At 38.9% G+C, this 72,089-nt stretch overlaps 2 protein-coding genes across 4 annotated transcripts in view; one reads left to right on the top strand and one right to left on the bottom strand.

The window, feature by feature from the left end:
* Positions 1 to 6,450: 6,450 nt before the first annotated feature.
* On the bottom strand, positions 6,451 to 50,422 carry PTPN21 (protein tyrosine phosphatase non-receptor type 21). 2 transcript variants are annotated; one of them, XM_030949346.1, is made up of 20 exons: positions 50,006 to 50,422; positions 46,278 to 46,650; positions 36,633 to 36,802; positions 33,915 to 34,012; positions 32,275 to 32,342; positions 31,758 to 31,828; positions 30,345 to 30,432; positions 30,054 to 30,142; positions 27,571 to 27,658; positions 26,903 to 26,982; positions 25,663 to 25,764; positions 25,082 to 25,142; positions 24,397 to 24,481; positions 20,743 to 22,208; positions 18,355 to 18,492; positions 16,514 to 16,735; positions 15,241 to 15,369; positions 14,687 to 14,921; positions 13,869 to 14,029; positions 6,451 to 12,908 (listed from the first exon to the last, which is right to left on the bottom strand). In XM_030949346.1, exons 2-20 carry the CDS (start codon positions 46,455 to 46,457, stop codon positions 12,780 to 12,782), a joined length of 3,660 nt encoding a protein of 1,219 aa, XP_030805206.1. In that variant the 5' UTR covers positions 46,458 to 46,650; positions 50,006 to 50,422; the 3' UTR covers positions 6,451 to 12,779. The 2 variants fall into 2 exon arrangements, with proteins under 2 accessions (XP_030805206.1, XP_030805207.1); XM_030949347.1 differs by lacking the exon at positions 25,663 to 25,764.
* A 4,840-nt stretch (positions 50,423 to 55,262) lies between these two features.
* The window catches only part of ZC3H14 (zinc finger CCCH-type containing 14), a 21,127-nt gene continuing 4,300 nt past the window's right edge, over positions 55,263 to 72,089 (top strand). For both annotated transcript variants that reach the window (XM_030949539.1, XM_030949538.1), the window contains exons 1-12: positions 55,263 to 55,365; positions 56,117 to 56,159; positions 59,404 to 59,518; positions 62,444 to 62,484; positions 62,633 to 62,828; positions 63,172 to 63,586; positions 64,209 to 64,369; positions 65,443 to 65,543; positions 66,173 to 66,328; positions 67,776 to 67,850; positions 68,292 to 68,448; positions 69,980 to 70,194. In XM_030949539.1, the coding sequence (XP_030805399.1) occupies positions 55,330 to 55,365; positions 56,117 to 56,159; positions 59,404 to 59,518; positions 62,444 to 62,484; positions 62,633 to 62,828; positions 63,172 to 63,586; positions 64,209 to 64,369; positions 65,443 to 65,543; positions 66,173 to 66,328; positions 67,776 to 67,850; positions 68,292 to 68,448; positions 69,980 to 70,194 (1,711 nt within the window). In that variant the 5' untranslated portion in view covers positions 55,263 to 55,329. The remainder of the gene's footprint in view (positions 55,366 to 56,116; positions 56,160 to 59,403; positions 59,519 to 62,443; positions 62,485 to 62,632; positions 62,829 to 63,171; positions 63,587 to 64,208; positions 64,370 to 65,442; positions 65,544 to 66,172; positions 66,329 to 67,775; positions 67,851 to 68,291; positions 68,449 to 69,979; positions 70,195 to 72,089) is intronic.

A 72,089-nucleotide genomic window follows, 5' to 3' on the forward strand; every position in this document is an offset into this window, starting at 1 on the left:
CAGAATGAGTTTAACAGGTTCTGAGGAAATGCTGGCAAGTTGCATTGTCTTGCTGTAGGTGAGGAACAAGGAGAAGTCTTAGGAACCTGGATAAAGCCTGTCCTCTGATATCTCCTAGGGTCAGTTGCTAACCTTCTTCCTCCAAGTACAAACCCAAGCTGTACCAGTTCTTACGTAACAACTGCCACCACCTGCCTCCCCTGTGCCTTGTGAGCATCGACCAAAATCTGTGACTCCATCAGCCAGATGACCCATTGCAGCTTAAAGGAGCTCCAACAGACACAGACCACTGCTTCACTTAGGAAGCATAAACTTTTAGACAAAAAGGAAATGTCAAAAAACAGCTAGAGAAAGCCAGTCAGAGAAAAACATCTGGCACAATCACAGCACTGCAGTGCAGAGCACAATTCCCAAAGAAAGCAAAAGGCACTTTCCTGGGTGCCTTGTCCACAACAATAAATTGCACTTGTTGACAATGACAGGAGGCAGAGTTTACTTTAGCCAGGTACATGTGACTGGGCAGATGGGCACCAGCCTTTCATCTGCCACGCTCAGTTGGCTGCCTTGTAAGCCTGGCCTGTAGCACGAGTGCTCTGGCTCACTGAAAAGCAGGTGAGATAATGTGAGGACTTCTACATCCCCCCATCAGAGCCTGTCTTGTTGAAAAGATGTGACCACAGGGCTGAGTCAGTGCAGTGCAGGGAGGGTCTGTCCTCAATCACAAGTGATCACAGACCGCCTCCCATGCTCAAGGAAACTCCCTCTCTATCCTTACGCAAGGGAGCTGAACAGAAGGAATGCCCTAGGAAACTTGTTTCTACTTCATGAAGAATTCTGCTCCACAGGGACTGGTTCGAAAACTAAAGAGCATGGTTTGATGCATACAGGTATAAAGCCTCTTTGCTCCTCAGCCAGGACTTCACCCATTCTTCGGGCCCTCCATTCCAAGTTCTCCATTCTTGGTCAATAATAGGAATTTAGAGTTTTTTTCCCTTCCTATCTCTATACTTGTGACTTGTACATCATAAAAAATGTCACTTAGCAAACTTTGGCTTCTGGTCTGCATGAGTCTGATTAAAGATTAGTAAGAATTTCACATTCAAATTCTGTAAATGCAAAAGTACTGTAGGAAAATCACAGAAAGGCACAAGTAATGACATACTCATTTCCTGTAATACAAGTAACATAAAAACAAATAAAAACCTTGACCATATTTCCTGTTGATGAACTGTCTCAACATTAATGACATTTTTTTCTGGGTAACTTTTTTTTCTGGGTAACAGCAACTTAAAAGAGGAAATAAATTGATTAAGAGAGACCTTTCACAAAGAAAGCACCTGTCTTCCTAAACTGTAAGTGTGAACGTTTATTGGATCCACAGTGAAACGTCTGTTTGAGAACCAAAGAATTACACACCCCAATATCCAGCAACTGGAGCAGTGAGTCCAGTCCACAGAACTGGTTTTTCTCATTGTAGAGGCACTCCTAAAAGATAGTAGGGAAAAAACATTCTAGATAGATGTTACCTATATAAAATCAGTTTATCTGCAAATCCAAGAGCAAATTCAGGCTCCCTTGGATTTAAAACTTTCTTCTGTTCACATTTACTTTTAAGATGGTGCTTAAAACGTAAGTTGTTTAAAGACCCTGATATGCAAGCCTGACCCACATCACTGATAAGATTAATCAACACTGCAAGGTTTGGGGATTTTTTCTGAGGGTTTTAGTTGGTTGAGTTTGAATTTTTTTCTCTCTTCACATTTTACTTTGTGTTATACTCAAGTCTTGGCACAAGCAGTAGCAGAACAAGGCAGTCACACACCATTACATACCTGAATCCTTCAGGTTTAACAAGCTTGGGAGCAGTCAGCAGCAGTGATCTGCAGTGTAAAGACTTTTTTCTGCCCAGATTCATGTGGGCCATGAGTACGTACATCATAACATCGATGTTTTTCCAGATAGACAAAAGCCTGCTAGTGTTACTTTGCTGTAACAAAGCGGCCTCTTATCTTTCAAGCTACAGTTTTGTCATCACTGCTCTTTCTTTCAAAGGTAGGATTCTGTTTATTTAAAAAGCAAAGTAGGGCTTTTGGTCGTTTGAAGTAAAGATTAACAGGATCAAAGAATAAAGGTGCGCACATGTCTTAGGGCTGACCAGAAAACAACTAGCTTTGAGCCATCCTTTTATCCTTGATCCACCCAGTGTTTAAAGCTCCTACAGAGTTTTCATTTGGGCTTAGCTGCAGAATGATCTCCCAATTTTGTTTCTCTGCATTTCTATACGCTTTATCATTTATAGCTATGCGAGAGTATTTGTAAGAATGATGCAGCTCAACTGACAGCATTTCATGATTCAAGTACAAATAGCTCCATTGGACAATGGGGAAAAAAAGGGCTACTTGTTTCCTCAGCAATGTTTTATGCGACGTTTATGAGTAAGAGAACTAGAACATCAGCATAAATAAAAATTAGTCCCAGGAGTTTCATTTGTAGCCCCTAAGGCAGGCTGTTCCATTGTGGTGACAGCACAGTTTCTTACCAACAAGATGTTCTAATAATGTCCTTTAGTGCACAGCTGCTGTTCTGGTGTCTGAGTACCTGGGAGAGGCAGCAGCCCCAGGCCACAGCCTGGAATAAGTAGAAATAGCTATGGAGAATGAATGTTAAAGAGAATACAGGAAGAAAGGACTGGCAAAAGGGAAATTGTTACTGATTCCATCTTTTAAAATGAGACCTATTGCTGGCTAGAGCACAAGTGCAGTATAGAGATTTAGGTGCCGCTTGTTAACATTGGCCTTCAAATGTATTTTACCTTCCTATGTATACCTAATGCATGATACCACCTTTGCATCATAGCGCTTGTATTTGAGACCTAAAAATTTATGCAAAGGGGAAAAAATACAAAATTGGAACTCAAAGTCTACTTCAGAAAGCTATGAGAAAGTCCAGTATCCCATTTTAATTTTGGACCACCCAAGACAGGAGCATACATCGATAAGCAAGTGCAGGGCGCTGCACTGCAGCTGTGAGATGTCTCCAAAGCCATCATTTTTTCTCTGGCCCTTCCCAGGCACTTACCCTGCTGTTCTCAAGAGCTGACACCTGGTATGGACACAGATTACAAGGAACAGAACAGCAACCAGTGATTTTAACAAAAATCATTTCTCTCTCTCCAAAACAACCAAACCAGATCCAAGCAGTCCAATCTTCCTGTTTCCTTTAGTGAAATCTGCTTCATTCAGAAACAACCACCTTCAGTTTGTATTTCAGTAGTAAAGCAAGTCATATGCAAACAGGTGAGCAGTAAATTAATCTGCCCCAGCCATTGCCCCAGCACGGGTCAGCCAGTCAAGGGATCCAGTTTCAAAACCTGTAGCAGGTTGTGGGCCAGGGGAAGTTGAGCATGTCACAGGGATAAAGCATCACTGGGAAGGGAAAAGAAGCAGCAGTTGCCACTGGCTCGACAAATCATCTGAGCTGTAGAACACCCACCCATAGCTTATCTCCATTTTAAAGCCTAGGAGGACTCCAGGGTGTCAGGCAGTTGAGGAGTAGCAACAAGAATTGTTAATTCAAGTGAAGGGTACCAAAATGAAGGATGAAGTACTGTGCATGGGACTTTCTGTTCTCTGTAGAAAGTCTCCAGAATAGCTGGGTTCCTAATTGTACCTTTTAGCTCTCCCACTAAGCTAATTCTAGCTGACAGCAAAGGCCAGGAGGTGTGCCCGACAGCCAGGTGACAACACACAAAACTTCACTTGCATTCATCTTTGAAGCTGTGACACTGGCCTGCAAAAAGCACAGGCTCTCAACCCAACACCATGTTTTAGGCTGGAGGAATGCCAGACATCCCCACAGGCACCAACACAGGCTGCTGCTGTGCCCTTGCTGCTCTTGTAGATCACAGGCTTTAGCACACACTGGTTCCCCTGCAATCCTTCCAACCCTCCAACACTGGGGGAATGAAATTGGACCTTGAGAAGGGCAAGGAAAGGCTACATAAATGGAGTAGGGAGGCCTCTGAAACCTGAGAGAGAGACTCCAACAGAGCCTCAGGCTGGCAGGCAAGAGAGCTGTGCTGTCCCATTCTCGTAGGGGACAGGCAGCGTGATCTGTAGCACGAGGTGCAGAGCTCTCTGCAGTTATCCCAAGAATTCAGCAAGCCCGTAGGACTCCCCTTACAGTATCTGTATGAGGGCTGCAGCATACCTTACAGCTCACAGCAGCCAGAGACAGAGTCTAGATGAGTAACACAACTATGAGGTAACCTCAGCTCTTCCCAGTATCCATTTCTCTCACTCATAAGCATGCTCACATGCCAAAGAAGTGAAGCAATGTGCTAAAGGCCATCAGCTCTCCTGTCAGCCTGACAATTCCTTGCAGGACCTCAGAGGTGTAGCCTCTCCAATCAGAAATACAGCTCAGAGGCATTTGGCACCCTGCTTTTTCCCAATGTTTGACACAAGTGAAACCAGAGATCACACAGAGAGCACAGGTTTGGAAGCTGGCTATGAGGCTTCCCAAAAGCTGGGCACAACCATCTAAGATAACAGTGGATTGTAAGAGAAAGACAGAAGAGTTCCTGAGCTTTCATCTTGGTTTTCCCCAGACACAAGCTACTCCCATCCCACCCTGACAGCCTTTAGCCTTATAACAGGGAGTTTCGGCCTAAGCATCAATATTTAAAAGCCCTTGCTATGGCTTTCCATAGGGTGTGTTTTCTCCACTGTTCCTCCTCACTATTTGAACATCTTAGAATCTCTGTTCAATTCACTTTATGGTACTATCTGATCTCCTCAAAGGATTCTTGAGCGCATCTCCCCAGCCAGCTCCTTGTTCCTCCCTGTACCTGAGGAAGCAGCTGGAGGTGAGAGCACAGCCCTGCCATGAGACACCCGTGGTGAAGTCTCAGGCACACTGCAGTCACAAAGCTGAGTGGTAGGCTGAGCCAGCCTGTGGCCAAAGTTACCTTCCCAAACATCAGGAAATTCGACCTGTAGTAGTTGTGAAGCATTTCCAGACTGTCCATTACTCTCAGTTCTGCTTATTTGTCATTATTTAAACACCAGCACTGTGCAGAGGAATAAGGCTGACCTTTTGTCCTGAAAACAGGCTCAAATGGAGCTGTACTTCCAGCTTGATGGCATATATGCACTGAAAATGCTAAACTCACCATGGCAGCCCTCCTAACACCATGGCAGTAAGGACAAATTTGCTCTGACTGCAGGGAGTGCATACACTCAGCAATGCTCTTTATTTTGGGTAGATTGAGCTTTTTTGCAGTGCATCAAAGCTACTGTGTCTGATACCTGTCATTTGGATTCCTATTGCTCTTCTGGGTGTGCTAGAAGCTTCTCTCATCAGCTCCCATAAGTTTCTGGTGTACCAAGTCCTGGAGCTCTTGGTCAAGAAAGCTCCTGAAGTGCCAAATGTGCTAAATCCAAGCATCAAGTCACGTCCCTGTCAACCAACTCTGACTACCAGAAGTCCCTAATGGGAATTTTACAGTGGCTGGAAAATAACAACTGCAGTTTAAAACCATTTGGATTTAGAGGAAATTTAGGGTTTTAGACCTTTGCCAGAGGTCTAAGACCAGTATAAATAATGTGTGATCAAAACTGCTGAGTGTTTTACCATGAGCCTCAGGTCCCAGGAAGTCTCATTTTCCTCTTCTGGTTTTGAATCCATGTCTAAAAATAAAAGAGCTTTTCTTACAATGAGCATCACACAGGACATTCCCCAGGACTTGGGAACTGCTCTGACAAGTACAGATGTATCTATGGTTTGTAACTGGCTTACCTTAAGCTGATTAATGCCTTCAAACTGAGGGCGCCTAGAAGACAAAATTTAGTCAAAAGCTTGATTGTTTCAGATGGAGCTAGGTGGACAACACTCCAGATATTTAGCAAAGACAAGGAAAATGCACTTTTGCAATTCTTGTATTCACCTCACAAAGCCTCATTCATGCTGTACCAGGTGTGTAGAGCAAGCTGCTGCTTCACCTCCCTTTTTAACTCAGTGCCAATTCTAGAATGAAAATAACTTCAGTGCTTGTTGTTGGCAGCAGCTCCAATCATAGTAAGCATACAATCAACTGTTTCTTCTCTCATGTGCTTTTAGAAAGGGATCTCCAACTTTCAAAAGCTTTTAATCCCTCCTACACTTAAATGTTAGAGGGAAACTGGAAGTTCAGTACCAAAAACAGCTTTAGAAAATGCAAAACATTGTGAAAAAATATGACAAAGCAGCAGGCACAAGATTTTCCTTCCACAAAGATGACACCTATTAGTACTTGACACAAATTTTATACCCAGTACTTGTAGCACATTGGAAGAGGGATTACACCTTTGTGAACTGAAGGCAAAGTCCCAGTTTAGGATTACATATGAACAGTAAGTTCTTGGATTTTTCCTTTAATAATGGAACTATAAAAACTCATAATTGCTTCAAATATTTATTTCCATGGCAAAAATAGACTATAATATATTCATTTCACATATATTACATTCAGTAATACAAGCTTTTCTGTCTATGAAACACAATTTATACATTGTTTTACAAACCAATTTCAGTTTTACAAGAATTAAAGCTGGTTTGATTATACATTTTTACAGTATTGGTGGCAAGACAGCAAAAAATAGACATGTTAACCACTAGCTTAGTACTAGAAAATAATACTTCATGTTTGCTACTTTTAAACAAAGTCCCATTTAAATCCTTGCATACTGGCTCAAGTGAAAACTGAAGGAAATGGAGCCAGAGCCTGTGTTCCTCTGACACTAAGGACTCAATCCTACAAAACTGCTGACGGGATTTCAAACACCTGTTTGCTTTTAATGAATGAAGAGATTTCAGCAGTGTGCAGGAGTGTACATACTTGCTGATTTGCCAGGTAAAGCCTCTTAAATTTCCATCCAAGTGCCCCCAGAAAAGCCACAAAGAGGACAGATAAGTTGGGTATTTCAAAGCAACTTAAGCAAGTATCTTTGTAAAGAGCATACACACCTTGTCTGTCAGAATTGTCCAGCATTAGCAAGGTGACAGACTGGAGGATTTTACAGGGGTTTTCTCCATCAAATTTCCTACCATTCTAAAAATTAATGGCATTTGCAGTGTCTTTAAAGTACATGAAAAGAAAGCCTCCTAATTTTACCTAAATATTTCCAAATGGAAAAACAGCATTTAATTCCCTTTATAAAAGTTAGGCACCTTCTGAAACTGCTCATAAAATTAATAATTTGGTAGTTTTGATTGCTGCATATCTGAAACAAAAGAACATTACAGTATCTGCAGTTTTGCTCTTTGACTTGCCACAGGCTGGATCTGTTGTAAACTCTGTTCATTAGATTCTTTACATTTGATTTCTATCTTCATTCCCTAAGTAAAGCTGAAGAATAGACTTCAACAAAACACACACCCTGGAGGTTATTCTTCACCACCAAACACAGCATGATGTGGAAAATAGCAAAGAATAGAACCAAAGGCTATTTAGCAACAGTTTTTTGAAATGCTCATTGAAGTTAACAAATTCTTTTTTTTCATCCCAGTTAGACCTTAAAGTAACATGTGATGCCAACAGAGTGCACCAAGTTAGCTGGTCCCAAGCAAGATCCTACTAAGAATTTTTTTTCTTTAACTTTTCTTTTTACAGATACATTTGCAACAGCAGTTTAAGATTTTTTTCCCTTACCTTAGCACAGTGTTACACCATTTTAATGTCACTGTGTTGCAAATGCTGCACTGGAACAGACCTTCTAAGTACGTGGTAAATTCCACATTTCAAGTCTCATTGGTAGCCCAGCCTTAACTTGGTGCAACTCACACCAACTGTAAACACCTGGCTTCATTCAAAACATAGTTAGAATTTTGAATCATCTCACCTGCATCCATTAGAAATTATCACTGCAAAATTGCAAGTATGCCTATCTCCCCTGCATTTTGTATCTGTAAAACCAGAGACTGTAGTTTGAAAAATCTGACCTTTAATAAGTAAACAGAAATTAAGCTGACAGATTGCATTCAATACATTTGGAAAGGAAGATATGTAAAAATAACAGAGCCTCTGAAAAAGTATTTGGAGTTTAAAAAAAATCACATTTTAAAAAGCCAGTAAAAATAACACCTATGACTACATTCACTTACCCTAACATGCCATGAAAAACATACCATATGACTCAAACCCTGCTAGCAGCTCTACTTTGGATACAAAGCATTCCAAATCCTCCTCCAAATGCCTTCTGCCACTCCTCACATCCTCACTCTCTAAGTCCAAAATTTTGTACTTGCACAAGAGAATTTCTTTTGAACTCTCATCTACTTTTCCTTTGAATGCTGTACTTTCCTGTATGCACATTCCTGCTGCATTCTTTTGGTTAATTCTTGTAATCTGTATTAAAACTTAAAGCAGAGGTGCATATTCATGCTTCAAGGGCTCAAGCTTTCACTGGCAGTAAGCCCATGCTAATTCCCACAGTATCATGAAGAACTGCAGGAATTTTGCATCTTGCAGGGCTGGACTCTGGCTTTCCACAACTTTGCACTATCAGGAAAAAACCCAACCCTAAACACTAAAGCACTGAGTTCTTAGCAACTGAAGCATTGATTCTTTCAAATTGATAATTTGAACTATTGAAATAGAGTGATGGGTTCACTGTTTTTAAATCCCAGGGATTTAGTAATGCTATTGATATTAAAACAGAGGTTTCATTACACAGCTATGATAAACAATCCTGCAGTTTCCAAGTTTGGTCCAGAAGCCATTGAAATCTATGAGCCACTCAACTTTAACAGCTGCTCCAACACAAAACATGCAGCAGCAGCAGCTGGAGCAGCAGCCTCAGTCTTACTTATTACAGTTAAAGGAGCCATTTTGGAGAAAATTGCTCCAAGTGTTGCCCACTTCAAAAACAGATACACAGGATTACAAGAGAAGCCAAATGTGAAATGTCAAGAATCTTTTCCACTTTAGTAAAAATTTATTTTACTTTTATTTGTATTTTACTTTTTTTTCTAAATGTTGGTGATAACTTAGAGCAGCTTTTCATCCATAGAAATACAGGAACATTGCCTTGGTCACCTTCTTTGAATTAAATGTATTTCTACATATAAACTGTAGCATCCTGCACCTTGTGTGAAAGGTATTCCAGTGAGTGAAACATAAGGCATAAAACTTTTCCTGCTCTTCCTGGGGGGAAGCAGAAAAGGGGAGCACTGCTGTGCAGGCTGCAGAGGCTGTGCAAAACCCCCCTGTGCACCTCAGAGCTCCTCCCTCACCAAACAGGGCCAGGAGGGACAGCAGCCAACCCAACTAAGTCAGTGGCATCTTTGTAATGGACAGGGCTCTGACAGCTTCTTAGAGAAGAGGTTTTAGCCCAAGACTACAAAGATTCACTGGCCAAAAAAATCTCTCATCAGAGCAACCAAGAAAGAAACCAAATATGCAGATGTCCTTACTACAGTTTGTATGTTCTTCTCCTGTCACTTCATATAATTTGATCCTAGAAAGCATCTTCTATCTAGTCAACAAAAGACCATCAAATCTGTCTATTGACAGTATATAGCACCTTTATTTGTCCCTGAGAGCTCTGACATCCCTAGAGATCAGAATCATCTTTGCCATTTGCTGCAAGAATTCTTCATACAACTTTTCTTACTAAACAAACTCTGTTCAAATCTTGCATAATCATCTGATTTCATCCCCATAAAAACAGATACACATTTGGCAAAATTGGACAGGCTTTTAGAGAAATGTTCAGTTTTTTGACAAATAAATCCACCTCTGACTCACAGTGTGACTGGATTTGGACAGTGGATATCGTTATGACATCCAAAACTTCATGAAGCACCCAGCACAACTACATGTAAAAATGCATCCCTTTTCAAGGCTCAGAACAAGAGTGCTAAAAACTGAATTGTCTTTTATAAGTTAACTGGAAATCTAAACAATGGTTTTAAAAATAATGTTTTTCAAGAAGGTTGTGAAGTTTAATTTCATTTGGTATCTAGAAGAGAAACTGCTCATTTTCAATGCCCACTCGGAGCCATATGCTTACAAACAAAAGCAATCCTACAGTGTTCAGTAGAAAAACTCACATAAAGTCAAGTCTGATAAGGTCAAGTCTATCACTGCAAAAACAGACTGCTGATGGACAGAACTGGAAGCTGATGGGGAGGAGGTAGCAGTGATGCACTGAAAAAACCAAGACTGTGACTACCAGATTTGAGCAGAACCACCTCTAAAAGTGAACACAGCTTCTTTTAGCTAAACAGAAAAATAAGCCAAAAGACACACATTTCCTCACCCACCTCAGATAATCCCAAAAATACTGGATTAAATTGCTTGCTATTATGGTTCCTTTTAATGCCTCACAGCTGATGTTCTGTCTCAGAAACTGCTGCTTGAGGTTCTGGCTGTCCATTATGACATTAGAACTGCATCTATCAGGTTATGAAGAGCACAGTGCAAAGTTAAGAAATGGAAAATGTACAAGCTACATTTTAGAGCCTGCCCTCCCACTCCATAACAGTTCTGTAGATAGAAGTGAACTGTGGCAAAAATTAACAATGTTTTTAAAACCGAGCATGATAAAAATAGCTAAGTATGTTTGCTTCTTTCAATACTTCTGTCAACACAGATATGTCAGACTGGTATGTTTGCAAGGTTTATGTATAAAGAATCTATCTTCAGCAACTCTGGTTTCCTCTGGACTTCCAGTTTTATGTTTGGCAATTAACAATTCCTAGGCATTTTATATAAGAACAACATTTCTTTTCCCTAATCTGAAATATTCAATCTAACTTATACTGAGAGTACAACAAATCAGACTGCTTCCAAGCAGACCTGAAAACACCAGATCAATATGGTGTACCTAGAAGTAATATCTTTTGTATAAAATGACATACTGTCTCAGTGCCATTTGGACCATACGTTTAACTTCATGGAAGCAGCTTATTACAATTACAAAGGAAATTGAGGCAACCTATTTATAATTCTTAATTCATGTTCTGGGACACAACTATTGTTTTGAAGGAGGTTTAATAGTTTCCAAACCCTTGTTAGAGCTCAGAAAAATAACAATTTCAGCACTAATAAACCTGACTTTTCATTTCATTTTATTTCACTAAGCAGGTATCAAGGGAAATGTACACTTAACCATGCCTGCAGACTGGTCTACTATACAGGGATTTTTAATTAAACCAGATATCAAAAAAATATTGCTCAATTTGGAATAGGGATTTTCAACTCAGCATCTCAAAACACTTTGAAAGGCAGCTAAAACCACACTGTCCCCACCGAAAACCACAGAGGATTATTTAGGGAGATCATCATTTGACCAGTAGGTCGTACCTGCCTACTTTAGGTCCATGCCACAGCCACTGACTCAGCCACTTACACAGCTACTAAATTACCCCCATCTCCACTGCGTCCTCTAAGAGCTCTTTCTCTGCAATTTCTCAAATATTCCTCATTGCAACGCTGCACAGCATTAGCAAAATTTGCCCTAGCACTAACAGAATAATCTGGAGGATTCTACAGAAACTTCCAGTACTTCACTGGCGTTCTTGGCTGGGAATATTAACGTATTTTAAGGTCATCTTTGCACTGTGTAAACCAGCAATCATAGCTGCCACACCTCCTCCATTACGCTTCAGACAATCATTTCCACTTCACCACTCTGCACCTTCCTACTCCCATTTTGGTTCTCTCACTTCATAAACTTAAAAAGCTCTTCTTAAAATAACAGGTTAGTAATGGTATATTACCAAACGAAACAATGCATGATTATAGTCTCTATATTTAGCTACATAAATAACAGAGCAAAAAAGTGCTTAAAACATTTGCATCCACTTTGATTTCAGCCAGTAAAAAACTGTCCTCTAAATATATGAATAATACTGAATATGTACTTTCTCTCATCCATTTGTTTCCAATAACCTCACAGATACTTAAAATATTTTTCCCCTGCCCATTGCAGGTAAACATGCCTCCTCTCAAATGAAAGTTATCAACAGTTACCATTATCTTTCACTTGTCTGTTCTATTACATGGCACTACAGCTAACTACCAACAGCTTCCCTAGGACTTTCTGCATGATTTTTGAAAAGTTGGTTCAAACATTGTCAGTCTTCTCCTCTGAAAAAATTGTTATCTTTAAAAAGTTTTCTGTTGTGGTGCTCGTTTTCTTTTAAATTTTTTAATCCCAAATATAAAAATAACTGTTCTTAAAGCAACAGCTTAAAATATCTAAGAGCTGCTCATTTTGCTAAATAAGCCAGAGGAAACCAAATGTTCGTTTAAAAAAATATAGATGTATTGTTCTAAATATGAAATTGAAAGCAGAATCAAACTGCTTAGGACCTTGACATTCCCAAGGGGCAGGTTTCTGATCCCATGTGCACCTACAGATTTTAGCTTTTGCACAGTCAACAATTATGTTTCAAAACATAATGCCAGCAAAATTGTACTATATACCTGCATTCCATAAGATACTTATTTTTGCTCAGAGTAACACCACCCTAAAGAACATGTGCACCCTAAGACCAGTACAAGTAAAATAATTCCTTAATGTGACTGTGGCTGAACGTGGGAAGAATTCAGTCCAGCAAAGATCTTGCTGTGCAGGGACTGTTACACTGACTCACATTTAACAGTCCCATGGCAGCCCGAAATGGTAACTCTGGGATTCATCAAATGAGGAGAACACCAGTGAGAGCAGGTCTGGACAACTCCAATTTTCTTTCTGTAAACTCTTGCAGAGTCTCTTAGGAAGTGGCAGAGGTTAGATTAGTCTGGAGCTTTTGAGAAACTGAATGAGAACTCCATAGACGAAAGTGTACTGTGAAAGAGTCTGCACCATCATCATTCTCTGCTGCCTCAACATATCCAGCACTCGTGGGATGTCCAGCATCTGCAAGAAGGGAACAAAACATTACAAGTGACTGGTGAGCAGGGAAACTGGCTTACATGCTCCCAGCAGGAGGTTCAGAGACCTTAGTCATCTAAGGACTGAGTCAGCTGTTCTGATTTCAGCTCTGACAATTCATTGCTCCTGCCTGCAGTATGGACTGCACCACACCACTGACCATCTGGGAAATAAGCATATTGGGAAAGTTACCTGTCTCATGGGGTATTGGTCTTCACAAATCTAATGGCTGAAAAAGTCTGTTACAGCGTTAGGAGAGGGACAACGAAATAATTGGTTTGTTGAGTTTCAGTTGACACATTATATTATTAATAAATATTTTACAGCCATTCACCTCTGGCTAGAAGTTGATAGGACTGATTTTATTCTATTAAACTACCACGTTGTCCACTACTGAGACTGATACTGCAAATACACTGCACCTAGGAACAAAATAATAACAAGTACAGAGACTGGCTACAAAGCATGTTCTCGAATATTATCAATTCTAATAAAGGCAAGGAGCAGTAAAGTCAGGATGACGTCCTGAAATTTGCTCAGTGGCTTAGGGCATACTTTGCTCCACTCAATGACTCAACATCTTAGGGAGTCAGGAATCCAAATAAGCATTCCAGCGCCTGGTGTGCCTGTGGGCAGCTCTAGAAGACTATTAACTTCTGTTGAATTTCAAGCACAGTTGTAAGGCCTCTCCCAACAGGTGCTCAGATGAACAGCCATAACACATTGTAGGCAGGTTATTGCCCCTTCCAGTACCTAACATGATTTAAAGCACAAGGAAGAAGAGGAGCTCGCACTCGCCTCATTGTGTTCCAAGCAGGTGATCATGATCTCTGCCAGTATGAACAGCCACGGACAGCCACGGACAGCCGTAACACATTGTAGGCTGGTTATTGCCCTTCCCAGTGCCTAACATGATTTGAAGCACAAGGAAGAAGAGGAGCTCACCTCATTGTGTTCCAAGCAGGCGATCATGATCTCTGCCAGGATGACCACCCCAGTGCGCCCCACGCCAGCGCTGCAGTGCACCAGCAGCGGGGGGTTGGAGCTCCTGGGCTCTGCCGTGCTGTTGGTGTGGCGCCGCACCGACTGGATCTCCTCCAGGTACGCTGCCATGTTCAACAGGACACAAATCAGTCATTTAGGAGATGAAGCCACATAAGCTATGCTATTATGCTGTATGACAGCCAGAGAGTAGTAATTTTACAACGGACATGCCACAGAGAAAGGATACATTGTACAAATCACAAACCCTCTCCCCAGTTCTAACATCAGCCATTTGAAGATGCACAAAATGAAGACTGCAACACCATAGAAGTAGGAGCCCATTGTGAGTTATATCTGCCCCATTTTTTAGCTGCATTCTTGTCACATTAGATGCAGAAGTCATACCCCAACCACAGCAATATAGATCTACAAGGATCATCTAGCTTTTGTAAGGATTTCCTTGCCTTGTTCTCCTATTCCTACTAAAGACAGCTACAGCTGCAACATACTCAAATGCATAGTATGCAGTGCAATTATGTTTTATTCTATATGGACTTCTGATAAATTATTTGCTTTAGACAGAAGGAGTCACTTTAATAAATTGGTATATTCCTGCAAAAAATATAATTCAGTATCTCTTGCTGGTGTGAAGAAACCTCTTACAGTGGGACGCTTGGCTTACTTGTCCGAAGTTACTTCATATATAGCAGTCATTTCAGAAGGTATTAATAGAACACCACAGACCACACCCCAAAACAAAGCTATTAAATACAACTTACATAAAAATCCCTTTAAATCTTCTGGACAGCCATGCTCTGGCCAGTCAGTATACTGCAAATGCCAAACCGTTCTCTCCTGTCCTGTGAGAAGATGTTTAATCTTCAACCCTGTCGTTGCGTAGCAGCCTGAGTCGGTGCGGAATCGTGTGGTAATCTTAAATCTTCCATACGTCACAGTGTTGTGTCTTGAACCAAGACGTGGCCAGTATCTGAAGCTTTTTTCTCTCCCACTTTCCTTAAAAGTAGAACAAGAAACCTTGCTTAACAAGAAACCTAAGAACATTCATACAACTAATGTTCCTGTAGTAACAACTGTATTTCTCCTCCACTAAGCAGTACTAGCATGTTACAGCCTCTTACTGGGAAAACCAACTTTCCAGCAGAAAGAGTTTGCAAATTGATTTTTCTGCCAAAGGAATCAAGACAGAAAGGGGTCACTAGAAACTTATCTTCAATCGGTCTAGATGTTGGAGCAAACATCCCCCTCCTCTAACAGATTATTTAAAAAATCATTGTGGAATTTCTGGGAGAAACCTGACTCAATTTATACTCACTTCCTCTGCCGTCACCATAGCTATGATGGCAATCCCTTGTTCCCAGATCATCTGCCAGAAATCCTGACATGTGTTTTGCAAAGGGCCCTGAGTGGCAATGTAATCCCACTCTATGCCACCAACAGAGATCTGTAAAAACAAAGACATTAGATTAGTAATTATTGAAAACCCTCTCCCCAGTTCTAACGTCACCCATTTGAAGATGCACAAAATAAAAAAAGACTTCAACATCACAGAAGTTGGAGCCCATTGTGAGTTATATCTGCCCCATTTTTTAGCTGCATGTTGTCACATCAGATGCAGAAGAGACACAATTGTACAGGTTCATAGCTAAATAAATGTATTTTATATCACAAGCTTCATGCAAAACTGAGAAAATAAAATTGTATTTCTCTTTTGTGAATTTAAGGTATTTTAGCAAATTCAGGTTTAGAGAAGCTTTCATACTCTGGTGCTGTAAATATTATTACAGTACTAGCTGTCATTTCCTGAAAAAAATTATCTTGCTTGAGGAGGGTCAACATTTGTGAATGAAGCAGAGAAACTATGATGCCATGTCAGTATACAAACAGATTTATTAAAAAAAGACAGTAACACAAGCCCTGCTTTGACAATCTCAACTCTTTTCAGAAAAAGCAACTGTAGTTGTGCTTAGAGCAGATAAATGTACTGAAAAATGAGCTGCCTTCAAGGTTCTTGAAGACACCCTTCAAATTCTTTTAAATAGAGCTTAAAGAGTTAAGGATGGGGAAAGACGGCAGCTGAAGGTATTGAAAAAGCCAGTTTCCCCCTGGCTCTGGCTCTGGCTCTAACCATCCAAAAAATCTTAGGCTAGGAGCTAGCTTACTGCCCATTGTGAATACAGTCTGAGAGCACAAAAAAGGAAAAAACAATGATTGTCACTGCAGCTCAAAAATATCACAGTCATTGCAGAGATCCCAGTTTGCTTTAAACCTATTTGCCTCCTTAGCTCTGGGCAGAATGGAGATGCCTTCTGTTAGCAGCAATCCCCAGAGAAGGAACACAGAAAAGCGACAGTAGATCAAATCAACACAGAATCAAAATGCAGAAGATCCCTCCAATAATCAACCCTCCATAATTCTAGGTGATTAGGAAAACAGGTTCCTGCTTTCCCCAAAGAAACCCTGGAGAAGAAAAGAAAAAGAGAGATGGAGGAATCGTCACTGATCTCACCAAACCAAAAACTGATAGTCAGATGCATTTTCAGTTGCACATGAACTGGGAAATTTTTTTCCAAGAGCATTTTTCTCACCTTGATATGGGATGCATTGATGTAACCCGTGTTGTTTTCTTTGGTTGGGACCAGCTCCACCCTGGTATCATCATAGGGAAGGACGTCCTGGAAGCGGTTCCTCTCGGCGTTCTCGGGCAGCCGGGCTATGGAGCACTCCCCATCCAGCAGCCTCTTCTTCTGGATGCGCTCGTACTCCGTGAACACCATCCCCTGCTCCAGCCGCTGCTCCAGGGCTCTGCACTGCAACACAGCACACAGACATGCAAGGTCACGCTCTGAGGGGAGTCTGTTTATACAGAGAACTCATGAAATATAAAATGGGTGCGTTTTCTTCTCCTCCATACTTCTGCAATGCTTTTTCAGCTATTAATGTTTCCACAAGCATACCAGAATAAAATAGAGGCAACCCTAACCAGCAGGAATTTTGTTCAAGTGAAAACTAAGCAGCCTGTTATACTTCACTAGGTCACAAAGATTTATTTGGATACTGCTGGTAAAGGAAAAATTACTTCATATTTTCTGTAAAGACAGCCCATCTGGGGAGAAAAAAATTGGCCAACCAGACAGCTGTACCATACTGCATACTGCTTCAAATACCTTTGATCCACCTGCTCAATATAGCAGCTAGGTGACATCATTTTAAAGGTCTCCTTTAACCTTAGAATAAACTCAAAAATAATAATAAAAAACCTCACAAACCTAGTTTTTTTGGATGGAGGAAAACTATTAGAAAAATATCTGGGTTTATACTTTAACTGCAGCAAGTTTCTAAGGCAGGAAAGCTGCCTTAGAAACTTGCTGCAGTTAAAGTATAAACCCAGATTTTTTTTCTAATAGTATAATTCAATCTTTTTTATTTAATAAACTACTCCCTCCTCCCCTTTATTCTTTCGAAACCAAGTTGTTTCTAAATCATAAGACACTTCTGGAATTTCTGCATCTCTCTGCCAACAATAAGGAGGAATAATATGTAAGATTTCAGCCAGAAAATTTCATCTATGTCGCATGTCCCCAGATTCTTACAGCAACTGCTCTGTGGTATCAGGTCATAGGAGTGTCTTATATCAAGTAAGTATGCCAAATGTTACAGAGGAAGGTGTAAACTTCCCTCATATGCAATTTGCACAACAATACATCAACTGCACAAACTCATTTATTATCTTTAGGCTAAAGTCACATATTTAAACTGACAATAGCATGAAGCTGAGCATTTTTTTACTAGTTTTTACTTTTACATTTCTTTATCCTGACACAAGCTGATGGAGTCTTATATTTCTCAAAGAATGATCCTCAAATTCTAGAACCTGATGTCCTCTCATTGATCTGACATCCTCTACTGAGTTTAAAATTTCAGCGCATCAAACAAGTTCTATCTATATTTTTGGGCTCTACCTGAACAAAACAGATAAATTCAATCTGCATAAGTTGTATTCTGGGGATGCAATTTAACTTCAAACTTACTCTAAACACCATATGAATTACTAATAACTGCAAATAAAATCAATCTCACGCTCAGAATTTTAAATTTCACACCTTTTCACTCTGGAAAACCCAAAATTAAGAGAGAAAGCAGGATGAATTGCACAAAAATATATCAGTAGGTATTAGTTAATTCACTTCCTGTATGTTCAAAGGGTAAACTATAGTTGAATCACTGTCATCTTAAAGAAAAATCTGAATTACACCCAATACTTCTAGCAATGATTTGTCAATCTGGAATATTTTTATTTTGTTTCTGTTCTCAGCATTTGAGTTGCCCTAATATGAAGCATTTTACAGTCAACAAAATGTACCATTCATAAGCATGTGATTTTGAAAAATTGCTATTGTAAATCAAGCATTAAAAAACTTCAACATACTCGTTCATCATTTGTTGCTCTCGTCGATTCTTCCTTCCCCTCATCTGGCAGAGGCATCCTAGTCAATGCCAGTCCATTTAGGGCAGCTAGCTTCAGAGGCCCCATTTTTTTTGCATCATTTTTATTTTTTTTCATACCCTGCAAAAGAAAAGCTAAAACTTGTAAATATTCTTAAACATCTGATGAAGTTATAAAGCAGAAACCAGATGAGTTCAGCTAAGCAAAAGATCCTTCTCTGGCCCCTTCTGTGAACAGCTCTGACCTTTTTCCTTGATAAACACTGCAGTGAGAGATTAGGGTGGTGGGACTACATTCCTCCAGGGACACAACACAGGTCTGTCTTCATTCCAGACAGGTTAATGAAACTGCATGAGAATCACAAATATTGTTCTCTACAAAGCTCACCACTGAGGGTGTGAGGTGGCAACTGCAGATACTTAACATTCTTGAACAGACCTGGGAACATTTCCCAAACCCAAAAATACATAACAACGATTCCTTACTAGGCTATTCAGTTTGCAGGCACTTTTCTTCCCGACAATCAGGCAATGACCATATACCTTTAAGATATTTGGATATGGTTAAATGTTTTACTAAGCTTGCAACAAACTTGACATACAAAACACGAATACAGAACTGCAGACACATTTGAGTCCTGGACTGGGCCACGAATCTAAATTACAGAATTACCATTCATTATTTGGTAAAAAATGTCAAAGGGGATTTCTATGAAGGAATCAATTCAAATTATTCTTTTAAAATGGGTAAGAGGAAACTTCACCATTCCCGCCATTGCTAAGTTTAATTGTTAACAAAAATACACGGAAAATATGAGCACATGTGCTGCTTGAATGATAATGCTGTCAAAAGTTAAATGGTGGTAAGAAATAGGAAGACAAACCTAACAGGATGAGACTGCATTTAAAAGTGAAGTGAACATAAACACAACAATAAAAGTTCATTGAAAAGCAAAATGTGCAAGCATTGGTTGGGGCCAGCTTTGTAACTAGGATATTCATCTCCATTGTGAATACAGAAAGGTAATGTTCTGTATTATGCAACAACACTTAAATGTTTCTGAAGCAGAAACTATGTTACAAACACTTGCAATGAAAAGGTTCTAATATCAATTTAATTTAAATGTTGACAGGAACACACCATAACGACCTGTCAAAAAGAAAAGCAGGGTACGATTGGTAGACACATTACTGTCTGAAAATGTATCTTTTGGAGAACAAGTACTAAGTAACTATCTAAATGTGATCACAAGGACAAAGCTATCCCTTTTTTTCCTTACAGCCACATTAAAAAACAGGAGAAAAAAAATGTAGAAAAACATACAAGTTGATGGAGGTTCATTTAATTGCGTTCAGCTCCATGTCTAGCTGACAGACAAAAACTTGTGAGAGTAGTAACTATTTCAATACACAGCTTTTGCACAGGTTAGTTTTTGCAATATCTGCTATTACCACAGCAGTACAATTTATATAGCAGCTCCCCTGCAGTCCAGTTTGTGCAGGAAACTATTTGACACTAACTCAGCTATCAATCAAATTTAAAAGGCAAAATAATTTTATAAAATGGTCTTCCTCTATTAGCATCTGAAATCTGCCACAAACTACACTAAACTGAACAAAATTTTAAAGCAAAGTGGGCACTAAAGAGTGCCAGTGAAATTGTGCAGTCCACACAGACCTTGATGTTTCTGTGAGGTGGGAATTACGGAAAAGGTGAAACTTGCAGTTTTTCACTATTTAGGGTGTCCTAAGATTGGAGCAGGAGAAAGAGATATGGCAAGCAAGAAATACCTTCAGTGGGATAAAAACAGCTTGAAGAGAAGGCAAAAGGGAGAGGATATGAAAAAAGGAAGGCATGAAGTAAAGAAGAAAATGCAAGGAAAGAATTTATTCCTTAAGGTGTCAGCTTCCCTCTTAGGTCAGAAGAAGCAGGTAAACAATTTTTTTTAAAAGTAAACATTTTGGCTACATATCATTTTTCAGTGAGAGGAAGATAAGAAAGTTGAATAGAAAAGAGTTGCTTCTGCTCCAGATAAGAAGTAGGGCAGAATAGGCATCTAGAACTGATTTTAAATTAGCTCTTTCTAAAGTTCCTAGCCAGGTTAGGTTTTCAGATGGATGGAGACTGCACAGCTGGATTTGTGTGGGTGGACTAAGCAAACAGAACTCAGACACGGCAGAGAAGGGGATAAAAGACAGCTAAGCAAAGTTAACCAGGGAAACATAGAAATATAAAGGTCAAGCTTAAGGTAGCTTTAATTCAAATATTTTAAAAGCATCTCAGACTGACTAAAAGAACCCTAAACCTCAAACAAAAACAACAATCAACTGCTACAGACAACTCAAAACAAGACAAATAGTATCCACTTACACCTAGAGGGGGAAGGCCTTCCACAATATTCTTCTTCCCAGACAAAAGATCGGACACAGGTCTCTTCTTTACTGAATCTTTCCTTACTCTGTATCTCCCTGATGTTGTAAGATCAGATTCTGACATAGATGGAGTAAGCAGTCCTTCCCCTCTTCTCTGTACCTGGGTTTCTACTAGTAAATGAACAGGGCTCATATCTTTCATTCTCTTTTCTGCCTCTGTGATGTGTAATTTAGGCTCAAGGATATGCAAAGGGCCAGCAGATGAAGCAACAGAGCTGTAAGGGTAGTTTAGTACTGAATCATGAGAATAACCTCCCATAACAGATGAAAGTTGGGTTTGATCTTCAGGGAGAGGAGAAAGACTTGTACTGGCCTTATTCTCTTCTTCAAATTCTTCTTCTTCCTCACTACTGTGAATCAGCATAGTGGCATCTGACAGGGTTTTCTTGTGATCACAGTTCACGCACTCTTCTTGCTCACCTTCTTTTTGCTTCGTTCTCTCCATCAGAATGTTGGGCTGTGATCCTTCTGAGATAACTCTTGGAAGAGCCACATCTGCTGCAGAAGCTGACATGGTCCTCTCTTTAATTCTTATTCCTTCAAAGCTGGGAGTTAAGCCAGCTATTTCAATACTGTTCCTTTTCTGCAGCTGAGCGTGGCGTGCCGATGTCAGAGGTTCACTGACCTCCTGAAGAGAATGAGCCACAGGCAGGCTGTCCTCCTGGAACGTCTGCACAGAGTGGTGCACTCGCCTGGTGATGAGATCTGGGTTGCTGCTGCTGATGTAGATGTGCCGGGAAAGGTCTGGAGTACTGTTTGCAGGCCTGGGGTACGGGTACGGGGGAGGCGGGCGATAGACTTGAGTCTTCATTATGTTGGGTGCTGGGTAATCCTGAGACTGGAGCTGCACATTTGTCAACTCAGGCACACTGACTGCCCCAACAACTGGGCGCTTTTCAGCAGGATAGGGGTAGGGGGATTGGCTATGGAAGCTGTAGTTCAGGTTAAATGGATAATGGTTAGACTGTGGGGCAGCAAAGTGGGCATGCTCTCGAATTTCAGGCTGACTGTAAACTAAGGCATCGGGCCTGCTGTAAGCATATGTGTTGCTGATGTTAAGATTTCTCATTGAATGACTCTGCCTATCTGTGTGCACCATCCCCCTGTTGAGCTGTCTCATCACAGTCTCATAGTCTGGCGTGGGACGATAAGAAGGTGGTATTAGTGCACTATGTCTGTGTGATGGGACATAGTCAGTTCTGAGCACATCGCTTCCAGTAATGCTTGGGTTAGAGGACATGGGGGATGGCTGCAAGTAATGCTGTGGATTGTTCAAGGAGTTTGTGCTGTGTGCACTATAGACACTCCCATTGCGGATCCGACCACTGTAGTCGTGAGGGGCTCTATCCAAGCTAGTCTGAGAGTGACAGTAGTATCCGTTCTGATTGCTCACAAAGAGGTTATCTGAAAGCAAAGTGTAAGAACAATCTTTATGTCCAGGACATCAAACAAAGTTATCCTCTATTAAGATGCAGCTAAGGCAATGTTTGAGATTTTTAAAACCTCAGTTATTCTTAGCTACGTATTGAAATGGGAAGGAAAAAAAACCCAAACCAAAATCCCAGCTTTTCTGTTGTTGTTGAAAACCAAGGTACATAAACCAGAATAACGTATTATATTTATTTCAATCATGTAAATCCCTATGGGAAAACACCATCTGTTTATGAATTACTTTCTCCTCTTTAGGATAGGCTTCCTAAGTTTCAGTCCAAAATAAACAAAGTTCATATCAAGCCACACTACTGAAAAAAATTAATGTCTACGCTAGGATTTGCACTAATGCACTCAGTTTGAACAGCAAAGAAAGGAAGAAAGGGAAAAAAACCCAACAAAAAACCAAACCAAAACAAAAATACCACCAAAACCCTAAAAACAGCCCTACAACAAGCAGACAAAACCCCTTGCTCTTCTCTCTACTACTCCTTCAGGACGTATGTAGGCATAGCACAAGACCTCAAAAAAACCAAAATTACCTTTTCTCCAGAAATTTTGAAGGCAGTTTAAACTACCACCATGTATTGTTCACATATATATATACACCTACACTGTAAAGAAAATGTTCCAACAGTTCATACATCCAAGACATATTTAATAATTTTAATTACTACTTCATTGGATGTACAATTTGCCAGTCTCCAGATTCAGTCATCACTGTAGATGCCTTCATGATTTAACTGTTTGGGTTCACCAAAATAACTGCCACACTTATGTTAATGAATTTGCTGAAAACTAAAAATTCGTTTATGAAAAAAATGTTCAAAAATTGAATACTTGTAGTAGCAAGTACCCAGCAATACTTACAACACTAAACTGCAAAGAATTCAGTTACATTCTGAATGTAGCTGAATACCTGTATTTCATTTAGATCTGTGTAACTCTGTTTTGATAGAAAATGTGCTTATTCTCTTCCCAGTGAGCTGGCCTTTTAGATCACTATTTATGCAGCAGATTTGTAGGTCTGGAAAGTTCCTATCAAACTTGAGGAGACTTTGCAAAAGATTAGATTCAGCCCTTCAGGGCAGCAACTTTGTTAATTAGAGACACAATATGTAACAATCAAAATAATGAAAGCAAGCAGCCATGAGTCCACTGTAAAGTGCTAAGGTAAGGAGTCTAAATTGCTTGAGAATATTAGCTAGGGTTTCCTTGAGTCTTTTTTCTTTCTTTGTTTCAATCAAATATATACCAAGTCCATAACCCGCAAACTTCTTTAGCCTTTGAATTCCTCAACACCTTGTAGTCTAGCAAATTTAGACAAATATCTCTCTTCCTGCATTCTGAATTCAATTTTTAAATTTTTTTTTATTTGTGTGAATTGTCTTGGGGCAATCTCTTTGCAGCTATTAAGACCAATATTGACAAGGATCTCACAATGCCATAACATACCAGTTTGATACATGGACCAAAAAAAGCAATGATCAGCTTAAATACACACACGACACCTCAGTCTACAGTTTCTGTAGATGTTATCCTAACTAGAATTACTCTACTTCCATAGGAGAGGACATGGAGGAGGAACAGTGGAGGAAACTGGGGTTGTTTGGCCTGGAGAAAAAGAGGCTCAGGGAGAACCTTACTGCTCTCTAAAACTATCTGAAAGGAGGTTACACTGAGGTGTGTTCGTGTCCTCCCAGGTAACAAGCGGCAGAACAAGAGCAGCCTCAGGGAAGTTGCATCAGGGGAGATTTAGATTGGATATCAGGAAATTTCTTCTTGGAAAGAGTGGGAAGCATTAGAACAGGCTTGTCCAGGGAAGAGGTGGAGTCACCATCCCTGGAGGTATTTAGCAGACCTGGAGATGTGGCACCTGGGGACATGGTTTAGTGATGGATTTGAGAGTGCTGTGTTTTTGGCTGGACTTGGTGATCCTACAGGTCCTTTCCAGCCTAAACAATTCTGTGATTCCATGACTCTATTTCACATTAGCCTACATATCTAGAGTAGCAGCAAACACTTCAATGACTGTTCTAGTACAAACCTACCCCATGTTCACCTATCAATTTATTCAGCTATAGCTAAAGTAGCTACGCATATAAATTAAGTTTTTACCTTCTCAAATTGTGTAGTGTGGTCATGGATTTAATGAACTTACCTTGAGAAGTTGCATATGGTTCACTGTAATGACCATTGTAATGCAGCTGAGGTGGTGGAGGCATCATATAAGGCTGAGGCTTGGGCTAAAAAAGCAAATATCTTACTGTTACTTAAAAACTGATTATTCATTTTAAAAAGAATTATTGAAGTTTTTCTAATACATAATGCATACCATTGTGTATATATATTTATATAATATTATATATATATTGTATATAATATTATACACACAGTAATAATGTGCATTATATAATCTACTATAATATAATGTGTCTACAAATAAACACATACAAAGCCTTAGTCTTAAACCATTTCTCTAAATCTGCAATATAAGTTTCTCCTGTGAGGTCATACCAAAAATAATCAAAAAGCTAGGAACAAAACCTTGAAATTACACTCCACTAACCCGAGACTGCATCTTGCCATCTGACATCTAGCAGAGTCTCCCAGAGACAGTGTTCAAACTGAAACCAGAAGCATTTAAAATATTTTCATTGCAATTGTTTTAGTTTCACTATTTAGATATTACATAGCAGCTCTTCCTACAAGTCAGAAACAGTTCCTCACATACTAGACTCATCTTTTTCACTGCTAATTTCATTTCACTGAGGGGAAGTAATATTTGATTCAAAGTCAACTGAAATCCATAAAAATGCAAACATGAATCTACTTGCTTTCCTTACCATGGACATCCTGGATGAAGATCGTCTTCTAACAGGATTCACTGTAACTGGCTGAGTTTGTCTACAGAAGGAATTTAATGATAAGAAATTATTCTTAACAATAGCAAGACCTATTTCAAAAATCAGAAAGCATTCCCAAATTCAATTAAAAGTCACTCTTAAATCACATTTCCGGGAGCCAGGCATACGTTGGTCTTCCACACGAGCGTCAAAAGGAAAGAGCTCTGTGCATTAGCCACCATCAGAAAGCAAAATCAAAAACCCAAGATCAAAATATCTCAGTTAATCTCCTGTTCTACAAGTTGCCTGTTCTAAAAGTCAGACATAAAACTGTTTACAGATGTCACAGGATCTGTAAAGCATTACTATAATGCATTAGCATTTGTGTGTTCTAACATTGATGCTAATGGAATGAATTTTCATAATTTGTTGGATGGCTCCAGGACATAACGTTCAGAGGTCTTAAGTTCCTTTTCCCCCCACCCTGTGCTCTGCATCTCATAGCAAGACAGGTCAAAAGACAGCATGATACAAATGCAGGAACAGGTACTTTTTAGTGAGAAAGATGATTTTAAGCTCACCCTTTGGGAAGTGAAGGACGAGAAAGGATTGGAAAGCGTGGAAGAGAAAGAATGAGGGAAGATTTCTGAGAGCCCTCCTCAGGTGGAGGGTCCAAGGAGTCTCTAAAGACAAGGTATGTATAGATTTAGAAAAAAAAAACCCTGAAGTTGATACAGGCATGCAAAAGACAGCTTTCAGCTAAGGACCAGATGACAAGAAATCTTAAGAGAAGAAATAACCAGAAAAGTTTTTTTGAGGACTTAACCTGATCTAAAACTACATTGTGGTTACAATTAGTAATCCTAGAGACAGACATTTAATATAGAACTACAGATCTGATGTTATTTAGACAGAAATGCCCAAGTCCCATGAACATACTAGTTCTGCCAATGTTTCTTATCACTCTCAAAAGACAGACAAGTTTACAAGCTTTGAGGTATGAGGTTTACTCTATTTCAAATTTATGTCACTTCTCAAATAAATTAGCATTAAACACACTAATGAATCACCTGTGGCACAAAATACTTGATTATCTTTCCACTGGCCTCAGCAGATATCAAACATCTATCTTCCCATGTATGAAGAGGAGTGAAACATATGGGAACCATGCTTTTCCAATGATAGACTATTCACTGTGTCTGATTCTCTACTCTTTGACTGAAGAAACTTAAGTGAAGGAAAGCTGTTCCAGTAAAGTAGCTCAAATTCCAGCCATTGATTTACAAGTTGGAGGCCAGCCCATTTAAATTTAATTTGATGAATTGTATTAAATTTGCTTTGCACTGGTGCTACTTGAGCTATCCAGATTCCATGGATGTCTAAAGAACCACATACCTCATAGCTGTCAATCCAGCACATTTCAGGAGTGCTTCACATACACTGCCCGCCCTTTTAAAGCCTCTAGTGTCCTTTCAGAGCAGTTCACCCAAACACAGGCCAAAACCCTGCTGGTTCCAGCAGCTCACAAGCCATAGCGATATTAGACCCCAAAGCAACTGAAGTCTCTCACAGCACTTTGATCCAGAAGCAAAGGCCAAACATTATTACTTATGGTAAGATTTCAGCACTTAATATTGTTTTCTGTTATAAATCAGGATGTATTTCAAAAACTGGTGGTAAGTATTTTCTCAAAAAAGATTAAGAAAATTAATCCAAGTCATCTAAAAAGGACAGTAAAGACTTTACAGAGGGAGTGGGAGATTTCACTTCCCAATGAAAGCTGCAAGGGCACCAAGAGTTCTGCTAATGTAGTCTACTTACAGGCTGCATTTATTTAGTCTGTAAAATTTGTGTCTAGCCACACACATCCTCCACACATATTTTGCTGTTTCCATATCTTCCTGCCAAAAAACCAAAACCCAATATTTGCATTAACATTCATACCCTTCACCTGCTTTCAGACAAGCCACTGAAAATTTTACAGATCCAAATATACACTCTAGTCTAACAACTTTCTTAGACTTAAGAAATTTGAAAGTAGAAGCCTTTTGTTCAAGATACTTATCAGCTATAACACTAACACAATTACAGTTAAGATTACCATAAGATTGTCAACAGCTGCCTTTTGACAAAAGCAACTGGTAGATGCTGAATAAAATGAATTCTGCCCACTCCAGCAAAGCTCTAAGGCTATATTTATCTTTAATTGCCACTGACTTGTCAAAAAAGCATGCAAGAAATTTTACTGGAATGGATGAAAATTTTTATGACCACATAACCAAACATTTCAATGTACTCAACATAAAAGGTCCAATTTTTAATGCCTTCCCACAGAAAGCTGGCCAAAGACAGTGTTATTAAATTTGACACACTCATACATCTCAGAGCTGCTAAATATATAGATAGTAGGTTTTAACCTTTGAGTTAAATTATCAGTTTTAACTTTTCTTTTACTGATGACTTTGTGAAAAAAATAAAAATGTACTCACAGTTTGGAACTGAATTGTCTCTTCTTTGTTTGCCAATTCTAACGCAAAAAAGGATTTATTGTGGGACATGTTGGCAATATCATGCCACCTGTAGACAAAAGGGACAGGATATGACTGGACAAGCTCTGATTTTCAAACCTCAAAAAATGCAACTGCAAACCAGAACCACCATCAAGAATGTGGATAAAGAAGATCCTCATGAGGGGACGTGGAGGGGCAGACACTGATCTCCTCCATCCCGTGAGCAGTGACTGAGGGAATGCCCTGAAGCTGAGTCAAGGGAGGTTTAGGCTGGATATCAGGAAAAAGTGTTTCACCCAGAGGGTGGCTGGGTACTGAACAGGCTCCCCAGGGAAATGGTCACAGCACCAGCCTGACAGAGTTCAAGAAGCATTTGGGCAATGCTCTAGGACACAGGGTGTGACTCCGGGGGAGTCCTGTGCAGGGCCAGGAGTTGGACTCCATGGTCCTGATGGGTCCCTCTCAAGACAGTATATGCTATAAATCTATGATTTTGTTAAATACTATTTTATGATTCTGTGAAAAAGTTCATTAATCTATCTGAACAAGTTGTAGACCATCACTTCCATACCATTAATGGCTGCTGAAAGGAAAACATGTATGTGACTAACTCTTGGGAAGATGTACAATATGTACCGTAAGATTATTACTTGTCTTCCATTTGAAATTCTTCCAATTACTGAAAAAAAAAATCAAATTTAGACAAATTTAGTCATCAGTAAATGATAATGTCCCATCTGCTTGAAAGCAAACCCTACATTCCAGGGAAAAAAAAAATTAAACCTCCACTAAACAAAGCCTTTAAGACATTATTATGCATATTTTCTAGAACTCTTACACATTGACAGATGAAAAAAATTTAGATTGCATAAAATATGTTTATTCATCTTCTTTTTAAATGCAAATTTAGCTTGAACCATTAGTATTATGTTAGTGTAAATAAAGCCTGTATCATCGATTCATTAAAAGAATATTCTGCAGTAAACAAACACATGGAAAAAGCATGACCTGCATATAGGGCTGTCTGTAAAGGTGTTTATATGACTCCCATTTTCATTACACAGAGGCGTCTGTTAGCATTTTCCATAGCTATTGCCTCATGTATATATGAGGCAGAGAAACATTAACGTCTCCATTCTGATGTAGAACAAAAATCCCTCAAATTTAAGGCCTTGGTTCATAAACATTTGTGGCAGAGCTATGAAATTACCTGAACCAATCTCAAGCATAATCCAGTCTTTGTAAATCATACTAATGGGTCATTTGTCTATGCTTTATTGCTACCCAAATAACATGATATTGCTATCCATGATGGAATTGCCCATAGTCATAAAACAAACAAGCAAAAGAGCAGAAAACTGGATCCTGAAATTGGAATATAAATACTTTCTGATGCTTCCCAATGAGCAACTTTCTTCATATGTTTACAGACACTACATGCACAGTTCTTGAGAATTTATGTGCAATGCATGTACAAAGCTTTATTCCTCTCCCTGTGTGTTTGGTAAGTACAGCTGTTGTTTAATGCTGCAGGAAAGCAGAGCAGGGCACTTTGATGACACCAGACAATTAAAAAGAGCTCAGCATCAGCTCTCCTGTCACAGCTGAGACAGAAATTTTTCTAAAGGGCATTTAACAGTAGTGAATTTCTAAATCCTGCTAAACAAAACTACTGACAGAAAGAAGCAAAGCTGGCTACTTTCTCTAATCCCAGAAAATCACCAGTAGCAAAGTTTCAGTAACTGCTGGACCATAGGATTTCAAGATTTCTGTTCATATTCAGTCAAAAATTCAATCCTAGAAGGTTAAAGTTCACTAAGAATAAGCCCTTTCTTGCTTTAATAAAAACTAAATTGTCAAGACTAATTTTATAAAAAAACTCAATTTTTTTTTCAATTTATTCTGAATTCTGCCCAAAGATGCCCAAGCAACAAGTCTTAGAGTCAGTGGGGAGCCATTTCACATGAAGACTGAATTTTAAGTGTTTAGGTAAGTCAGAACTCTGTCTACAATTTATAAGAACATTCAGTAATAAACTAAAACAATGTATGAATCCAAAATAATAAAATATTATTGTGTAACTCTCCACATATATTATATGAAAGGAACTTCTGGACAATTTCACAAGTGAATATTTCTATATGATGTGACAATCTCAGGATTTAAGATGCCCTCTCTGCAGAGAATTTCTCCTTTTTGATTCAATAAATATTTTGCAATGCAACTGTATATTAAATATTCATGTCTTAGAATTAATCTGTCTTAAAGAGATTCATTTTGAAGTTACTTCGTTGAGAAATTCTCACTGGCTTCAGTATTCACTCTAGCATGATGACTACAAGACTGTGTTCAGGTTTATCAAATGCATAAATACACATCATATCTAAGAGTCATTGATGCTTGTGAGAAACAGACTTAAAATGTGAAGTTCACTAAGATATTTATGAAAGAACACTACTAACCTAAATACAACAGGAGGACGACCATTTTTGTGTTTCACAAAGATACCATCAAGACATGCTCCAATGAATATGTCACTTCCTTGGCTGTCCTGTAAAAAGTTGCAAAAAATTACACAAGTAGAGAAAAAAGTCTTCAAAAGCTAAGTTACCTAAGAAACAACTGCTTTTATGAATTCTGGAGCAGAAAATTATGGGTGGTTTGGGGTTTGGGTTTTATTTACTTTTGGCAGGAACTAAATACTCTAAACAGGGAGAAAAGGGCAATTAGACAAAGATCAAAACCTCATTCACCTTTGCAGGATAGGTCTCTTCACCATAGCCCTCCATTCTTTCCACTTCTTGCATATATAACATTTCTGCATCAGGAGGAGTAAGGCCTCTACAAATAAAACAACAATCAGCTAATACTGCCAATAAGAAAAAATCATCTTTGTTTTACTCTGGAAGACACTGTCAAAGTTTGAGAAGCATTCCCAGGACACCCAGGCAACCATGAAATCGTGCTGTTTCTATCTGTACCAATGGCTGATGCATTTGGCTCAGCCTCAGAATAAACACTTCAATTCTAATTATTTCTTTCTCTCTGGCATCTTTAGGGGTAAATGGCAACAAAGACTACTAGTTAATATTACCATCTCTACCAAGGGCAGAAAATTATCACATTCTTGATCAAATCCAACACTGTCTCCACATTTCCTCACTTTACCAGAGGCACACATGTTCAAGACATGAATGTCTTCTATATTGCTATAGGGGAAATAGGAAGCCTGGCACTTTACATTTCAGAAAAGACAGTTTCATCTTCTAAATGCTGGCTATTTTACTGTAATACTTTGAAAGCATGAAGACAAGATCTGTAGGTAAAGGTAGAATTCTTTATAATTAGACCAACGGACAAAGACAGCTTTCTCACAGACTTGCAGCAGTATCACAGGGCTTAAAAGCTTGTCTTTACCTACCCACCAACATACCTCAGTTACCTCATAAAAGACATCATTTCTACCTGAAAAATCCTGTAATGTTGATTGTTATGGCTCTCAATACTTTTTCAATCATAAATCTCCCAATTTCTTCACTTTTTCCTAACGTCATGAAGATTAAGTTTTCTTTGCTGAACCTGAACCATGCAATCTTGTAACAAGTGCATTTTAAACGTAAGTGTGACTGCAATTTTCAAACTGTTGTTTTAAAACAATAGAGGGGAAAATGTCCAGTATTACTCACATAGCCACAAACATTTTTCACTGATGATCTGACACAGAGAACATAACTTTCCTTTGTCCTGGACTGTGGCACCTTAGCCCTCTTCTACCTAAGGTCATAAGCATTCTGGCACAGTTACTGTCTCTGCATTTCTCCTGCCTTTAATACCTCCCAATGTTGTTTATCAAGAAACATCCTTACTAGGGTCAGAACTTCACATGAATGAGTCAGAAACATGATACAGGTGAAGTCACACTATATAATTGTGTCCTGTATTCTTTTCAAGCTGAATCCTCTAATTTATTTTACTAAATGTTCTGTTCTCTTTTTCATTTTCATTCAGCAAAAGCTCTTGTAACTTTAATACAGATGTATCAGACAAAAAACTCATTTAAATGGGAAGTGAAATTACTCTAACTGCATTTCAAGATTCCCAACTTTCTGAGCTACAGAACCTACTGAAGACTGAAATTAAGCATTGAAGAGCTTTAGACATGTTACCTGTACTTCTGATGTAGCAAGGCAACTTTCTGTGTTGCTTCTTCCAATATTTTTTCTTCTTGTAGCCAACCCTTAAGGGAAAATAGCATTTGTGGAATGAAATGCAAAAAAATTCTACAAAGTCAAATGGTTATAGTTTCTTTACACAAGCAAATCAACCCTTGACTCTAGCCTTGGAGCTTAGATGCTGTAATATGCACAAATAAACCCCAAAAGCATAAACACTGTTTTGAAGTGGTTTTACTCACTCTCCCATTTGTACCTCAACCTTCTTTTCAGAGTAATATAAAATCAAATGGAAAAGATCTTACTACATCTTTGTTTCTGTGTAATATCAGGTGTCATATCTCACTCCAATCTCAAAGAAAACCTTTACTTAAATTTGACAGCCTAGGGAGCAGTGAGAAAAATGTATCATGGAGGTTTCCTAAAAAATATCTGCATTTACCAATTTTAAGAAGGATTTAAATTTGTCAATTTAGTAATTTAAATGCACCAATTTAAAGAAAGTACTTACCACTGGAAACAAAGCAAATCTTTGTAGAAACTCCTGAGATTCATACTGATCATAGTCTCCAAAATCCGCTAAAAAATAAAAAAAATCTTGGATTCAAACACTTTTAACAAAATTATTCAAAACCCAATTAATTGCACCAGGATCTCCAAGTAGCAAACCTACATCCTACTGAACTGCAATCATAAAGCAAAACAACAGAACAAACCAACCAATAATGTTTATAAAGAGAAAAGGTCAAAAAAATCCCATCTTTTTGCCTTGTTCAGAATGATGAAAAGGGAGCACCTCTGACATACTACACCAACACAGCTCTTGAGTTAAAGCAGTGTTTAGAATTAACCTATTGTACTGATTTTAAATACAGATCATTCTTGAAACAGCAAGCACTGCTTCTGCTCATTCACCAGCTAAAATTACTAACCTACCTAGTATAAGCTACTTCAGTCATGGAAATATATCCATTTAGAAGCTGTGCTTTTTTCTGAGGTTTTTTTAAACTGTGTTATCAACATAACCAGTTCATCTCTTACACAGGAGTAAGAAATGAAGGTGAAAGCTAAAAGGATGAATATTTTCCAGCTGGAAAGAGGGTTATATTGAAAGATTTCTATAAACAACTCACTTGAGCAGAGAGACGTTTACACTGTCCAAATACATACAAATAACACAGCAAGATTTTTTCAGTTGAAGGTCATTAGAACCTGGCTTGGATTAAACAGATTCACTCTTATATAAACAAGGTATTAAAACAATTTATCCTACTCCACTGGTAACCACATTTTCAATAAAACATAATCACTATCTTTATTGTGATATAACCAATGTATATAACTAAATAAATTTTAAAAAATAATAATCTTTGTATATATGTTGTATATTCTGCCAGTGATTTTAAGTCCTGTTCAGTAAATTTTGGCAGTTTTACAATTGCTGTTAGATGTACTGAAGTGGCATTCACAGTGAATGATATACAAATAACAGTATACAAACACACTAAACAAAGCTGTTGCCATTACAAACTTTTGGGAGATTTAGTATCAGACAAGCACGTTGCAAGGAACATGGAACATGATCAGTGCAGACAGCCTCAGGAGCGGTATATATTCCATCCCATCTGACTCTAGACAGGAAAAATGACACTGCCTTCATTTTTCAGGAGTGTTTTCAGGAGTGATTTGAACACAAGAACTGCTAACAGTCTTGCACACTAACTTGAAATAATCTTATGTGATAGGAAATTTTGGATAAACAGTGGAAATACAAGTACATTCAAAGTTGCTTATTTATGAAGATATGTCAGAATAAAGAGCCTTCATTAACAGAAACAGAGGAAGGGTCTGTTGATGTAGGCAGACAACTGAAGCCTTTGCCCCCAAAGGAACTCCAATGTCTAATTCAAATCCAGCTCCTGAAACTACATGTTATATGCCCAGGTACACCTCTGAGGACTGCAGAGAAGTTCAGGGCCACTGATCCAACTGCTGCTCTCCTAAGCCCCATATGACAAAGTCCTAAGGAGCAAACCCCTTTCATAACAATGAATTGGGTCTCTTGAGTGACATCAAGAAAACAGGCTATAGAAAATATATCCCTAAAGTTTCTAACGCAACATTAGCTAGTTGGTACTATTTCTTACTTACCCTGAACTGCCAAACCAGCCAGATGTATTGCTTGTTCCAGTGTGCAAGGAATGTTGCCCTCCAAGATATCTTTCTTTAATTGCAAGTAATACTGATACCTACAGGGAAAAAAAAAAAAAAAAAAAGCTAACATGGGCTTCTTAATTTTCAAGAGATACTAGAAGACTATGCCAGCATTTCCTATTCCTCTCTGCATTTCCCAACTTGAGTAGAGGGTAGTCTTTCTCATCATTTGGACCCACTACTTCAAGGCCTTTTAAAACTCCTGCCTCCCTTAACTTTCACTTATTGTTCTAGAATCAGTGATCTTAAAGAACCTCCATAATTTCTATCTACTTCCAAACCCTCTTTTCTTTTTTTTCCTCTTCCTTCCTTAAAATTTTTGTTATTGTCTCTTTAAAACATTCAGTAAACTGCTGCTCGGTTGCTGCATTCTCTTCCAATAGATCTAACAATGTATATTCCCTCAATCCCAGTAGGGATTTTCATTTCTGCATTACAACTTCTGAGCACATTTTGTTCTCACTTTCAAGGCACCTATTTTTTCTTTTAATCTATGCATTTCCTGCATCATCTCTCATACATGCAACCACTGCTACCTGCACTGTTTGTCCACAGTCTGAGCCACTATGTGCCTGAATTTTTCTGCCTCTTTCAGCCACCCACAGAACTTTCTATCTGGAGCCCAAAACACCTCAAAATTGCCAGTACAGCTACACCAACTTGGCCACAGAGGACATTTGTCTTCTTTAAGTCTAGTTTTAAAAAGTTCTTCCTCATATTGTATGTTAACTCTGGTGAAGTAAGGTTATTAATAGTGAGAATGTGGAAGTATGTGCTGTAATTCACTCAGTGATTAGAAAAGTCAGGTAAACTCCACATAAATTTTATTCATGTTATGGATAGCTCTCTTCCATCACTGTTACTGCCTTGTTAAATACACTGATAATTTATAAATATTGTTTAACTCTTGGGCAGCCTACTACAAAAACCCAATATATCATATGACAGTACATAACATCCCTACACAACACACACAACAACAGTTGGGACTAAACCCAGGCCTTCAAAAAGTGGAAAAGAAAGAGCCCAAGGCATTTGGAGAATGAGCCTTCCCAGTCAAGAAGTAGAAGGTAAGATCTTTCCATAGAACTGCTATTGAAAGTAAACTTAAAGAATCTTAACACTACCTCAACAGAGCACATCCCTTTTTAGCTATAGCATTTCCTGGTGTACATTAAATATACAATTTGCTTGAACATGTTCAATCTCATTTATATCAAACAGGCATGAAAAAATCCACAGATTTCTGAGACTAACCCGACTCTTACTATCAAAGTACCATCCTCTAAGACACAAGCATAAGACTGGCACATAAATTCCTGCTTTCTACCAGGTAGTACACGGCCAAATTTTTGTTAAAGCTCTAGCATAAACACCATATTCTTTAAATAAATGCCAGAGAAAACTATTTAAGATTTTTCAGGTAATTTAGCTTCCCAATGCAACACCTCGATCTTACTCTAATGTATTCTAGTAAACCAACACAGAATCTGAACCAGAGATTTTTGAGCCACTAAAATTACCAAGAAATAGCATAAAAGTTTAGAGTTAAAAAAAAACCAAACTTCAGAAATTATACATAACCCCAAAAACTAAACCTGCCAAGCACTGAGTAGTAACAACAGCACCAGTATCTGCACCAAGAGGTCTGCACCTGGTGACCCTGAAAAGCTTTCACATCACAATTAGCAGGAAAGGTGTCTGGCAGGGTATTTTAGGAACAGAGACAGTTTCATGTAACCACAGAACAAATTGAGATGAAAAGGACCTCTGAGTGATCATCTGCTTCAACTCCTCACTCAAAGCAGGGCCAACTTAAAGTTTTTAGCTGAAATGGGTTAGTTAATACAAGCACATATTTTTGAAATAACAATTCGTGTTTGTAATCCAGCTATGGGTTTTGTACCCAACTGCCAATTAAAAATAATCATTAAATCAGAACTGTACACATTAAACCATTAGCAGCCAATGTACAGGCCCATAGGAATAACTGGCTAGTATATATGCTCAATTTTACTTTTCCCCCTGCGGTCAGCAACAATTATGTGATGTTGCCCAGTTTCACAGTAGAAACATACACATAACACCAGAACTAACATACTAAAATCCATATTAATGGCTCCTTGATATGCCCAAAAAAAAAAAAGAAATCACAAGCCAAAGTAGCCTGTAGTGCCAATGTACTGTACTAAAAGAACAGAAAGTACTGAAAGCAAAACAAAGAAAGCATAGCTTAATAAAATCTGCAAGTGCTTTGTTCAGGATAGATATCCATGAAAGCAACATATGGATCTTCAAACAAAAAAAAACAAACAAACAAATTAAAAAGTCAAGCAAATTCAGAACAAATTCAAAAGTCAATGAAGGGACTAAAACAATCAAAAGACTGACCATGCAGGCATGCCTGTTACTTAAAACAGGTTTGAGCAGATTCCTAAGATCACAAAATAGTTACTTGCTTGCTTAGGTTATCACATATTTTAACAATTCCAAAGATAAATTAGAATACAGTTTGAACATAAATTCTGCCTAAAATAGTTTTCATTTCTATAAAGGTAGGGGAGTGGAAAGCAGACGACTTTTAAATAAACTATACATTTCAGAATGTTGAGAGCAAATTTATAAACACATAGAAGTTTATACTATGAGGTTTACCTGGTAATCTCCTGCTGAAGCTGAGAAACAGTAGGCACATAGAACACTACTCCAAAATACACAGTTGGCTCCAAGGCATATTTGTCCAGCTGCTTTTTCAGAGGCTTGTCCAAATCTACCCATCTGCGCTGATTCTGCTTATTATAATACCAGAGACTGAAATATGTAATCTGAAAAATAGGTGTTTCAATGATGAAAAAAAGTTAATATTGTGATATTAGATAAAATACACTGCATGAAAGTCTTGTTACTTAGAAATAAATGTTTTAAAGCACTGAGCAAGGCTATGGGTTATTGAAAACTTCAGGAACTGCAGAGACATTTACCATAAAAAGCAGGCATTACATCCAATTAACCAACCCAGGTACGTAAGATCCACCACCTAAAACTGTACCAGAACTACTCTTTATTTGGAAACAGTTATTAAATCATAACTGTCGTGGCCATTCACAGATGCTAGAAGTAGGCATTCATGTGTGACAGGAAATCTAAGGGAAGTGGGGAAGGCAAATGGAAAATGACATGGGACAGCAGTAGGGCAAAGCAAGGCCCCTCTGGGGGCCTGGCAGGCTCACAGGGGATGCTGAAGGACAAAAGAGCCCAGGACAACCGTGCTGTGGTTGTTGCACACACAGTCAGCCTGTCAGAGCTGTAAGGAAAATCTGGAACCCCATGAGTGGACCCTTCATCCTGTTTAGACTGGAAACTAAGACATGTGTATAAGAATTTTCAAATGTGTATATGGGCGTTTTTGCAGGAATGTACTGAAGTGGCCTTTTTCTCCTAAGAGCTGTAGCTCCCCAATGAATTTCAAATCTGTTCTCCACAATATCAAAATGCCAGAGCTTTGGAGAAAACAACAGTAAATACTTTTTTTTACTAGGGAGGCAATTTTTCCATGACTAGTTGAAAGAAGTTATTGATTTAGAGAAATCATGATAAATATTCCCTCCGCTTTATAAAACTCCATCCTTAAAAACTTTATTTTGTGTAACTTTAAAATGTCTGAAAATATGTAAGGAAAAATATTGGATTAAAGGTGTTGGCAGTTCTACAATTTCTAAACACATTAAAATTTATGTAGCAAGGACTTGGAGAATTTTCATGTAAACACCTACAGACTAATTGGCAATTCTTAACATTTACTTATCTCTCTCCTTTGGTTAAAACACTTACAATTATGATATCTAGTTTTGCTATGATAATGACATTAATATTTTCCAGCCCATATCTGTTTGCTGGTCCAGAACTGAGCTAAATAAGTACTGTGGGAGCAGATTTTAGTCAGTTTAAACATAGTGGAGAAATTTAAATTTTTGTGGGTCACTCTGCAGTATGGATTTAGAACTGTACTGTGGAGCAAGAGAAAAATACTCTGATCCAGACTCCTTCTAAGAGAGGATCTAATAAAAATGAGATTGTGTTGCTCAAGATGCTGTCCAGTGGGATTTTGACCTTTCAGGGGTGCCATGCCTCAGCCTCTCTAGGTGGTGTGTTCCAGTGCACTCTGTATTTTGTGTTTTGGCTTGGTCAGGAGTGGCCCACTCAGGCAAGATATCTTCTGGCTCTGCAGTATCTGCAAGTATATGCAGTGAGCCATGCATATGCTTTAATGAGCTCAGCTTTTGCTGGGCAGCTGTCCTGTGCTCTTTTGTCCTTCAGCATCCCCTGTGAGCCTACCAGGTCCCCAGAGGGGCCTGGCTTTGCCCTACTGCTGTCCCATGTCATTTTCCATTTGCCTTCCCCACTTCCCTTAGATTTCCTGTCACACATTAATGCCTACTCCTACTAAAAGAAATATGGCTCTGAATATAAATAATATAAACAACACATTTGTCATTTCCCAGTCCAGGCACACAAAGTTTGCTGATACCTTAAACAACATTTTATTTCTATTCTTCAATCCCCCAACCAATAGGTGACCACCACCACCCCACAGGGATATTGTGAAGACAGTGGCTTCAATTCCATAGGATGCTAGGGAAAAAACCCAAAAGTAGAACCACAGAAACACCATTACAAAAGAAATATCATGTTCACTGCAATATCACATGCTAAAAAGGATAAAATGTACTGAATGACTGACTCCTCCTTAATCCTTCCTGCAGACTGAGTAAGGAAAGGAATGTGTGTAAAAAGGTGTGTTTCTCTTTCATCCCAAGACTGCTAACAGCATGCAGCAGTCACAGGATGCTGACATTCTGCTCTGACCCAGCCCAATTCTCTGACAGGACAACCACGTCAGCCTCGAGCTGAGCACTAAAATGTGGAACCACAACATTCTGGGCAAAGGCAATGGCCATGGCAGAGACTGGAAGCAAAGGGTAAGAGCTACAGCTGAAAGACTTCTATGGATGATATCACACAGACATATTTGTAAACCAACTGAAAATACACCCAAAAACAAGTACAGCAATTGTTTGAATAAGCTCACTTGCAGCCTTGGTGTACTTAAACCTCACAGAAGCACAAATGTATAACAAAGGTGAGGAGATGAGACCACAAACATTGCCACTGTTTCAAACTCTCTGATGTAAAAATACTCTTGGTTCTATGCCCTGAATTTAAACTGAATGTATAGACTATTTTTAAGGCATGATGATGACTTGAGTAGATATATTTCTTGGAAACACTGACCACGTTTTCTTGCCCACACACAACTGAGCATAACAGACTAAGAAAAATGTTTCCACGTTTTAAAATATCCTCTGGAATCCAGCATATCTTTAAAAATGCAAAATACTACAGACCAAAGCTGGTCTTCTGACTTCTATGCAAACCTTTCACTTCACTTCAAGGGCAGAATTTGATCCTGTGAGTTTTCAGAGGAGCTTATGCACCCTGGAATATTCGCACTGATTAAAATAGAACCCACTTTTATTCATTGCTAAAACATTTTATTATTAGCAGCTCAGGACAACATCCAGTGCTAAAAAGAATGTCATGACATAATTCTTAAAATATGTTAAGCTGTTAAGATTAACACTACTTTGAGGTTTGTTTATTTTAGTGACTTATTCATGACCCAACCCCTCTGAAGAAAATCAAATAGAAATAAAAAGAACATGTAATTTCTGCACAGTTAATTTCTACATACTTGCTTTCTGACACCAGAGACAGTAAATAGTTTTGCATAAAATTTCAAGAGCTATCAAGAACACAAAAGTACCAAAAGCCCCACACCGTATTCAAAGCTCACAAGCTGGTGGGAGTGACTTCATCACTGAGGTCACCCAGACTGCCCAAGCTAAGCAGAGGAGTTTCACCAGATATGAGTACCACAAAACTACATTACTGCAGGTGGCTATAATAGATCCTCTGGTATGATGTACAGTGAAAGTCAGAGAAGTGGGGCTGATCAGCCTTAGAAGAGACAAAGTAAAATCTTACTTCAATTGCCTAAGAGCAGGACACAGACAGAGAAGATAAGAGCCAGAGTCTTCTTGGAAGTAATCATGGCGAGTATGAGAAGCACTGGGGACAAACTGCAATGTGGGAAATTCCAATAGATCAGGAAAAAAATTTCACAGCAAGACTAGCCAAACACTGGAACAGATAGCCCAAAGAGGTGTCAAATCTCTATCCTTGGAGGCACCTGGGTGGTAAACCCAGGCAACCCCTGAAGCACCTGATCCTCCTGAGCACAGGTAGGACCATACAACCCTTGGAGGTCCCCTGAAGCACAACAGTGTCCAAAATTTACTTCAACATTACATATTTAATAATATCTTTTCCAGTTAATTTCCATATCCTTTACTATGAATCTTACAAAATATGTCATAATTACAAAGAGACTGGTTAATATAGTGCCTTCTAATTAATGCATTTGGCTACCTGCCTCAAGGGTACCTGAGGAATTCCCATCCTAAGATCTGAGGCAAAAAATCAGAAAAGATAAAACAATAGCAGAAGAATGCATTCAAAATATATTTTCAGGCTTTTCCTCTTTTACATTGGCTTTACCTCTTTTACAAACTCTAAGACTTCCCTGATCAGAATGTTGAAAACACCTTTTCTTATTGAAGGATAAGCACTGTAGTCAAACTCATAAAATCCCAGTTAGCCCAAGGGTTCCACCACATCCAGCTTTATTATATGCTTGGATACAGAACAGCTCCTGCTATCAGGACAGCACAGTTGAAATAAACCACATGCAGGAGGACTGGGTCAATAATCTTGTACTAAGCACAACTGGCAGATACCAAATGAAAGTTTTTCCCTACGCCCAGTGTTAAGAGCTACAGAAGGAAACAACAGGCCTTGAAAATTCTCCAGAAATTCCATTCTTATCACAACAGACAACCTCCTCCACAAAACTTTTCAATCTCTACCTGAAAAAGTACTTGGAGCAGCCTGGACTGGCCAACGTACAATACCCAAGATTTCCTGGAAGTGGTGGAGAAAAAAAACCTCTGTGACATCCATCATGTAGCAGCCACTAAGTAGAAAGTTGCACTTCTCTAATTACTACCATGACCAATTCTTCTTGCAGAAATAGAAGGATCACTGACATAAATCCCTCCCTTTCCCCCCATATTGAAGCTATTTACTGTAGGGTACTTTTGTCTATACTGTTTTGTTGTTCTAGCACTGACAAGCTCTTCAACTGTAGCTGCAGGAGGGAATATTTAGCAGAGTAGCTATATGAACAAAGAGACAATTTATTCTTAAATCTTAGCTCTTTCAAAATGGAAACTTTTTTTTTTCCAACACTCACACAATTATTTTCTCCTAACTACTCTAATGTGGATTTCACAAATGCTACTTAAACAAAGTAACTGCCAACTATGGTTTAAAGCAAAACAGAAGGGATAAGAAATAAATCAGCAAATCAATGTGTTGCAAGGTAATCTGATGTATTCTAATTTATTCTAATTAAACACTGTGCAAATCACAGTACACTATGTTTCATACTCTTCAAATATCTTGAATAAACAATCTTTAACAGGCAAGGAAGATTCTACTAATCAGGACATTCAACAAAGGTAAGCTGACTAATTTACAAACTAAGGAGCCATACCTTCATATTGCACAGAAAACATTATGTCCAAGATACATTTTAACCTCTGGCAGAGATAGGTCAGTTATCAACATGACTCAGAAATGCATAAATATACTTTTTTTGGAAAAAATCACGTTGCTTTTCCCCACCACTGTTCAAGGCTCTGAGAAGGATGAACTCACATAACTACTTTTGACTTCACCTTACACATCAGTGATATTAGAAGAAGTATCATATTGCCATTCATCAGAGGCTTAAGTTCTGATTGTTTTACTAAAGGGAAAAATTTCAAAGTCTAAAAATACTTCTGAAGCCTTTGCTTCAGAAGTAAAGAAAACCTCTTCTGTCAAAATTAGTATAAAACTGTACAGCAATTCACTGACATGATGGTAAACAAAATGCAATTCAGTGGCATATTCAAATTCTGACTTAACTTTATAAAAATGCTAAAGAAATCAGGGGCAAGGCTTCCTAATTGCCACTATTGTTTTCAAGGAGAAACTTTTTTTTTGTGCTGCTCAGTATAAGACTGAGTGCAAACCCTTTACCAGAATGTATATCTTTTTTTCTTCAGAGGAAGGAAGAACAACAATAATTGAACCGAGGCAGTTACTGATTTTTGCCTAACTGCTCTGTCCTTCAATTTACCTTGGTTCCTAAATTACAATTATCATACTCTTATAATTAATATTTATTTTATATGGATTCAAATTTGTTTTTCAATAAAGCAGCATCTTTTAAACTAATCAGATTACACATGGAAGACTGGCATTCTTGTTTACATTCCTTCATGTCAAATTATCCTTTCCTAATTATAAGGAAAATTTGGTTGAGAGAGGCAACCACAGCAGTTCAACTACAAGCACTGCTTTTCCTCTTATTTCTACAAGCATCAGCTAAAATGTTGTCAGACTTTTATACAAGACATAAACATAATTATGTTCATGACCCCTCTGTCATGACGTGGCCCAACTCTTATTTGTCAGTCAATATGGTTACTGAAACATACAGACATAAGAGTATTTATGGTTGCACTTGGTCTGATTTTAAAAACACTCTTTTCGTATGCAAAACGCATTTAAGAAACCACCACAATGAATTAAAGGTATTTTTGTGTGTTTTCTCCAAAAGAGAACTGATGTCTTAGAATTCAGAGCAAAGTTTTACAGCATAGTTAAGCATTTCCTAAGCACTGTTTCAGAACTTTGAAGTTATTCAGGATCCAGATAACCTTGGTTCCTTTTCCTCTGCATGTCCAAAACAAACACAGGAACTTCCATATGCACAACACATACACTTCACAGAAGCTCCCTGCCATTGACTCTACCACATATCTGCAGTTAAGTCAGACTCTGCTTGTACACAGTAGCAGAATTTACCCCTTCTCTCTGGTTTAGAAGTGCTGTGTTGTTTAAAAAACAACAACAACAACAAAAAATCAACAAGAGAAAGACACCAGTTATAAGATCTCCTGCCAAACCTAGCTAGCTAATGTACTAATGTACATTGTAGCTATATTACAATGTTTTAAAAAATCTCTATATTTTCAAGGATTTCATTTGCATACTCATGCCTTAGATGCAAGATTAGCACTGTTGTACACACTTTTTAAGGTAGTTAACAGTAGAGAACTCAGCAGTTTTTCAAAACTTGTGATTCCAGAATGGTTTTCTGTACCATTTTTTGCATTAATCATGTTTGGTTATAGTTCTCTCATGGGATAAAAGACAGACTGTTCTACAAAGGTAAGTAACTTATGCTCACTATTCCCTTTGGCTTCTTTCCCCAGTTCCTCAGTTTAAGAGAGCTGGATTACATACTCATGTCTGATGAGTCACATTCTAGGAATACCAGAAGATACTCAGTTTAATGAATTCATTTCACTTTTCTATAAAGTTTACCATTCCATAAAAAAATTAAATTGTCAACATATGTAAATCTTCCTAAATGCTAACTATGTGTCCATACTAGTATACAACTTGGAAACTGAGAAGTACTAATTGGAAAATCAAAAGAAAAACAGTGTTTAGCCATGCAATGCATAATTTGAAGGTTACTTATTTTTTAATAAAGATCTGTTAAAACAAATATCTTAAAAGACGGCACACCATTAAAAATAGTTCAGCTCAACTGTCCAAATTCAGTAATTCCAAACTACACCAGAGAGAAAGAGGTATTTACAAATGTTACCACTGAATGTGTAAAAAATGGTAGAGATTCCCCTAATGCCTCATGCAGTAAACTGTTTTGAAAATGCTTGGGAACTACTTGTCCTAGCTGTGGAGGCCATATACAGTAATCTGAAACTGATACCTTGGATGTGAGAATGGTCCCCAGTCTCAGTATTTAAATAAACAGTCATACTTTCATGTTGAACACTTAGAATTCAACTTCATGCTTTAAGGCTGCTCAGTGAACTAAAAATAGGCCACTTCTTACAGAAATACATTGTATTTTACTGCATCAAAGACTAAAGTTGTTTTTGCAGGTTTAATGAAAGTGCTGAACACATTTTTCTTTCTGAAAACTTTCTACTAAGAAAGTCATCAGAAGTGATCTCGTATCTGCTTGGCAAATCTGACTATTTAAAGACAGAACAACTTTTTCTGAATGCAAGCTCTGGAAAGTAATTTATATCCCTATTTTCCATTCCCTTTTATTGCAACACATTTTCCTGCCAAAATAATCCATGCAAGAATGCATGACTGAAGGAATCTGCTCAGAGTTCAATAGTGTACTGTCAACTCCCTTATTCTGATATATGATCCTTAATTGAGGGAATTGCATCTCTTGCTCTCTTTTTTTTTTTGTGTGTGTTTGTTTTTAAACAGATATTTAGGAGTAGTTCCAAAGAACAAGATAATGAAGAATAGCTGAAAAAACTGCATTTCCAGCACTCTGACTGGTTCAATAGAAGCTAGTAGTCATCATTCAGGAAGACAAAGCCTTTGCATTTTGCAAACAGTAAAAATTCTATGGTTTCTGTGACTAAGAAGTTACATCTGAAAGTAGACAGATAAAATTGACAAACTCCATTCACACAACAATAATTAAATTCTAAGTATATGACATCTGATGTGTTCTAAGCAAACACTAAGGCTATAAGCATAGGTAGCTTCTCCTTTTGTTAGAAGGAGAAAGATTAAAAAAAGAAGGCATACCCTTGCAAAGAATTGCATTTTCCAAAATATCTGTACACTAAAAAAATACTTGGAGACTCTAGAAGAATGCATATTGCAATTGAAAACAACCACAATAAACAAACCCTTATGGCTTCACGTCTATTTCATTTCTTATTATTCTTTAAACAGAAAGAATAAAAAGCATTTTTGAAAACAAATGACTATATATAACATTTCCCACTGAGGAATCCTACAGCAATGCATGCTTTCTAAAGTAATAACTGTTTGCGGGATTGAGTTCTAAATATATTTGCTCAATATTTGAGCAAAGTTACCAACACTTGCCACTGCTTGACAATAAAAAGATAATATTTCAAAGGATCATACTTATAAATGCAAATATTTATTACTAATTATTTTCACAATTACTCATAGTTTGGTTACCTAAGTCCAGGGTTTTCATCCTGTATTTGAATTCCATAATCAATAGGTCATTCTATGGCATTCCACATAACAGAACAAAAGGGTATTTTTCAGAACAATGTTAGCAGCCCTAAACTTGTATCACTAGGTTTCTCTCTCCTGCCCCCCAGAAGTGCACATACTGTCATAGTTCAATGACTCCAAAATCAACTAAACTAAACCTTTCAGACTAGGGGGAAATGTCAGTTCACCCAGGACTGAGAGCATTCAAATACTGCCTTCAAACCTCCTGTGACATAAATAATGGCATTGGTTTATATGTTGGTCATCTATGTAGATTTCTATGAACATTTGAAAGCTTAGCATTTCAGAAAGAATTCACTCAACAAAGAAGATGTAGAAATAATCACTAAATGTGTGGAAGAGTAAATTTCAGTTCCAAAAACATCCTTCAAAATACCAAGTTAGGAGCTTTTGGGGGGAAAACAGGTTGAGCAGATATTTACATAGTCAACTAGCATAAACCAAGTCTCTCCATTAGGCCAATCTATATGACTGTGTATGAGCTCCAAGACAGGGTCTGCCAATATATTTGTGGTATTTAAACAAGCAAGACAAGCAGTTGGTAACTGGTACATTTATCACATTTTGTGCTTTAGATTCTTTTTACAGCACTAATACATCAGAAAAAAAAATACACGCACACAAATAAAAAGCTATCTTATGACACAAGCCTTGCTGTAGTGTTCAATCATGTTGCTTAGGTAGAAATTATTTTCTTCCTTTGTGGGTTTTTTTCAAATAGAATTTTCATCAATGTCATGTTTTAAAAACAGTTGCCTTTTTTTGCTGCATTCTAAGCTTTTATTCACTGATACTTCTCACATTTCCACCCCTTGGACATTCCCTAAACTCTGTAACAACTTTAACAACTGTTTAGGAGGAATCCAAGTCTCCATAAAGACCAGAAGGTGAAGAAACAACAGGAACACGGGATAGCTGCTCCAGTAGCTGATCACCCTACATGGGAAGGAGTTACCACATAGGTCACAGAGCACCAAAAACTAAAGTTACGCCTTCACTTGACAACTCACTCACCTCCCGCAATTCAAGCCTCTGAGCCACTGCTTCCAGACTTTCCTGGCCGGTGCTTTCCACTGACAGTGTGAACTCCACAAATTCATTGTTGAGCAGCTGGATACGAGCCACCAAGCAACTCTTGCTGGATACTGTGTAACGTCGAGTTCGTTTCAATTTTAAGCCAAATGGAAGAGGCATCTTCCTTTTCCCCCAGAGATGTTAGTGATAAAGAGCTACTACCGCTGAGACCTTGAGAGGTGACGAGAAGGCACCTCCTCTCAAAAGGTAAGGAGCTGTAAAGTCTCCAGAGATCAACCAGCAGCAGCAGTATCCATTAAAGCCAAGCAAGATTTCCACCAAGAGACAAGGAGAAGAGACATCCACCGGAGTCCTAGTGAGGAACGAAAGAGAAGAAAGACAAGAATCAGAAACACTTTGACTGAAAAGGGAATGGTAACATGGGAAAAATAACATGTATATTTTTTTCTAAATCTAAATAATCAGTCTACCTTTCCAAAATGCAGGGCTGTTATGTATTCAAATAATGAAATAAGTACCAGAGTTTCTGGTTTTTCCACAAATGACATTGGGTTTTGGCAAGTTGATCTCTTTTTTTTAACTCACAAGTGAATAATGAATCTTAATCATGTGTGACTGCAGTGTCTTAAAATAAGTATTTATAAACTGAATCGGTATTTAAATAAAATATGTTTATGAAATCTGAGTTGCCTAAGGTATTTGTAATACTGAACTAAGACATTTTCTTTACGAGCACATCCAGCAACCTGGCTTGTTTTTCAGAGCATTGTGTAGCCTCAGCCACTATCTGCTGTTGGATTAAACACAAAACCAAGCCCCATAAATGATAAAGGGGAAAAAAAGAAAGGCGAGGGAGGCCTTAAAACTCACACCTTAGCCATTTCCTACCAGGCAATTAAAGTGCAATTCCTTTAATCTTCCATGGATTACAGCAAGTTTTACTGCTCATTCCTCATGCTAAACTGCTGTATGATGCTTCAGGTTATGCTTTGCCTCACCAAGAGAGTATGTGAATTCTGAGAACTTTTTATTTTCTAATTTTTCCTTGAAAAACACACTCTTACCCAGACTACAGGTAGCCACCCATCTCCCCACTTTTTGCAAACGCCTTCGCGCGTCTTCTCCTGTCAACTCTATCCCATGCTTTGCCTTCCTCCTTTTCCAAGCGTTCTCTTAGCGCTCGCAGCCCAGTCTGTGAAACTTGTCATAGAGTCACGGACAGGTATGGGCTGGAAGGCTCCTTAGATGGGTCAGGGATGCCATTCCCTCGGCGAGGTGGCTCTGCCCGGGCTGGGCGGGCCGGGTGTGCGGGGCGGCGGCGGGAGCGCCCGCGGAGCCGCCCGGGCCCCGCCGCGCTGCTGCCTCCGGCCGCGGGCAGGAGCTCTGCCCCGGCTCCTCTAGCGGCAGCGCCGCCCCGATGGAACGGGAAAGAAAACAAACACCTGCTTCTTGATTATTTTTTTTTTTCCAGGCTGGCATGTATTAGTAGCGTATATTAAAAGGCACTATTTGATTTCTGAGGACTCTTAGGATGACCAGACGGGAGGAACGTGAGGATATGCGTTTCTTTGGAATGGAGGAACCGGAAGAAGTAGTCCTCCTAGCACACCTGCTTTTAAACTCAAAGGGATATCTGTAAACACACAGATACCGCATTCTCCTCGGACATTGATATACCCACATAGAAACTTATCCAACATAACCACAAACTCTTTAGGCTAAAAACCCCGTATCAGACTCCCTACTCCCAGCCAGCAGCACTGCAAAGAAGAAAGGAAAGTGGAAAGACATTAAAGGCCTACAATGAGGAGAAAAAGGAGCCAGCACAGCATTTTTCTCAATGACATATTTGCAACCCTACTCCAAAGAATGACCAGAAGCATATATCATGACCTCGTTTGTGATAATCTTGAAGCAATTCTACCATTCTACACAATCACTATCCTCAACAGATACCACCTAAAATCTCAGCTGAATGAGAAAACAATCCCCACCCAAATACCAACAAATTTGGTTTTGGGTGTAGCTGTAGAATCAGTAACAACAGATAGCAACGTGTTTCCATTAAAAATTTAGGGATGCAGAGGGAATCCTCACATTATTACTCCCTCTGCACTTTGATCCTCCAAATCCAGCCCTGCTTGAACAGCATGCAGGGAATGCTCTACAGACAGAAGCTTTTAGTCCCATGTCCACTGCCAGCAGAATCTTGCACTGGGTTTATTCCTGACAGAGTAACTTTTAGCTGTCTGACCTTAGCTGCTGTCCCCGAGGCCCATTTTCCAATACATGCTTTGCACAGTCTTGTTTGGTACTACAGCAATGAGAGAAACCAATTTACTCCTCTCTGAAAGCTACAGTCAGAAATGCAGAAGTGTTTTAATCTCAGGCTTTATGGAGTACCACTGAGTGTGAAAGACTTTCAATCTTTTATGTCCATAGAAAAGTACTCTAAGAGTATAGGGGGGAGAAAAAAAATAGAAATCACTAACCAGAGGCTAACCTGACAGGTGAAATTTCCAAACCATCTAATGCTGACAGGAGGCAGCCTCAGACTTTCAGTTATTTCCCTATGCAAACAGGTAGCAACGCAAACATAGGAAGGAAGTTTAGAGCAGAAGTTTCAGAATGTGCCAGCCAGGAACATTCTCCAGGTTATGATCTCTTGTTTACACTGAATGCTCCACTGAGCATTTACCCTAAATGATTTCATTTTTGTACGCCTGACATAATCTTCATGACTTCTGAAACCCATCTATAACAAGAAAAACTCAAGTAATTAACTTCCAGACCATGTTACAAAAGACCAACTAAAAAAAGATTCCTAACATATAATAGTGTAGAACTAAGGCAAGTTTGCTGAATAACAAACAAACAGGGTATCATTCAGTATCTTCTACTGCTGGCCATGTAGTTCTTGCAAACATAGCTATGCTGCTTTTATTCAGCAGCTCTGCATTCTGCAGTCCTAGGTGCTCTCAAATTTGCCTGCTGCATTACTTTAAACTCAGACCTACCTGCATTGTTTTAAGCTACTTTAGCAAAAAACTCATGGCTACATACTGCCAGGAGTTACAAATCCAACTGATGACCTTTACAATAACAAGTTTTTATTTACCAAACATGGAATTTTTGTGCAACAGCTAACAATGTCTTTAGTGGCCAAACTTTGTACCTTTATACTTCAACAACAACCTGTAGCTTCAAAAATGCTATATTAGAATTTCAGCAACATGGCCATGACTAATGTGTGCTTACTGAGCACTGTGGTATCTTTTTCCTTTACCTTCACCTCCTACTCCCCCCTCAATTATTAGCATTTGACTTTACACATTTTTTAAATAGTCTGCATAAATGACAGTTATCAAAATAAAACAGCAACATATCATGGTGAAAAACAGTTCCTATTACTTCACATTCTTGAAATACATATATTTTTATTTCACAGATATTTGGGCAGCCAAAAAAGTAATCAAAATACTCCACCCTCTCCTTGTTTTACCAGTTAATCTTTGACATGACTCTCGGACTGAGAGAGCAGCAGTAAGTGCATATCTCAAACTTAGCCCACACCTCCAGAAGCACAGTCCCACAATCATTTCAACCATTTACTTTTCAAAAAGTAAGTGGTAGAAACTCTTCAGCCTTACAGTACACAGCAGAGATTACCCGCTATATGTTTACTGTGCCCGCTGTTTCCCCCTTACCTTGCACCGCGATCCAAAGACACCGGGTCTCCTTTCACATACGTGTAGCTGAAAAAAATCCCCAGCGCTCCAAGGCTTCTTCTGCCGGAGCCATCTCATCTGTATTCCTCGGGAACTGACTTACTGTGTTCCTCCCATCCGAAACAGCTGCTAGCTCGGCTAACCCACCTTCTTCTCAGATCACTCATAGTGAAAACATTCCTCACTTCCTGTCTCAAAAAACTTGCTCTGGATATCATTCCACTGGGTAAAGAGCTGGGGGGGTGGAAGAAAATACTACAACAAAATAAACCTGTGCCAGCCGGCTCTTCAGGCGGCCTCTTTCATGTGACGCTGTGCCGCATGAGGGCAAATTGCGTTCTCAGAAATATTTTCGAATCGGCCGTCCCTGGGTGCCTCTGTGTGTGTGCATTTAATTTCTTTTCCTGGAGGCGTTCCCCTCGCTCTATCCATGCGGAAGGATACGCTGAAAGAATTAAAGCGAAGGCCCGTATGCTTGTAGCCCATTACCTCAGAGAGTTGGAATGCTTGGCAGGGAGAATGTCAGCAATGAACAGCTGCTTCTCTGGCTACAGGGGCACTACAGAAATAGGGGCTACAACAAATAGCAGGCAATCCTTGCTTTTTTTAATCATATGATCATTTATTTTAAGCCTTTCCAATTAAGGCAAATGTCTTACCAAAATTCTATTGGTGTTGTTTTCGTGCAGCTTGGAAGTATTTTCAAGGTTTAATCCCTATGTGCTTTACCAAATGACCTATGCACACACATTTATGTCCTTGGAAAATTTCAGCTGTTAGTGAGATACACAGAGAAAAAATGCAGACTAAAGGCTGATCTTTCAGCCTGTCTGGACCTAAAAACTCCCATAGGTGTCAGTAGAAATCATACCCTTAATAACAGCTGTCTTAGCAAGCTTTAAATGCATATAAATTCAGGACTATTTATAGTGTTTAACTAATGCAAACACCATAAGAGGGGCTGTGCTCCAGTCTCACAAGTATATGAAGACCTCTGTGTGTTTGTGCGCATGTGAAATCAAAAATTGTTGCATGCAATTTGGAATATTGGCTCTCCACATTGAGTGAACCGAGCAAAAATTTACACAAACTTGGAACCAGTCAGGGATGAGGAAAAAGGTAAGTGAGTATGTGAACACTGACTAATAACTGTAAAACCTAGAAAGTGTTTTGGCAATGTGAAGTGCACAAACATGCTACTGTCTGAGCAAGTCTAACCTGCAGGTCAACTATGCAAATAGCAAGCTGCTCACGAGGACACTAATCTCAGCTGAAATATGTTGGTAATTTTGTACTAGAATGAATTCTTCTGAGTTATCCCTCCTAGACACAATCATCTTCCCTGAGATCAGAGTATCTTTTTTTTCCCCCTCCATACATCAGCCATAATTACGATTAGCAGTCCACAGGGAATATATAAACCATTAGTTGGGGGAATCTTATGTTGAGTAAAATAAACTAACCTTAAACTAGCCTAAATAGATACTCTTTGCTAAAGGTGTCTGCTAGAGGACAGAACTGCAGTTACTTGCTGGAGAAAACTGACTGATACAATGTATGAAAAATCCAGGTAATGAAACTTCAGGTTTACAGAGGCAACCACTCCTATTTCTAAACAATTCATACTGGAAACAAAGTCTCAATTCTCATATCTGTCATATTTCCTATTCTAATTCTTCATCACACCCTTTTCCTGCCTGATTCTCTGGCTAGAAATTGCATTTAATGGCATTTAATAAACTTTCCTCGCTTTCCATAGTTAATTCTTGCTGCATTTTCCTTCTTTTTATTTACATTAAAGACAACACCTCCTCTAAAAAGAGACAGCTATAACATTGTCAATATGTTCCTTTGCAGCTTACATCTCCTTTTGAAGCTCATCACATTTGTATTCACAAATAATTTTTTGTTCTGCTTTTTCCTTCTTATAACCCCAGTTTGTGCCCAAAGTTTGTGGTTTTCCACACTTTCTCCATATTGCTCTTTTTTTTTTTTTATCTCACCACCTCTGTATTACCTGCTTTGCTCCAGCTATCAACTCTAATGAAAGGGACAGAGACAAAGGCATCCATGAACATGTGATGGACTCTGGTAAAGACGCATCAGTAAGATGTAGAGTGATCACCTGAGGGCACAGTACTGAGCTTCCCCCTTTAAGTCTCAGCCAACACTCACAACATTCGTGGTTCTTGACCTCATCTTTGCTGTACTCATTATTCTGTTTATAAAGTGTATGTGAGGAAATTAATAATATCCCAGAGCTGAATTTTGTACTCTTTGTTCTATAGGTACAAGGGAAAGTTTCTGTCCACTGGGTTGAATATGGCCTGCTGCTTTTTTTTCTCAGAAAAAGGAAGACATCCTGCCTTCTGAGACAGGTTTTTGGAGGGTTGTTTTTTTTTTTTAATCTTGGTTCAAATATGTGATTGCAGCTTGAATGTATCAGGCAATAGGTGGAAGTTGATGCAAATATTCACCTTCTTTCAATTCCACAGGAACTCTCCAGCATCTGGTCTTTGTATTGACTAAAGGTAAAACAGAAAGTTGAAAGCAAGCCAAACAGGAAGCACAATCAGGCAGCCTCCAGGCAGAAAAGTGGTATGCAAGTATATACTCCTCAGCCAAGTGGAAAGTTACCCATTTGTGATAAAACACAGGCAGGATAACCTGGAAACTGCTAGTTAAAGGGGCTTTCCCACAGTGCTGAAACAATTAGGAAGTCATGTGGAAGAATATCTTAATTTACACCATGCAAAATAGTAATGTCATGAACTGAAAAGTCAGAATACCTCTTATTCTAAATCTGAAAGCTATTCTCTAAACAAATTCACTTTATTCGTCATGTTTTGGCTCTGAAGCCTTCCTGTTTTTTCATCATTCTATTTCTTATTTGTGAGAAAGCAAGAGATGGCTGGGTCTTTATGCATCATTATATATTTTTGATGGTAGTAGAGAGGAGTGCTAGAAAAATGACCATACCATATGTCTATTACATGCGTGAAGCCTGCAATTTCATGTGTACAAGATTCATTTTTACTTAGAAGGCACTGTAAAGTGTTGAACATGTTCTACTAAGTAATTAATTAAAATAATATAATTTTCCTATTAGAAGAAAACAGGCAGTTTTCCTACCCAGAATGTAGTGCTGAACTTGAAGAAATGAGCTCCTGCTATTATTTGCAAAGGAAATTTTTCTCAAACACAGTAGCTTTTTGGAAAGTAAATCCTTTACTTATGAAATTAACTTAATTCTTGTTTCTGTACTGCAATAATTATTTTTCTTTTTCCAATACTACAACACAGTACAACATAATTGAAATCTTAAGAAAGCAAAATGTGTCTCTTAAAGGTTAAAATGGAATGGTGTAGTTAAACTGATTTGTTATTGGTTCTCTCGCTGTAACACCAGTGGAGTCAGGCAAACAGCTCAGATCATTAGCAATAATTAGTGTAAGCTATCTCTGTATGATGTTTGATTTATATTAGGAACAGTGATGCAGAAAGGGATTAATACAGCTGTTAACTACAATGCCTGGAGTTTATTTTAATCAGTGGCATTACTTGGAAAAGACGCTTTATCTCTAGGCTGGGCTCTCTATAATATGACCACTCATTAAACCAGCTGAAATGAATCCAGGCCATTGGTGCAAAAGATAAATTGTTTGCTTCAAACATTACTTCTTTTTTGCTTACTAGTATGCTTACCTTGTAGGCTTGTCATCACATCATTTTTCCCCCCTCTGAACTAATCCCTTGTAGCGGTAAGAGATGCTTGAACTGGGTGTAGATGTTTGTTCTGGGTGCGCGTGGCCGGTTTTGGCAGTGGAGGGGCTACAGGGGCGACTTCTGTGAGAAGCTGCTGGAAGTTTCCTCCATGTCTGATATGGAAAATGCCAGCCAGCTCCAGGATGGACCCTCCACTGGCCAAGGCCAAGCCCATCAGCAGCCCTGGTAGTGCCTCTGGAATGACATTTTTAAGAAGGGTAGAAAAGTTATTGCACACAAGCAAACTTCAGCCTGAGAGAGGAATGACAGTATGTGATAGGAACAGCTCTGCAGAGCCAAGGTCAGTGCAGAAGGAGGGGCAGGAGCTGCTCCAGGCACCGGAGCTGAGATTCCCCTACAGCCCGTGGTGAAGACCGTGGTGAGGCAGCCCTGCCCCGGCAACCTGTAGAGGTCAACAGGGGAGCAAAGATCCACCAGCAGCCCACGGAAGGAAGACCCCACGCTGGAGCACATGGATGCCTGGAGGCTGTGGGTGTGTGGGAAGCCCGTGCTGGAGCGGGTCCCAGCAGGACCCAGCCTTGTGAGAGACGAGCCCACCCTGGAGCAGGTTTGCCACCAGGACCAGTGACCTGTGTGGCAGGGACCTGCACTGGGGCAGCCTGTTCCTGAAGGACAGACTGACTGTACCTGTGGGACAGGGACCCATGGCAAGGCTGTTTGTGGGGAACTGCAGCCCGTGAAAAGGATTCACACTGCAGCGCTGAGTATGCAGTCTGTGTGGCAGAGTGTTTCTGCTGGGAGCAGGGAGAAGGAAACAGTGTCAGAGCAAACAGGTGATGAACTGACCCTAACCCCCATTCCCGGGTGTTGGGGGGAGACAGGCAGGGAATCAGGAGTAAAATTAAACCCAGGAAGAAGGAAGGGGTGCCAGGAAAGTGTTTTAAGATTTGGATTTATTTCTCATTATCCTACTCTGATTTGATTGTTAATTAATTAAACTAATTTCCTCAACACTGTTTTATCCATGACAGTAATCAGTGAGTGAGGTCTCCTGTTCTTGCTCTCAACACATAAGCCTTTTTGTTATATTTTCTCTCTCCTACCCTGATGAAAAAGGAGGTGACAGAGGTTGTGGTGGGCAAAAGGAAACCTATATAGCTGTAGTGTGATATTATGAGTTACTTGAATACTTTTTGTATAGCTATACCACAATTTATTTGTTTTTTAACAGATAACAGAGTATTCAATTTGTGTAATTCTCGGGGAAGAGCATTAATATTGGAATAACCCAGCAGCTGTGTTCTGGCATTCAGAGTTAAGCGGTTCCCTGTGGGCCGGCCCGGAGCAGCACCTGCGGCCCCTCAGCCCCGGCTCCGCCCGCCGCTCCCTCCTCGGCCCCGGGGTCCCGCCGCGCTGCGGCCGCCGCCCGGCAGGGGGCGGTGCTGGCGGAGGCCGCGCGCAGAGCCCGAGCGGCGCTCGGTACCCGCGCGGGCGGCGGTGGGAGCCGGGCCCGGGGCCGCGCGGGACGGGCCGGAACGGAACGGAACGGGACGGGCCGGGGGAGGCTCGGCGCGGCCATGGAGATCGGCACCGAGATCAGCCGCAAGATCCGGGTGAGACAGAAGCAGCCGGGTCGCTCCCTCCGCCCGCGGCAGGAGGCCGGGCCCGCGTGTGGGGGCAGGCCCAGCCGGCGGCTGAGGCACCGGGCTCCGGCCGGCCCCCCGTCACTGCTGCCGGCCGCGGGGTCTTTCGGCCTCGGGACTCTCCGGGGAGGGCGGGAGCAGGAGAGTCGTTTTTGTGGGAAGCGGAGTCGGGGCACCCCTGTCTCCCGACGGGCAGCTGCCAGGTGCCGTCGGTGTCCCGGGGCTGCCACTGTCGCCCCGCAGAGCCCGCCCGGCCCCGGGGCTGCCCGGGGGGTGCGCAGCTCGGTCGGGTGGGAGCCCCCGGTACCGGTGGGGCCTGTCAGCCGCTCCCACTCGGCGGTCGCAGTTTGGAAATCCCGGCAGGTTTCTGTTTGCCTGCTGAGCTGGGAATTATCTTTTATCAAAGCGACTTAGATTCGTTTTCTTTGCACCTTATGAGTCCGGGTGGTCTGTGCTTAAAAAAGGACAGCTGGGACTTGGAGGTTGGATGGTAGCGCAGGAACTGGTCTATACGGTGGAGAGAGTGAGATTCCGTTACTCTGCTGTCAGCCCCTCGCTGTTAAAACGTCCTATCCTGAGAGTAGAGAATAGGAAAATTTTAACGTGTTAAATCAATGTGCTCAAATAGTAAATGAGAGGAACTTTGCTAAGCCTCCCACGTCTTTGCAGTTAGAAATACTTTGTTGATCCATCCCTTAAATAATATTTCATTATTTTTTAGGGTGCTATAAAAGGAAAGTTACAGGAGCTGGGGGCTTATGTTGGTAAGTTTTGCCATGTGTTCAGCAATCTTCTCTAGATCATTTCTGTTATGTAGGAAAAAACCCAGCTTAGCTAATGGAACTTACTGTTACCTGTGTTATTGCATACAGAAGCCTTAAGCATGAGAAGAAATATCTGAAGTGCTGGACTAGTAAAAAAGAAAGATATATACTTCACAAGATATTATAGTAAGCATAAGAGGAAGCACTATGTGAACATCAGTATATGAAGAACTAAAAGAAAACAACTAAGAAATCAGTCTAGTAGTCTTCCCCTTTAGAAATGGTGGCAAGGGATTTGAAAGAAAAACAAACCATGATGTGAATATCTAAGGAAATTTCTTTGAAGCATTAGGAGAAACATTATATAAAGCAAGAGCCTTGGAAATACAGCAGCAGGTAGCTGTGACCACTCTGAGATGGAATCAGTCTTTCTTAGGCATATTTTTAACAGCTCTTGAATTCAGGGTGAGGTGTCTGTTGAAATTAAGAGAGAGGACAAAGGTGAGTGAGTGACTTAGGAAATTAAAAGGCCAGGTCAGAAACATTATGTGGGACAAACCTTTAAAATGGAAGAGCTGCATTGAACTAATGATGATGAAATACATGTATCTGAATCTTAGAGGCAGGGGCAGATTTTATTTTGGCTTGTTGCAGGAGGGGTGAGCCATGCGAACATCTGTGGTCTTATTGGTTTGTTTGTTTTTTCTGAGCCCGGGAAGAAATGGGTTTTGCACTTCAGAACAGCTCTTTTCTGCAGCAGTAGAAGTTGGTAACTTAACACAGCATTCTGTTGGAAACAAAATACCTCAGTCCTGAAACTGCATTGTTGCTGTCTGTGATGCCTCTTGGATTTCAGGTGAAGAAAAAGAATTGAAAGCATAATATAGTGATCCTGTGAGTTGGAGAGCCAAGTTCAAAGTTTGTTTGAGCCCAAATTCATATTCTTTCCTATTTTAAGGGAGGCATTGTATTTATGGAAAAATGTATTGGCTCCATAGAAGGGAGTTACTATGAGCTGATATTCTGAAGTCAGTTGGTGCCTAGGAGCCATGTTTAGAACTTTTTAATTGTAAAATCATCTTTTTCACCATCTCAAAGCTTGTATTTTTAAGTAACTAATTTTTTTTGGTTGGTTGGGGTTTTTACCATCATTCCAGGTTTCAGTTTCTCAGTCCTTGATTCTTTGCTTTCTTCTGTACTTCTGAAATAAAAGTCTTTCTTGTCTCCCAATACTGAATACTGGTAGAATACTAGCCATCTTTGATTCCAGCTATGACTGTTCTTTCTTTGTTTGCCTTCTGTCTCTGTATTTAGAGGACAGGTTTCCTGTATTCCCTGGATCAGCAGACAATGTCTGCAGTTTCTTCTCAGTCAGCTTCTGAACTTCTTTAAATAACTTTGTATTCTTTATTGCTAAGTCTGTCTTGCCTTGGCCTCTTTTTTCTTTTTAAACCAAATTTCCAAATTTCTATGATTTTTCAGGTTTCTTTTCTTGACTAGAGTATTTTGGACAACTTTTAAAGTAATCTTTGTCAAAAACTCTCCATGTCTGCTTTCATGTAACTAGTAAAAAGTTGGTTCTCCATTATTCTAGCCTCTGCACAAGAACCATGCTTTTGTTTCTTTCTGTAACTGCTAATTCTTTTGTCTTGAAAACTCTTCTACAAGAAGATATTTTGAAACTAACTTGTTGTGTAGAGCTTACAAAGGAAATATTCATATATTTAAAGCAAGATGAAGTAAGTTAATTATTCATCAGCTAGGAAATTTTTCAAAAGGCTGTAGTTCTACATGCAGTTTAAGTTGGCATAAGCCAACTAAGTTACTAAGAAAGTTTCTACAGTTACTAAGAAAGTAGTAACTTACTAAGAAAGTAGTAACCTCCGTCTTCTATCATACTGTTACATGTAATTGTGCTAACTTATGCTTTTATCTGTACTTAAAATATCTTCTTTACTTTGTCATGTGTTGAACCACCTGAAGAACTTACCATGTTTAAAAGTAGTTTGGCCAATAAATAAAATTCATTCTAAGGTCCTTGTGCCGCCTGAAGTTTGCAGTGAAAAAGAAACCCAAACAAAGCAGCAACAACAAAAACTGAAACAAACAAAAAGCCACCAAAAAGAAGTGAGGGTTTAAGCTTGGAATGGGTTATGTTCAGCCAGTTGAGTAGTGGTAGTGCAGGTACAATGTGTGAATGGTATTTTTGTAGTCTAGGGGAGAGAGAAATTATTTACAGTGTACATAGGTATAGAAGAAAGGCAATTCCTTTCATTTGGATTTTGATTCGTATTTTTCATTTTTTAGATCTTTTTAGTGTTGTGTTCTGTCTTAGCTTGATTAAATAAGCACAGCTCTATCAGTACCTTGATTCAGATTCATAATTTGAGGTATTTCCCAGCTGTTTGCACTTACTATTGTTATGATCACATGATGCCGTGGAGTGGGATTGGAGAGCATGAGATGTTTGATTAAACTAAATTGAAGGCAGTGCTCAAGAAGCACAACTAATGCCTTTGAGCAACAGTTGTGGCAGTCAGTCCTTCAGCAGAGGCCAGAGCTAGGCCAAAGTGAAATACCAAACACCAAACTCCCCAACCCCTTAATGTGGTAATGTTGGGCTCTAAGTACCTTCCTGTGCATTCTGAGGAGTGGGAGTGCTTTGTAATGCAAGGAAATGGGTTTCTCACTGTGCATGAAATTGCATGCATTACAGAATAGAAATTCAGTCTTGAGGTTGCTGGGATTTGTTTTATTTTTGTAGGTAGAAAATCTGGAAGTTAATACAGTTTTGATTTGTTCAATGCACATACCAGAAATGGATATTTATTTGTTTAGTTTTTGTAACTAAAGGAAATTTAACAAGGGTAAGGTACTGTATTTGGCAATATTTGAGGTGATAAAAATATTGTAAATGTTTGCTAGTATTCAAGAAAAAGGATATAGGCAGCGGAGTGGCTTTCTTTTATTTTGTTCTTCTTTCCATTCTGTTTACTCCATTTTTAAATACACTGATCTTCAGCTTATGCTCTTGTGTAGTTGAGGATCTTTTATTCCTTGCTTGTAGATGAGACTTGTATTGAATCTCAGAGGAAATGGAAGTCTTGTTAATTTGCTTACCTAATCTTCTGCCTGCACAGTCTTTATAGTAAGACAGAAAGAAGATCGTTACTTGTTTAAAGATGTTTGCTATGTCTTCCATGATTTATTATACTTTAAAACAATGTATTTCTCTTTCTATTAGATGAAGAGCTCCCTGATTATATTATGGTTATGGTGGCCAATAAGAAGAGTCAAGAGCAGATGACAGAAGACCTTTCCCTTTTCCTTGGAAACAATACTGTCAGGTTTACTGTCTGGTATGTTTGCAAGCTGCTTGTCACACTTCTTATCAGTAGTGCAGGACTGCTTTCGATAAGTGACACCTGACATTTTAAAAAGTTATTTATCTTCCCATTATGTAATTTTCATTAATAAAAACGTCTACTTTGCATGTCTAATAAGTACATTAATTTTAGTCTGTCAGCAATTAGGCTTTTGAGGTGATAGTTAGATGGCAAAGGACTGGAGGACGTATTTGTTTATAAGCCAGTCAGATTTGTAAATAAAGTGCTCAGATAAGTGGGGGCTGTATGTTGACTTAAAATTATTCCTGCAAAAGCCCCTGTGAGCATGAGAGCATTGTTCACTGCAGTTAGATGTGAAGGACCAATCTGTTGCTTTTATGCTAACAGTGCTTCAGGTTGCTGTGCATGGGAATTACTATATCAGGGCAGATGAGCAGTGGATCTAATTCTGTGTACTGTCTTTGACAAGGCTTAACGCCAAATGCTTAGGTATTCCCACCTCTCAGGCTATTTATTTATTACCACCACCCGACTCCAAAAATCAAAAGTAGAACCTCAGAATTACTGTGAACAGGACAAGTTAGCAACACTTCAATTCTGCTGTCAGCTCCTGACAGTGTAGATTGATTTATTCCATACTGCATGACAAATTTAGTCATGCATTTTCTAATACTGAATTTGTTTTACAGTAGAGACCTGTAAGTAAATCCATATTTCAGACATTTGACTGTAGAGATTTTGTTGCTTTCAGAGTTATGTATTTTTTCAAGTTAATCCTATTTCTGAATCTCCTACCTAATAGAGCTTAAAAGATCATTATTTTGTTTTGTGTAGATGAGAAAAATACTAAAATTTTTTCTCTTTTTCAGTTTGCTTTCTTTGGCATATTCATACTGACATTACGTTCTGTTCCAATATTTCTTATATGTAATTACTTCCTATGAGCTTTTCTGTTATTGAATAGCAGAGAGAAACATTTTAGAAGTTGGCTATGTTATGAAATTGTAAATACTGACAAAAAAGGAAAAATAGTTCCAGCTATTACATTCACTGTATTAGCTATTTAAACTGATGGGTTTCCAGGTGATAATGTAACTTGTGTGGATATAGTTTGATTTTATTCAGACAGGTTTCATTTTTCTCCTGGCATTTGTCAAAAATATAATAGAGGAGTGCAATTAAACATGGACCATTTTTTTGAAAACTGCGCTGCCATTTCTTTGCTGCCTCTTGTGGCCTGCCTAGGTGCAGCTTTTGGGTTTCAGTGTATCAGGAAATCATGCAGTTGTCTTTCTCATAGTAGTTTTGGAAATCAGACGGATCAGTGAAGTTTACAAGTGGATGAGAATGTAGCTCCTGTACTATGGTTTTGACTGAATCCTCATATACAGTAAAAAATAGTGTCGCAGAAAACACTTTCAGGGCTTTGTAAATTAAATGAAAAAGTAAAAAAATAATAAATATGTAGAGAAAGCAAATTTCATCAAAGAAATCAAGATCATTTTATATATTTATATTTTAAATGATGTATTGACTATATGCACATATACCACCAGCTGGTTTTGACACATGGTTAAATTTTAAACATAGTGACTGTTTTAACCCTACGTCAGTATTCTCATTTTTTATATATATATATGTACACACACACACACACATACATATATATATATATATATATAAATACGAACTCAATGTTACGAGTGTTCTATCAGGTACCGAAGTAGGTGTTGGTGAAAAGAAGACAAGATGAAACCTGTGAATAAGCTGTAAGGGAACTGGTGGAAAAGTATTACATAGCATTGTAGCTGGGACTTTTACTTCTTCTAAAGACAACTCAGAATGTATATGTTCTTAAATGTTGGCTAAATGCAGTACTCAGCAAGATCTGCCTTCCTTGGTTTGTCTCTGTAGCTGCTAATTTTGGGCCTTCTGGCAAAAGTTTTGCAGCAATTGTGACAAACCTGGCAATCATGCTGGTTGGCCACCACTTTTTACTCTGAACCAAGTGTCAGATCAGTTATTCTGAGGTCAGTGTGAAAACTGATCTGCATCACCAGAGCTCAGCTGACAAATGTTCTAGTGAAAACTCACAAGGAGAACAAGTATAAGCCTTCATTATACCCACATGCAGTCCTTTCAATATGTTCTTGTCCCTTAGCTAATTTCAAATATTCAGTCAAAATTATGGACTTGCCCGTTATCAGGTTTGAATACCAAGTAAGATATGAGTTTGTGTCGGGGTTTTTGCTTTCTTCTCTCTGTAATATGTGTTTGTTTTTGAGCAGTGTTATTGTATTAAAGCCACATAATTTTTTGTGTTACTTCAGGTTAGTGCCTTTTTCACAGGCAAAGGGCAAATTTGGTACTTTGCTGAGATATTTTTGCTTACCAGCACATCTCAGAGAGTGTTGTTGGTATATACAAAGCATGGTGGGAGAATCCTGAGAATCTTACATACTATGAGTTATATACTGTTTGAGTTTGTACTTACAATTATGTTTAACTCTACTGTGTAATTAAAGTTTCATATGCAAAGTAAAATTTTAGGCTATGCTTTAGGCTTCTGGCTTCGGTTTTTTGAATCTATTTTTTTGATACTTAACTCCATTGATTGTAGTGAAAGGTGGATAGTATTGGCTTTGAATATGTAAACCAACTAAATGCCAAAAGTAGATGATGTGATGAATACTCTACCTGGATGTGCAAGACATATAGGAGGCAAGGTACTTTAAGCCTCCCTTTTGAGGTTAAACATACTGTGGTTGATGGAAAGAGAAGTTTTAAGGGTGGAAAGGCAGTGAGTTTCTGAAAAATGATTAGTTTCTATCTATCTCTAGACAGATATCTCTGTCTTTATTAGTCTGAATGTAAGTTAAAGTTTTTTATTTCTCCTTTTTCTCTTTTGCTTCCTTCCCTGTCTGCTGTCTATTTCAGGCTCCATGGTGTTTTGGATAAGCTGCGATCCGTGACTACTGGTAAGTAAGAAAATGAAATTTTGAGTGAAGGGAGGCTTATTTTTTCTGTGTAGTATTATATGCCTGAGTTGAAAAAATATCTTGTCTGTTTCGTTAATTTTTTGTTTATGTGGTTTAATGTAAAAGTGAAAGGTACCTGTCTCCACAGAACCCACCAGTGTAAAATCTTCAGAATCTAATATCTTTGAGAGCAACCTGCCTTCCAGCAAAAGCAGTTCATGTGTGAGTGATGAGAGGAGGCGGGAAGATATCTTGCCCCCTCTTGCAGTGTCAAGCACTCGGACTGAAAGAAATGACTCCAGAGTTTCAACCAGCTCACAGGAGCAGAGGAACACTGCTTCCAGGTGAGGCTGCTGGCTACTTCCTAGCACACCTTCAGGCATCAGTAGTTGTGTGAGTGTAGTAGCCATTCTAAAGAGTACAGACACTTGGAAAGATACAAGTACTTTTGAAGAGTAAAGCATTGCTACAATTTGTTGTACAAAAAACATTAAATCAGAACTCAGTTCTTTAAGCAACGTAGCTTAAAGATTAGATTAGGGCTTAGATTAATTAACCAAACTGAAAAATATCAGTGTGTTAAATTTGCATAAACAGTAATACGTTAATGATTCTTGATTAAAAGACAATTCTCATTTTCCAGGACTTGACTTGCAGATAATAATTGGTGATTTCTTTTTTAATCAGGCAGTCTTGTGAAGATGGTTCTGCATCCCGCTTAACATCTACGGTCAAGCCTTTGAGGGAATTGTCACCTTCTGAAGCTGTAATTGACATTAAACCTGAACCAGATGATCTTATTGATGAAGACCTAAACTTTGTGCAGGAGAATCCTTTGTCACGGAAGAAACCTATTGTGACTGTAACTTACGGTTCCTCTCGTCCCTCGGCCGAGATCTACCGGCCCCCAGCTGTCAGGAGTGCAGATGGCAACGTTCACAGATTGTCACAGCAGGGCAGCCTGCAGGGGAGCTGCCAGTTAGACACACAAGGCTGCAGGTCTTTGGAAACAGGCCAGCTGTGCAATCCAGAAGCATTTGGCAGCTTAGCAGAAGGTCACAGACCCACCTCCAAACTCGGTGCTGATAAAGTGGGCAGTGAGGTTGGTACAACCTAAACTATTGTTCTTGTTAGGAACCTGAATTGCTATGTCCGCTTCAGGAAAATCTTGACCTCAGAGAAATCAAAAGACTTCTGTCACTGGTACCAGTAGGTTTGAGATTTCATCCTTTGAGTCCACTGGTAAAAACAGATGGCATAATTTGACATAATTTTCTGAGAGCTTGCTGCATCTCAGAGTTAATTACCATGTACATCTTTGTCATATTGACTTGGACTAACAGGTTAGCACATTATTGAGCTGCATATGATGAATCAGAAATTATCATTCTGATCTTAAGATTATCTAATCAGCATGATTTTCCCTAAGTGCTATGTGTACCCCTAGCTTTACACAGTCCTGTAAATCAGAATTTTTGACATACAGTTTATTAGCCCAGATACATTGATGATGAGGAGGATTATTGTTACTATTCTATTTAGAACCATGTCAGTTAAGAATCCTTTGGGATGGATGTAAATGTGTCTGATTTTCATATTACCCAGAGCAGTCACTTGTCCAACTGGAATAGAAGTTCTCCATCTCCTGGCTCCAGGTGGAATTGCAGTGCTTTCTTTGCTGGTTTATGCTAAATGAGCTGTTTTGCCTGCTCTGTACGTTGTAGGAGGAAAGCTCCAGGAAGAGACGGCTGCCTGTTGTAAGCTCGGTAGTCAAAGTGAAAAAGTTCTGTAATGATGGAGAAGATGAAGAGGAAGAGGAAGACTATGGATTGCGAACAGGAAGCATCTCCAGCAGTGTGTCTGTACCTGCAAAGCCAGAAAGAAGGTACTGAAAATCTCAGTGTTTCTGAGTTTTCAAGAATTAATACAATGAATGAAAACTTTGGAAATGAGGAAAATAAGTTTGCACTTTCGAAAATTGACAGACAAAATTTAGTAAACACTTCTAATATTTTTTGTACTATCTCACAACTCTGTGCATGAGATGCCTGTTTATGCAACCCTTTTGCCTTTGATTTTGTAACTTCTTTTCATTATTGCATGTAAGATGCAATAGAGTGTGATTTTTTACATTATTTGGGTGAAGCTTACTGGCAAAAGAACATTAATGTTGACATGTTTCAGACCAGGTATTTATTGTGGTAAAATAATTTTTCAGTAATTTGGTTTATTTTCAGGAATTTTTTTCTAACCAGTTATCACTTGTTCTTTAAGATGATTTCAACTTTTCAAACAGTCTTCAGAGGTTTTTCCTTTTTTTCTGCCCCCTAATTCTGTCCAAGTGTCAGGCATTAGTCAAAATACATATCTTTTGTATCTGAATTTTAACAATAGAATAAGAACATATAAACTAGAGAAGAGATGGTTCTACTGACCTACAGTGCTAGCTTGTATAAGATTTATTTTAAGCTAATACACTGTATTTAATTTACCTTCAGTACCACAGCACATTGGTCTGATTTAAGCTTCCTTATTGTTGATATTAAAGACAAGCAGAAAGCCTTTTTTTACAAATAATATGTTTTTGATAGAATCATTCTAATTATGCAGCTGGATCATATTTCCCAGGATGGCTGCATAATTATTGGTGCCAGCACAAATCTAGCAAGAGATAAGTGGTGGGCAGAGGTGGGAAGAAATTAATGCAGAGAGTGCCTTTCCATATGTAGCATGGTTTTACAGAAGCTTGAGAGGTGAAATCACACATCTGGGCTTCCATTTTTTAGAGCATTTTGTGGATCCCCATCCTCTGAGAGAATAGATTAACTGAAAACTGTTTTGTATAAAATAATTGTAGATGATTTCTGTTAATATTATTCCTGTTGAAACAACTGTCTTTAACATGGATAGTGTTGCTGTGCAATCCATGTATGATTAATTTTTTTTTATTTTCTTTAGACCTTCGTTGCCACCTTCAAAACAGGCCAATAAGAATTTAATACTGAAAGCGATCTCTGAAGCACAAGAATCAGTTACAAAAACAACCAATTATTCCACTGGTAATTAGCATTGATTTTGCTTGTGTTAGTCTATAATATTTCCATATTCTCTTGTATAAATCCAAGCTCAAGAAATCACTTCGAGATAAGACAGAATGCTAAATTGCAAGTCATTTATACTTGAGGGATTTACTGTGTCTTGTTTCATTACATTGATGTTCAGTGATGAATTATGAAAACATAAATGAGGGAGAGGGTCTTTTTGAACCTAAGTGATTCTATGAATCTGCTGCCATTTTTTTGTATTTGCAAGCGCTTCAGCAAAGGGTAATTAGCATCATATGAAGAGACATATTGATGATCCATGATTATTTATATGAAAGATGGAATGAAAAGTGATTTCAAAACTATCAGAAAGTACCACATTAATTGTATGTAGAAGTGGGTGAATGAATATTTTGCTGTTGTAACTCTGATCCTTCTCATGTGTTTTGAGGTGCCATAATAAGAATTTTACACGTAGCTAAAGAGGATTTTTGTGGAGACAGATGCTTGGGATTTTTTTTTTTTTTGTGTGTGTGTGTGTGTAGGAATTTGTGCGAGTTATTTTAGCACAATATATCTACAAACAGTACTATTGTGTGATTGGGTAGTATGTAAATGATTTGCCATTGTTCCTCTATTTAAAGTTCCACAGAAACAGACTGTTCCAGTTGCACCAAGAACTCGAATTCGCCCAGAAGAATCACAGTTAGAAGTAATTCATGTGCAAAGCAGACTGCCTGTTCTGAGTTCTCAGCTTCAAGTAGAAGAGTCAAAGGAGCAGACAGCTGAAGAAATTCAAGGTCATCTGATAATATTTTTCCAGAATTTATACTAGGGAATATGATTTTACAAGCTGAGCAGAGAAAAGGAAAGTAATGCTTTTAATTTTTAAGTCTGCATCAGAAGTTGCATGCAGAACTGCGCTGAAGACCATGCAGTTTTCAAAAGCATGGCTGTCAGATAGATTCATGTATCCAAACACAGAACCTCAGAGGAATTAATCAGTAAGCAAAGAATGTTACAGCTCTGTGGCATGTCACTGAAGAATAATTTTGCATAAGCACTTACATTTGGATAGCTTCTCTTTTCCCCATCTTTTGTACATTTTCCTTAGTATCTTGTAGGAGTAATTCTGTCACAAAGCTTAAGTGAGAGTGAAGATACTCTAGAGTATTTAGAACAATTTTCCAGCATATGAAGTATTAAAAGATTCTTTCAACACGTGGTTTCCGCACAAATGGTTATTAGTGTTTTATTTTTATTCTTCAGTTTAAATATAAGAATATTCTCTTTGCTCTTACAGGATAGCTGATACCAGGCTAACTGTGTCACCTTTGGTTTTTACTTCTGTTTTGAATCTCCTAAAGGGCATAATACTTAAAAGCAATCAAAGTGCCTTTTCAGCATGGTTTTCTTATAGGGGATAGGGGATTGTCTTTGTTAGTCACAAGGAATCATCGAAGTAAGGCAGGAGAAAAAATACTTCTATAACAAGTACTTAGTTTATACTTGCTAAGTGTTTAGATATTTGGATAATGAATAAAATTTGGTTTTGAGTAAGATTTTTATTACATCATCCTATGATCATTGTAAAGGAATGGTAAACATTCATTATTTTAAAAAGATTTTTGCAGTTGCTTATTCCTCATATAGATGTATTTGGAATCTTTCTGCCACCCTAAAGTATGTGAGAAAAAGCTTTATCAGCCTTTGAATTAATGCACAGAAAATAATTATGCTAAATATTTTCACTCTTTTGCCATTGAAATGGAAATGACCGCTTGCTTAGGAAATGTACAGAAAGCAAAAATAAATTTTTAAGCCATATCTCAAATGTGGAACAATGCTGCTCTGATTTGCTTTAGCTCTTTTAAGAAGATTGTAAAGTAGTCCCTTGCTACTTGCTTTCCTCTGTGTGTGTTCTCTGAATGGCCAACTCCTCTACAAATGAGGAGGAGGAGCTTGGCCTTCATCAGTTTCTGTGCCCACAGACCTCATTTGTACTGAGCAGCGATTATGGGAGCGAGTAGTGTCCTACAGTACTTAGATTTTGCCATGTTACTGTTCCTGAAACAATGGGAAAAGGATTCATAATAATGAGAATGGCTTTTAAAAATGTTAAAAGTGTGAATGTTTTTGTTGTTGATTTTTTTAATCAAAAGAATTAAGAGAGTGTGCCTCAGTTCTCTAATCTATAGTTTCATGTTAACATGCTGTTAAATATGCTTCTTATTGCTGTTTTTTTAGGAATTGAACAAAAGGAGCTCTCTTGTCGGCTTCAGATTGATCCTATGATTGAAGATGCCTTGCAAGTGTCTCAGGGTAAGTCTTGTGATCTTTTATCTTGACATCTAATATTACTGGCCAGTGAATGTTAAGATACTCCTTTTCAATTAATTATACTGATTTCTACAATTATCTAGTTTCTACATCTCTAAGGAATGAATGCATTACATTAGTGTCTGTTCAGGGGATGAGAGATTTGGAGGGGGGGGTTGCACTCTCTCCAAAGCTGTTTCAGCATAGCTGTTCCACTTATAAAATTTACTGATCTGACCTAATATGGCTTATGGGTTCTGCGGATCCACCTCCGTGGAATTAACAGGGAAGTAAAAACGTTTACTGGAAACTACTCCGAAGAAATTAAAACAAAGTAAGATTAGCTTAGTGACCATGTAAATTGATATTAGGAATATGCTATAAGTTAAGAGTACAACTGCCACCTTATTTTACTCCTTTCTATGTAATTTTCTCCCAATGCAGATTACTGTGACCCAGAGTCTCTGGTGCACTCAGATACTCGCTCATTCATCCTGAAGAAGCCCAGGTTGTCAGAGGAGATGGCATCACAGAATCAGCAGCTGGGGAAGAAGGGCACAGAGGCAGTGCGAGTTCACTCAGGACGTCTCATACAGACACGGTGAAAAGCTACTGCATTTAGGAGGGTTGCTAGTCAAATTGCTTGTTTGTGGTTTAGATGGAGCCATTTGGTCAGACTTGTGCTTTGTCAGTTCAGTCAGGAGGTGTGAAATCATGCAAAATGGACTGACTTTGAATAGCAGGAGAAAAAAAGCAGGGGCAAAAAACCTCACAGGAATCTTTCTCTAGGAAAATAATCCTAGGGTCAACTGTAGCTTGAGCAAGTCTTTGATTTGCAAGAAAGAAGAAGGAGCTGAAAGTACTGCTCTTCTGTTTTGATTTCTGAAATCTTAGTCAAGTAACCATTTTGCTTAAATTGCCTTTAGTTTTATACCTGTTTCACCCTTGGATTACATGTCTTAAGAAACATCTTTTAACATAGTATTGAGTGTGGTGAATCCTGGACAATGATTTAAGGCTCCTTACTGGAGAGTTTGACCAGGAGAAGCTTAAAGTTCATGTCAGCTTCAAATGAAGTTCCAGGTAACAAATAGTCCTACCTGTTAAAAGTTAAAGCCACTCTGAACAGCATGATGAACTTCATCACCTGGGCTGCTGTGCTTGAGAATCTGCTGGTGTTTCCTTTCTGCGAGTGGCTTTCAGCAGCCTGTGTAAATTGAAAACAAAACCAACACTGAGCAAACAAATCCAAAAGGATAACCTGGCAATATCACAGTTGAAAGCTGTGACTGTGCTATAGGAGAGAGGTAAATTTTTGTATGTGAATAGGTCAGTTTCTGACTGCTTCAGTCTGAAAGTTCTAGCTCATTATGTTATTCATGTTCTGGTTTCTGTCCTCTTAAAGGCATTCTACAGTGTAGTTGCTTTTAGCCTCACTTCATAGGGAAGCAAAGTTTATCCCCTTGCTGTTTGTCTAAGATGAGAACTCCACAGTTCTCCAAATACTTAGAATCGCTTGTCATTCAGGAAATCCCTGAGGTGAAGTAGATGGGATGATGAAAGGCTGGAGAAAATGTATGTGTTCCCTGTTTTAATGCTCCTTCTTATCCATGCTGACTACTGTCAGATACAGGACACTAGGCTATTGGTGTCTGACCTTTTAGTCTGGCTGAGTGTCAAAGTTCTTAGTATCAGTATTGCAATTCTCTCATCCTAGTTCTAAAAACTTTTATACCACTTGTTTCATAATGTGCTTTTCAGTAATTTTGAGGAGACACATTTGGTGTGTTAAAAGATTTGTAATTCCAAGAATGGTATTTGCTCTCTTTCTCTGCCTCAAAACTGCAAATTCCACAGGATTGACTGTTGGAAAATGGGTTTTTGGATCTGTCTGTTGAGCAGAGTGTAGCAAACTGAACTTGTACCTAGAGCTGTAGTTCTTATTAGTGCCTCAGGGAGACTAGAAGTCCAACTGCTAACTGGAGTGCATTACCAGTAATTGCTAAAAGGTCTGTTACTGCTTGACTCCCCATAGATTAGCTTGTACTACTTTCACTTACTACCACAGCTCACATTCACTCAAATCTCTTGAGTCAGAAAATGTAAATTTCCTGCATTTCTTTGTTTGATAGAGACCAGCCAGAGAAACCTGCTAGTCCCAAGTTCATTGTGACACTGGATGGCGTGCCCAGTCCACCAGGATACCTCTCTGATCAGGAGGAGGAAGAGATGTGTCTAATGGAAGGATTGAAGCCAGTTACCCAGCACATGTGTGCTGGCAAAGGATTGAAAGGTCTTCGAGCACAGCAGATGCAGATTGTAACCAGGCAGCTGGAGAACTGTGATGGTAATTATACTGACCAACAGGATGTAGCCTTGCTGTGCTGCTTGAGCATGGCTACACCTCCTGGATATATCATTCTTAAGAAACCAAAGTGGTGGTGTTTATTCTTCAAATTAGAGCATTCTTTAGGCAAATGAAATCTGGGAGTTCAGTGGGACCCTATCTTCAGAAGCCTTTGTCTTGGAATACTAGAACAATATGGTACATGGTAGTTCTCCACACATCTTAGTATTGATAAAATTTGGTTGGATTATTTTAGTTGGTTTTGTTTGTTTGTTTTGGTTGATTGGTTTGTTTGTTTGTTGTTGTTTTGTTCTTTTTGTTTTTTTGCAAATGTAGTTGGTCTTCATTGCCAGAAATCTGCCCTTCTGGTTGACCTGTTATAATTTGTCCCTGTGCTGATGGACAGGTGATGTTACAGCTAACACACTGACATGCCTTGAACTTTTAAAAATATGTCAGATGGTATTCATGTTTCTGTCGAGGATTGTGACACCAGAAGGAGCCCGGTAGTGTAAGGTGTTGGTAGAGTCCAGTGGGCTAGCACCTGAAAGCAGAACTTTACAGTGCATGATTTTACATGAAGGTTTCTATATTCTCTTTCTAGATTTCTTTTGAATAACATGGGAACTTGCTTGCTGAACCACATGCTTGAATTGTTTAGAATGCTGACATGATCATGAAAAACACAGAGGCTACTGTTTTGTCATAAGGCCTGTTGAATACATGCTTGAGGGCTGTGCTTGGATTCATGGTTTTTTACTTAGCTTTCTTAAGAAAATAAGGATCTTTATTTTCTGTAGTAGCAGTGTATCCAAATTTCTGAACTAAATAAAGAATACTGTTTGGTGCTGTACTGAAAACCCTTAAATTGCATGGATCCAACTGTAAATGTGTAATGCAATTATGAGAGCACCATAGCAAAAGATCTTTTAAGTCCATGTCTTTTCAGTTCCCTGGCTGCAGAAGTACTGCACATATCTTAAAGATTAAGGGAATGTTGTGTATTCATGCACTTTACTAGCACAGAGAAACAGTTGTTGGAATACTTCCTTGCAAATCCATGCTTTGCTGTGTGTAGCAGCCTCAGACTCCTCACCAAGGCTGTTAGGTAGAGGAGAGTGTTGCCAGCACAGTCCTAGCTCTGTTAAGGATTCCTGTGAAGTAGCAGGGACGGCACTGAAGCTCACACACAGTCAGATCCATGTGGAAGTGATCTGTACGAGCCGGTGTGGTCCTACAACAGGATGGCATTATTTGGCTTTGGTGGGTTGCAAGGAGAAGGCATAAATGAGGCTAAGGATGGAATGAAGCTGGAGCAATTTGTGTCATCAGTGGGATCAGAGAAGGAAGTCTAGGCAGTGCTGGAAAACTTTGAAAAGCCAAAGGTTTAGGCAAACTTGGGAAAATGAGACAACAGCAACATATGTACAATTGTCTGAATTTGGAGAATAAGGTTTTCTAAGCAATTTAAATAGGAGAAAGTCAAAGTCCCATGTTTCTGTAAGGATAGTGAAGGTATGGAATGTTTCAGCTTGGAATTTCTTAAAATACTTTTTGGATTAGAGTCTGGGTTCAGGTAACTGAAATGTCTTAACAAATTACACAGAAGTGGTTCTTTTTCAGTATATGCCCCCATAATAATAAATCTGATTATCATAAAAATTGATTTTTAACTTTCATCTCTTGAAATAATTTTCTAGAGTAAAAAATATCTTGGAGAAAGAAACATAGCTCTAATTAACTCATGGCTCAGCAGAACAGTCATAACTCAGGTTCAGTTGGGATCATTGCCTTGTCTGTCCAAATCTTTAAATCAGTTCAGATTGAAAAAGAAAACTGATTTATTTTGCTTGTAAACAGTGCAAATTTTATGATTAAGCTGCCAAAAGGCAGCC

Source organism: Camarhynchus parvulus, chromosome 5, assembly GCF_901933205.1.
Source record: "Camarhynchus parvulus chromosome 5, STF_HiC, whole genome shotgun sequence".
NCBI lineage: Eukaryota > Metazoa > Chordata > Aves > Passeriformes > Thraupidae > Camarhynchus > Camarhynchus parvulus.

Coding starts and splice junctions, on each gene's coding strand:
- PTPN21 (XM_030949346.1), bottom strand. CDS start 46,457: ATGCCTCTTCCATTTGGCTTAAAATTGAAACGAACTCGACGTTACACA. Junction 31,829..32,274: donor GATTTGCTTTGTTTCCAGTG/GTAAGTACTTTC, acceptor TTTTCCCTTAAG/GGTTGGCTACAAGAAGAAAA. Junction 30,433..31,757: donor TTGCTACATCAGAAGTACAG/GTAACATGTCTA, acceptor TTTTATTTGTAG/AGGCCTTACTCCTCCTGATG.